The 65,199-nt window shown below is 42.3% G+C and overlaps 2 protein-coding genes and 1 pseudogene across 3 annotated transcripts; all 3 read left to right on the top strand.

Moving 5' to 3' along the window:
* Positions 1-21,501: 21,501 nt before the first annotated feature.
* LOC118654405 lies at positions 21,502-22,640 on the top strand (annotated as a pseudogene).
* Positions 22,641-27,907: 5,267 nt separating this feature from the next.
* On the top strand, positions 27,908-46,343 carry ZNF449 (zinc finger protein 449). 2 transcript variants are annotated; one of them, XM_036306030.1, is made up of 5 exons: positions 27,908-28,022; positions 30,520-30,965; positions 33,104-33,296; positions 44,400-44,513; positions 44,706-46,343. In XM_036306030.1, exons 2-5 carry the CDS (start codon positions 30,612-30,614, stop codon positions 45,587-45,589), a joined length of 1,545 nt encoding a protein of 514 aa, XP_036161923.1. In that variant the 5' UTR covers positions 27,908-28,022; positions 30,520-30,611; the 3' UTR covers positions 45,590-46,343. The 2 variants fall into 2 exon arrangements, with proteins under 2 accessions (XP_036161923.1, XP_036161924.1); XM_036306031.1 differs by lacking the exon at positions 27,908-28,022 and having other exon boundaries at positions 30,435-30,965.
* A 13,537-nt stretch (positions 46,344-59,880) lies between these two features.
* Positions 59,881-63,521, top strand: LOC118654631 (small integral membrane protein 10-like protein 2A). The gene is made up of 3 exons (XM_036306033.1): positions 59,881-60,654; positions 61,496-61,653; positions 62,283-63,521. The coding sequence occupies exon 1, from the start codon at positions 60,045-60,047 to the stop codon at positions 60,279-60,281; it is 237 nt and encodes a 78-aa protein (XP_036161926.1). The 5' UTR covers positions 59,881-60,044; the 3' UTR covers positions 60,282-60,654; positions 61,496-61,653; positions 62,283-63,521.
* The last annotated feature ends 1,678 nt before the right edge of the window (positions 63,522-65,199 follow it).

Here is a 65,199-nt window from a genome sequence, read left to right as displayed (position 1 = left end):
CAGGTCAAGGGCACATACCTCCACTGCAGGCAGGATTCCTGGTTGCCAGTGGCAGGCAGCCAATCAATGTGTCTCTCTCATATCCATGTTTCTCTCTTTCTGTCTCTCCCCACCCCCTTCCCCCAACTCTCTCTCTAAAAAGAAAACCAATGGCGAGGATTAACACACACACACACACACACACACACACACACACACACACACACACCAGAGGAAACAACACAAATGTCCATCCATTGATTATTGGATAAACAAAGTGGCATATCTGTGCAATGGGGGAGTATTTAGCCACGTAAGAGAATGAAGTAGTGATGCCTTCTAACACATGTATTATGAAAACAGTGTGCTAAGTGAAAGAAGCCAGTCACAAAGTACTGTACATCGTAGGACTCCATGTGTAGGAAATGTACGAAATAAGCAAACCCATAGAGCCAAAACTGAGATTTGTGGTTGCCAGGGCTCGTGGCGTTGGGGATGATAGTGATGATTGCTGATGGGTGTCTGTTTTCTTCTGGAATAGGTAGTGATGTTACATGGTTGCAGAGCTTTATGAATATACTAAAATCACAAAATTTTACATTTTAGAGAGTGATATTTATAGTATGCTGATTTTGTCTCAATGAATAAATTAAATCGCCTGGAGATTAGTTGGTCCTCTTTCTAAAAGTACCTCTGCTATTTCAACATATCCTGTTCTAAATTTGTTTAATTTTATTTTTTTCTAAATATAACTGTATACAATCTTATATTGGTTTTATTAGTTTCAGGTGTACAATATAGTACAATATATTTATACCTTACAATGTCATCACCACACTAATTCTAGTAATCATCTGTCACTGTGTACACTAATCAAAATATTATAGACTATATTCCCTTACCTCTTTCCCCCTTTCCCCATACCTCCTCGTTTCTGGCTACCATTCTTTTGGTCTGTTTTCCTATGAGGCTATTTTTGTTTTATTTTCTTTGCTTGTTTTAGTTTTTTAGATTCCACATGTAAGTGGAACCATAGGTATTTGTCTTTGCCTGCCAGGATTATTTCACTTAGCATAGTGCCCTCCAGGTCTGTCTGTGTTGTTGCAAATGGCAAGATTTCATTCTTTTTTATTGGTGCATAATAGTCCTGTGTGTGTGTGTGTGTGTGTGTGTGTGTGTGTGGGCGCACGTGCATTTTCTTTATCCATTCATCTGTTGATGGACACCTAGTCTGCTTCCATAAGTTGGCTGTTGCAAATAATGCTGCAATGAACATAAAACTACATATATCTTTTTGAATTAGGTCTTTTTCTCTTTTTTATCATTCAGAAAATCTTTTATTGAAAGATTATACGGGACAAAGATGCTTCTTCATAAGCTTCAAAATTCTTTCCAAAATTGTTCTGAGAGATAGTAGAAGTAAGGTTTGAGGATTACACTTATTGGTTTTGAATGTAAAGTACTTATCCTAGATAAAAACTGTTATTTCATGGATTCATTATTAACTAATAATGAGTTATTTTTATTTGATTATTTATTATTAATCATTATTGCACTTGTTTTTAAGGAACATTTATTTTTAATTATTATTTATTTTATTTTTTACAATTAAAATACTTTAATTTACCCTTGCTGGCATGGCTCAGTCATTGAAATAAAAATAAATAAATTTAATTTATAGTTGATATACAATATTATATTAGTTTCACGTACATAGCATAAGACATTCATAATCTATTATTACAATTTTATTTCTTCTCTTTCTGTAGTAACAGGAGAGCTTTCTTTTTTAGAAATTTAATTTTCAAGTATAGTTGACATTCAATATTATTTTGTACTAGTTTCAGTTGTACAGCATAGTGGTTAGACAATCTTATCCTTTATAAAGTAACCCCCCCCCCTTATTTATTTCAAGGACCCACCTGGCACCATACATACTTATTATAATATTATTAACTATATTCCCTGTGTTGTACTTCACGTCCCCATGACTATTTTGTAACTACCAATTTGTATTTCTTGATCCCATCACTTTTTTCACTCACCTCTCTAACCCCCCTTCCCTCTGGTAACCATCAAGTCTGTTCTCTGTGTCTGTAAGTCTGTTTCTTTTTTTTAGTACATTTTCATTTATTTCAGAGAGGAAGGAGAGGGCGAGAGAGACATAAACATCAATGATAAGAGAGAACCATCAATCCACTGCCTCCTGCATCTTTCTTTTCTTTGGATAAATAACAAGAGGTGGAATTGCTGGGTTGTAAGGTATATCTATTTTTAGATTTTTTGAGGAATCTCCATACTTTTTTCCATAGAGGCTACACTACCAACAGTGCACCAGGGTTTCCATTGCTTCATATTGTTGCCAAGATATGTTATTTGATGGCTTTTTGATAATAGCCATTCTCACTAGTATGGGTGGTATCTCATTGTGGTTTGATTTGTGTTTTCTTGATGATTAGTTGTGCTGAGCATCTATAATAATAAAAGCCTAAGTGACCATCACAACCAAACAGGCTGCGTGGGGCGACCAGGCCGGCAGGGGGGTTAGTGAGGGACGACCAAACGACTGAGCAGCAGGCTGCGTGGAGTGACCAGGCAGGGGGGGGCAGTTGGGGGTGACCAGGCCAGCAGGGGGAGCAGTTAGGGGTGATCAGGCAGGCAGGCTGGTGAGCAGTTAGGAGGCAGTGGTCCTGGATTGTGAGAGGGTGCAGGCTGGGCTGAGGGCCCCCCCCCCCCTGCACAAATTTCGTGCACCGGGCCTCTAGTCTTTTTATATGTTTGTTGACCACCTGAATGTCTTCTCTGAAGGTAAGTCTTTCCATGTCCTCTGCCCATTTTTTATTATTGAATTGCATTAGTTACTTATATATTTTGAGTATCAACCCCTTATCAGGTATATCATTTGTGAATATATTCTCCCATTCAGTATGTTGTTTTTCTTTTGTTGAAGGTTTCTTTCCCAGTACAGAAGCCTCTTACTTTGATGAAGTCCCATTTGTTTATTTTTGCTTACATTTCCCTTACTTGAGGGAACTTACCAAAAAAGATATTACTCAGACTGATGTCAAATGTTTACTTCCTGTGTTTTCTTCTAGGAGTATTATGATTTTGGGCTTTACATTTAAGTCTTTAACCCATTTTTAGTTCATTTTTGTATATAGTGTAATAGGCTAGGCCAGTTTCTTTCTTTCTTTCTTTCTTTCTTTCTTTCTTTCTTTCTTTCTTTCTTTCTCTTTTTTTCTTTCTTTCTTTCTTTCTTTCTTTCTTTCTTTCTTTCTTTCTTTCTTTCTTTCTTTCTCCTTTTTTTTTGCATGTATCTGTCCTTTTCCCCCCAACACTACTTGTGGAAGAGTCTATTTTTCATCCAGTGTATATTTTTACCTACTTTGTCATAGATTAGTTGACCATGTAGGTGTTGGTTTATTTCTGGGCTCTCTATTCTGTTTCATTGATCTGTGTGTTTGTTTTGTGCCAGTACCATGAAGTTTTGATTATTATAGCTTTGTAGTATAGTTTGATATCAGGGAGTGTGATACTGTCAACTTTGTTCTTCTTTTCCGAGGTCTTTTTTTTTGGTTCCACGTAAATTTTAAGATTATTTGTTCTAGGTCTGAGAAGAATAACATTCATATTTCTATAGGAATTTCCTTGTATCTGTAAATTGCTTTGTGTAGTATGGTCATTGCAACAATATTAATCATTCAAATCCATGAGCACAGCATTTCCTTCCATTTTCTTGTGCCCTCTTGAATTTCTTTCTTCAATATCTTACAGTTTTTAGAGTACAGGTCTTTCATCTCCTTGGTTAAGTTTATTCCTGGGTAATTTACTCTTTTTGATGCAATTGTCAACCTATCCTGCTTTGACTAGAAAATTCTGCTTTCCTCTTGATCATCTCAGATTAACTTGTAGGTGCTTTTGACTCTACACAGAAGACTTCACTGGCCTGTTATTAGGAAGTCAGCAGCTCCAGGAGCCCACAGTTTTCTGTGTGTAACTTTTGTGACATGGTCCCATCATTACTCCATATATTCCTTTGTCTCAGTCACCATAGATTGACTGTGAGACAGATGCCTTCAGGGTCCTTACAGTGCCTGCTGGTCATGGTGAGAGCCCAGTATCTTTCTTACTCAATCTGAGATTTTCACATATCTGCTATTTGTTCTATCAATATGTTCACCAATCCTTGTCTAGCTGTGATCTGGTTCACTAATATATTGGCTAGCATGTAATTTGGGTTATTCTGTCCTCTGTCAATCAAGATGTTCTGTGTACCATGCCTTTAAGAAGTATAATTTTAGGTGTAAGCTAAGGAAAAATGTAGACATGTATTTATTATTTAGATATTATAAACCCGTTGTTAGCAACTTGTTTTTAAGGAGGTCTTTTTCTTCTCCGTTGTTTGGCATAATGGTTCACACTTTCTGCACTTGTCCTGAACCATTGAGCTTAGAGATGCTGTGGGGGGTTTTGTTGGTTTGTTTCAATTTCTACCATCTAAGTTCTTTTGAATAGAAGTCACTTTTTGACAGAATCAAACTGCAACAGTCTAGTCCTCTAGGGATCCAGGCTGTCTTGCTATCTTTAGCAGAGTGACATCATAATCCATAACCATTGTTAACCATCATTATAATAATTTATTTAGGCAAAAGTATTGATGGATGCAAAAACCATTGGGTGAAACAATGTAGGAAAATAAGGCATTTACACACTCTAAGATTATTTATTTGTTATAAAGAGGAAATTCTCCATTAATTACAATAGAGAAATCTTGAGACACTTTAATGTTTAACTTTAGTCTAATAATGAAGAAAATTTGGACAAATTAAATATAGAGACATTCTGCTTGAAATGAACTTTGCAAAAACATCACTCTTTTTACAAAAATGTATTTTATTGATTTTTTTACAGAGAGGAAGGGAGAGGGATAAAGAGTTAGAAACATCTATGAGAGAGAAACATCGATCAGCTGCCTCCTGCACACTCCCTACTGGGGATGTGCCCGCAACCAAGGTACATGCCCTTGACCAGAATCGAACCTGGGACCCTTGAGACCACAGGCCGACGCTCTATTCATTGAGCCAAACTGGTTAAGGCAACATCACTCTTTTGTAAGAAAAAAAACAAACAAGAAATGTGTGGATGTGTTCTAAGTAAAATTAGACTATGGATACATGAAAAGTAAATGTATAATCTTTGATTAGAAACAAGGTACAAAGGATGATATTGGGTTAATTGAGGATTTTTGTGGACTGATAGTAGAATGGTAATTCTAAAAACTATGAGAGAGAGAATGAGACAGGATCAAGTATAGTAAAGTTTAAAAAATTATTCAATCTAGGTACATGGTTTATGGGTATTTATTGTACTATTATCTCAACTTTTCTGTAGCTTTGAAAGCTTTAAAACTAAAAGTTGGAGGGGAAATCAGGGCATGCAGAAAACAGATACAGGTAAGTGAGAAGTGGCTCATCCTACATATAATTTCCTGTTAGCGTTGGGACCACCTTGGGCTCTATACTGGGCTTGAGCTCTGGAGAATGACTTATGCCCTTTACAAAATAGAAACAGACTCATAGATACAGAGAACAGACTGACAACTGTTAGAGGGGGGAAGAGTTGGGGCCCTGGGTGAAAAAAAGTGGAAGGACTAAACAATAGCAGCTCAAGCGGGTTTGGCTCAGTGGATAGAGTGTTGGCCTGTGGACCTCTCTGAGTAGCATAAATACCACCAGCAGCAGTGCTTCAAGCCTAGATGCCCGGACTGGCACCCATCTGGGCTACAGGCAGGTCCTGGGCTTGCCAGTCTCAGTGAGAACTGGAATTGAGCTTATGCATGGCTGCAAGGGAAGTTGTCCTAGCTATCTGGGATGATAGTGCATGTTGAATTATTCCAGCTGAGGCTCTCAACAGCTGATGCTGGCGGAACTTTCATGGATACAAATGGAATGTTCCCTCTTGTGTGAATATAAGTAATTGCATAGCCAAGGACCTCACTAACATCTAAGGAAGGAAGTGTTGTCATCCCCACTTTACAAAGGGGAAATGTGTGTATCAGAGAGCTTAAAAGACTTGTCCAACGTCACGCAGAACAGGGATTGGAAAACAAGTAGCCTGTCTCTTGAGCTTGTGCTCCTAACCACTTTTGTATGCAACATAATTCTACTATTATGGGCAAATACTAGTCCTCCACATCGTTGTTATCCAGCAGGGTTCGAGTTCCTAAATCAATTCATTTTGTAGATAACAGATAAAATTCTAAATTAACTAGATGTGTCTGATTGTTTTATCCAGATCACAGGAGTTATTTTGAGCAGCCACATTTCCCACAAGAGTAACAACTGGTCTGGAGGAGAGAGTAAAGAAAGGGAGGAAAAAATTCCTTTTATCCCACTGCCTTTCTGTAAACCACAGGGCCTGTTTGGTTAAGCACCTAGTGCAAGTATGTCAACTTCAAAGGCTAACAGGGGCCAAATAAACAAGGTTTAAGTTTATGTGTGCCACAAAAAACCAAAAGCTTCAATATTCATAGAAACGTGGGTTTATTTCAATAGAGACATGCTGAATACAAAGGGCTGAAATAAATGAGTAATCGTTAACATAAAATAATAGAACATTTTAATAAAAATTAATATTTTTTTTCTTGAACATTAACTTACCAGACATTGAATAACTGCACAAATTAGTAAGTGTAATGCAAATAAACCTATTTTTCCTGTTCTCTGAAAGGGAAATATTTCCTGTTGTTCACACCAAACAAGTCAGTCCAAGAGTAATGATGTGGCAATCAGCTGTTAAAATATTCGCTGCTAGTATTAGGGGAGAGAAATGGTGCGCCTGCGCTTAGGCCCATAAGGGAAATGAAAGCAATATGATTATAGTAATAAGTCCTCAGCAAACTTTGTAGTTTGTTATTAATAACTAGAGGCCCGATGCACAAAAATTCATGCAAGAGTAGGCCTTCCTTCCCCTGGTTGCCGGCACTGGCTTCCCTCCCACACCTAGGACCCGGGTTTCCCTCCTCGGGCTGCCAACAGGCACCTAGGACCCGAGCTGGCTTCCCTCCACCCTGGCTTGGTCAGGAAGGACGTCCGGAATGACATCTGGAAGATGCCAGTCTAATTAGCTTATTACCCTTTTATTATTATAGATTATGTATAGCAGGATATTGTAAAAATTAAGTTATGACATTTTTATTAAAACATTTCTTACATACCGTGATTATATATCTACACTAATAAAAGAGAAACATGATAATTGGTGTAGGACCGCTACCCTTCCCATTAGCTAATCAGGGTGATATGCAAATTAACTGTCAGCCAAGATGGCGGCTGGCAACCAGGCAGCTTGAAACTAACATGAGGCTTGCTTGCCTCAGTGACGGAGGATCGTTGGAGGAAACCGACATTCCCCACCTGCGGCTGCAGGCCTCTGAGCGGGCAGTTTAAGAAACATTGTAACAAATACCGCTGGACTTCAGCCAGCAGGATGGCAACATTGTAAGCAAAGGCCAGAAACCTACTTTCAGCCGTGGAGGCCTAAGAGCTGGAGCCAAGCCTCAAGGTAAAGCTGGCCCAGAATAAAAAAAGAAAAAAGAAAAAAAGGAGCGGTTGGGAACTTCAGTCACTCCCAGCCTGAAAACAGCCCTCAGCCCCTCACCCAGACTGGCCAGGCACCCCAGTGGGGACCCCCACCCTGATCCAGGACACCCTTCAGGGCAAACCAGCCAGCCCCACCCATGCACCAGGCCTCTACCCTATATAGTAAAAGGGTAATATGCCTCCCAGCACCGGGATCAGTGTGACAGGGGGCAGCGCCCAAACCCCCTGATCGCCCTGCAGCTCTGTGTGTGACAGGGGGCGGGGCCCCAACCCCCTGAGCAGCCCTGCTCTGTGCCTGATAGGGGGGAGCGCCCCAACCCCCCCCCCGACGGGCCCTGCTCTGTGTGTGATGGGGTAGAGCCATAGCCTCCCCATCGGCCCTGCCCTGAGTGTGAGAGTGGCGGCGCCCCAACCCCCTGATCGGCCCTGCTCTGTGGGTGATAGAGGGCAGTGCCCCAACCCCCTGATGGGCCCTGCTCTGTGCGTGACAGGGGGTGGCGCCGAAACCTCCCCATCGACCCTGCCTTGAGTGTGACAGGGGACGGTGCCCCAACCCCCCAATTGGCCCTACCCTGAGCGTGACTGAGGGTGGCATCACAACCTCCCAATCTGCCCTGCTCTGTGCATGACAGGGGGCGGCGCCCCAACTCCCCAATCGGCCCTGCTCTGAGCCCGACCAGGGGCTGCACCTAGGGATTGGGCCTTCCCTCTGCCACCCGGGAGCAGGTCTAAGCCAGCAGGTCGTTATCTCCCCAGGGGTCCCAGACTGCGAGAGGGCACAGGCCGGGCTGAGGGACCCCCCTCCCCCCCGAGTGCACAAATTTTTGTGCACTGGGCCTGTAATATATATATATATATAACTGCCAACTAAGATTGGCAGTTAACTGCCAACTAAGATTGGCAGTTAACTGCCAACTAAGATTGGCAGTTAACTGACAACTAAGATTGGCAGTTAACTGACAACTAAGATTGGCAGTTAACTGACAACTAAGATTGGCAGTTAACTGACAACAAGATGGCGGCTAATTTGCATATGTAGGCACAATGCAGGGAGGCGAAAGGGAAAGCAGGAAGAAGCCCCCTGCCACTGACAGTGATTGGAAACCCAGGGGGGAGCTAAGAGCTGGGGGGCAGGGCAAAGGCGGCCCTGGGGCCGCCTTTGCCCTGCCCCCCAGCTACGATCGGAGAATCAGGTGCCTTTTCCGCCCTGGCCAGTGATAGCAGGAAGTAGGGGTGGAGCCAGCGATGGGAGCTGGGCACGGTCGAGGCTGGCAGTCCCAGGAGCTAGGGGTCCCTTGCCTGGGCCTAAAGCAGAGCCCACAATTGCGGGGCCGCTGCAGCTGCGGGTCCCCGCTGCCCGAGCCAGACGCCTCAGCCAGAGGCGTCCTGCAGGGGCAGGGGCAGGGGCGGAGCCCGCGTGATCGCGGCTTCCCCCGCTGCCACTGCGAGTCCCCGCTGCAGCTGCGGGTCCCCACTGCCCGGGCCGGACGCCTAGGCCAGAGGCGTTAGGCCTGGGCAGGGGCGGAGCCTGCAACCGCGGGGAGCTGAGGGTCCCCTGCCCAGGCCTGACACCTCTGCCGGAGGCCTCAGGCCTGGTCAAGGGGCCGATCCGGTGATTGGTGATCGGAGGGTGATGAGGGTCAAGTCCTCTGGCCGAGGCATCAGGCCTGGGCAAGGGGCAGAGCCAGCAATCGGAGGGGTCTGGGGGTCCCCTGCCCAGGCCTGATGCCTGGGCCAGAGGCATCAGGCCTGGGCTGGGGGCAGAACCAGTGATGGGGGAAATGAGGGTCCCCTGCCCAGGCCTGACGCCTCTGTCAGAGGCATCAGGCCTGGGCTAGGGGCCGATCCTGTGATTGGAGGGTGATGGGGGTCAACGCCTGAGGGATCCCAGTATGTGAGAGGGGGCAGGCTGGGCTGAGGGACACTCCCCCCCACACACACCCAGTGCACGAATTTCGTGCACCGGGCCCCTAGTAAATATAGATTTGTCAATAAATATTTATTTTCCCATCTACCCACTTTATGGGTTTTCAGATTTCAACCTCAATTCTTTTCACTCTTACTCTCCTCACTCTTACTCTGGTTTCTCTTCAGATCGTATAAATCTTTCACCTTTTACATACCGTTATATTGGCTGGGCTGCAAAAATATTCATTGTGGGCCACATGGGGCCTGCGGGGTGTGAGTTTGACATGCTTGACCTAGAGCAGTGATGGCGAACCTAAGACACACATGTCAGAGGTGACACGGAAACTCATTTTTTTGGTTGATTTTTCTTTGTTAAATGGCATTTAAATATATAAAATAAATATCAAAAATATAAATCTTTGTTTTATATGGTTGCAAATACCAAAAAATTTCTATATGTGACACGGCACCAGAGTTAAGTTAGGGTTTTTCAAAATGCTGACACGCTGAGCTCAAAAGGTTCGCCATCACTGACCTAGAGGAATCATGGTAACTCTACAATGGCTCTCAGAACATTGTTACCAGACTCAATGGCAAGTTCTGAACACCAGCCACCAGCACCTGGATTACTTCTGGTTCAAGGATGAATACAATGAGTGACTGGGAGAGGGGACAGATTTAACATATATATGAATTGTCTATTTCTCAAATTCTCCATTTAATATTTTCAGACTGCAGTTGACTGAGAGTAACTGAAACCAGTGAGAGCCAAACAGCATAAAGGTTCTGGGGAGACTACATTATCATCTCATTTAATCTTCACAAACTTCCACAAGTGGGGTTGCGATTGTCATCCTACTTTACCAAGGGAGAATCTAAGGATGAGAATTTAAGGGGTTTGCCCAAGCACACACAGAACTAGCAAATCAGACCACCTTTCTCTTGAGCCTGTGTTCATAATCACTTTTGTATATAATGTATTTTTACTAACTTAGAGAAATGACAGTCCTCATCCTGTCATTACACATCAGGGTTGGAGTCCATATTTCAATTAGTTTGTTGATGGCAGACTAAGATGCCACATTATCTTGGTGCATCTGAATGTTTTATTTCCCAGACCACTGAGCAGCTTCATGTCCTGCAGAAACAACAATTGATCAGGAATGGAAGGCAAGGAGAGAAAGAAGTTCCCTTTCCCCTCCTCCCACTTTTTTCCTGAGTCTCAAGAACCAACTGATTAGGCATAAAGAGGTGTCATGACAACTCACAATGTCCTTTAGGACACATTAACCGCACCCTTTTACAAGGTCCAAGCACTGACCACCACTACTTGGGTTACTGCATGATCACGGATGAATATGGTGAGTGAGAGGTGCTGGAAGAGAGAGAAGGTATTACCTTGGTTTGGGTACCGTCTGCTACTTATCTGTTCCCTGGACACTGGTTATCATGGTCTCAGAGCTTTTCTTTGGCTTGCACAAAATCTCTCCTCTAAAAACTCCTGTAGGAGGAGTTACCAAAATGTCCTAATAGTGTTCATTGTATTTCAAAAGGTCCACTGGGCAGTGGTCAGCAACACTGGCTTCAAGGTCCAACTACAAAGAGAAAATTGAAGAACTCAGTCTCAGGTAGGATTTTCTACTCTTTCTCAGTCTCTGGATTCAACCTCAGCCATGACTCTTAAATTACTGCTTTTTTAAAACGCCAATTCACATAAATGGGATGTTCAGTTGTGGAAAATATGGCTGTGAGTGGTCACACTTCTCATGCCATATTACCTAGCAATGCTCTGATACAGAGCAACCATATGCTTAACATTAAAATGTGACCCCTGTAGGTATTGTGTAGGGGTAGGACATGGATTTTTATAGGATGTGAGAGGACTAATGGTGAGGACAGGGCTTTGTGGCTTTTTCAGTGCTGTTCTATGAGGAACTAAAACAGATTATGAGATGTGACTTGCTGCCCCACTCAGTCTCACATAACTGAAGAAGGTGAGGCACAGATGCCTGTAAGAGTGGGGAAGACCACACATTACCTTTACTTAAGTGGCAGAGAGGGCTCAGTCCTCTAGGTTTCTTTCCATCCCATATAGAAACATGTAAAACCAAAACAAATAGACGGTGGAGGATGGTTTCCTTGCCTCCCACAAGGATCAAGAGGAGGCATTCTGAAGAGGTGGAAGCCTGGGGCTCTGAAGCCAGGCAAGGGGGTTCATATCCTAGTTCTGCAGCTATGTGACTTTGGGCCAGTTACATACCTTTCCTATGCCTGCCCACCAAAGCTGTTCAAGGTTAAATGAGCTACTGTATGTACATCCCTTGGAGAAGTGCCTGGCAGGCAGACACCCTGAGCAGAGGTCTGGTATTGCTGGTGTTGTGACTCTCATTACTGTATTCCTGGTAAAACAGGGAGGCCCAGGGAGTCTCAGAGACTGGAGAATGGGTGTCTTCACCTCTTCTTTCCCTCCCAAATAAGAATCTGTTAAAGACACAGATCTTTACAAATGTACTCCCTGTCTGGCTCCTTTCCTATACCCCACCATTTTACCTTCCTCTACCAAAAGAACTGCCATTAGCAGTTTGCTGTACATTTTTCAGATCTTAGTCTTTGCATTTACTTTTTGCCATATGGATGACTCTGTGAAAAAAGACAAATGGGATAAGGAGACAGCCATTGTTTTTCAATGTTCTTTCTTCAATTACCATTTCTTGGAGATCCTGTCCATGTCAGTACATAGAGGACCCCTTCATCTTTTTCAATAGCTTCATTTTATGTCATAGTAGTGACCCAGTGCACGGATTCATGCACATTGGAAGGAAATTATTTAGAAGGTGGCTGGCGGGGTGGGACTAGGCGAGATGGGCCAGACATGCCCTGGGGCCAACCTCCTGCAGTCCCTCCCCCAGCGTCTGCTGAGTGAGCGAGGTCCCTCTGGCAGGTGGGGTCCCTCAGCCTGGCCTGTGGGGATCAAGCTGAAACCAGCTCTCCAACATCCCCCTAGGGGTCCTGGAGTGCGAGAGGGCACTCTGCAAAGTTGCTGTCGTACAGGGTGGGGAACGCAAATGCAAGTTTGCAGTAAACCAGATTCGGGGGCGACAGTGCCCCAACAACAACATAACCCACAGCCGAAGGTGGAATTGTGTGGCCCGAGAGGAATTGGACTCCCTCCTCTCTGGTTTCAGGGTGTGCCACCTGAGAACCACTGCTGCCAAGTCACTGCAGCTCAGTAGCTCCTGTATTGAGCGTCTGCCCCCTGATGCTCAGTGCACGTCATAGTGACTGATTGGATGGTCAGACACTTAGCATATTAGCTATATATATATATATATATATATATATATATATATATATATATATATATATATATATATTATTGATATACTATAATTTCTTTACATACAGAAATTGGAAAATTGCCTATGGCTTCTTATGTGAATGTCTCTTCATAATAACCAAGTCAATTATTCAGATAGTTTACAAAAAGTAAAATTGCATGCACTTGAAACACACAAAAGAAGACATTATATACTCCTCTAAAATAAAATATGAAAGTAAAGAAATATGATAGCCAATTCACTTGGCCACAAAACATATGTGAATGTAATTTTTTAAATAGTGGGAAATTTGCATGAAACTTTTTGTGTGTTTCCTGTTTTGACACTAAAAATACCATTTCTTGCTAGATAGGAAAAATAATTATTGTTATCAATTCTTCCCAAAATGAATCTATGCATTCAGTGCAAGCACAGTCATGACTCTCAACAAGATTTTGCCATGAATGAACTGATTATTCAGTAAACTTGAAGAGAACACATGTGGGAGTACCCATGGTATTGAGCTTTCTTTACAATATATGAATATCTGCACTATAGATTTAGCAATTAAAATAGGAATTGAGACTATGTCAATGTAAAGGAACACAGATTCTAGACACAGTCACATGTACATGACAAAATGAAAGAAACTGGCTGGCATTTGAAGTCAGATGATGCCCCAAAGCTATCTCTTATGACTCGTGCTGGAACCAAGTGACTGTGTGTGTGTGTGTGTGTGTGTGTGTGTGTGTTGGGGAGGAGGCTGGGGGAAGAGGCCCCTAGGTCCCCTGGATTAACTGGGTTTCATCACACTTTCTAGTTTTTGCACTCTTCTACAGCTGTCTGTGGTGTTGAACAGTCATAGATAAAGACCAGTCTGAAGTCATTCCCAGCAAGCCCTCAGTGATCCTCAGGAGAAGGGCAGATGCACACATAAAACCCAACATAGCCTTCTCAGCTGGGAAAGGCAGATACTCACTCAAGAACTTGGAAATAGCCCCTGGCCAGCTTGGCTCATGTGCTGACCTTTTTACTTGGTAGGCAGCTGGAGATTCTGAGAAATGACGTGGATCTGTCAAAGAGGCTGTGGATGCTGACATAAGCCACACCAGGTTAGAGTTGGCCTTTGAAAAAAATTCATGTGACTTGCCTGCGTATGCCTGCCTGTGACTTTTGAAAATGCAGAAAAAATGATTTAGGATAACAAAGTCTTCCTTTTGACAGCTGTTAAAATAAAACTGCATTTTCACTCCTTTTGATTTGATGTGTTTTTATGCCATATAACTTTCTTGATTTACATTGAAGGGGAGTCCATTCATTCTCACATACTAAGCAGCAACTCTCAGATACTGGGGATGGCGAGATCATGCTGCATGTCAGAGTTCTTCCACCTTTAATGTGAAAAAGCAAGGGAATAGTGATGTAGTACCGGGTCACTCCAGGACTCAGAACTCCTCTCCCTGGGCATTTTGGAGAGACAGCCACTATATTCACCTCTAAAGCCTAGTTGCTTACCCTGATGAGAAGACATTAAGAACAGGCCATGAGCTGGGTGGGGAGCTTAGGACACTCTTTTTTATTACTCTGATTCTCATGAAAACATCATTTAGAAACTACAGCTGTGTTTATTTGTTTATTCTACTAAATATAATAAAATAGATCACGGGCATTTTAATATGAAAATATCAAACCTTCAGGGCCTTCTAAAGGTCATTGCTATTCTCATTGTCCCCAAAGAGTGGAACCCCGCCCCCCCCCCAGGTCCCTTTATTTTGCCATGTTGAGTAAACCTGTTCAGGCCACTGTTAACAGAAGAGAATTCATTTGACTGAAGTGAAGCCAGCCCATAGGTCATAAAGACCGGCAGTGCAAGGGCTTCCAGAAAAAAAGTTCCCCAAAGGAATTGCTGGGAAAGGCAGATACCCACTCAAGAACTTGGAAATGGTCCCTGGCCAGCTTGGCTCAGTGGGTAGAGTGTCACTCAAAGACTGAAAGATCACAGGTTCGAGTCTGGCCAAGGGCATGTACCTCAGTTGCAGGCTCAATCCCGGGCCCCAGTCAGGCCGTGTGCAAGAAGCAACAAGTCAATGTGTCTCTCTCACATTGAAGTTACTCTCTCTCTCAAAAAATATCCGCCAGTGAGGATTAACAAAAAAATAAATAAATAAAAATAAAGAACTTGGAAATGGGTGTTAAGTGGCAAATTGGGCATTCAGAAGTGAGAGCTAAGCTGAAGAGAAGACAGGGAGAGCTAAGAGATAGGAGGGGTGGTGGATATGGGCAAGCTAAAATGACCAGTAAGATTACCTTAAAATAAGGACGAAAAGTTCATACCATCATATATTCCAGGCATGACTCCCCTGTAAAGTGATACCCAAAAGTAAACTCCAAGCAGCCTTTCCCTTACCCTCTCTGCTCTCCCCTTACAACTTGTAAACCATTTCCACAACACCCTCTTGTCCTTCTCACCCACGTACAGTTCAGGGGCTGTCATTCTGTCTCCTTTGCTCAGTTTCTCCCAGCTCTTTATTATGCAGACAATTTAACCGCTCCATGTCCTCTCCATACCCCTCCCTGTTCATACCCCCTTCACTTGTGCATGCTCTGAATTGGCTTTGTCAGAGTATAGCCAGTCTCTCCTCAGAGGGTCAGGTATGGCTGTGGGATGGAGGGGAGGGTGTCTGAGCACCGCTGGGCTACGACTGTTAACCTCCTAGTTGTGAGCAAATAAAGGCAGTGGTGTGGGGGAACATGAAGAGTTGAGGTGAAGACCTGAGGGTAGAGCTAGGAGTAGATAAACCAGGGAGCTTGGTAGAGGGAGGAAGAGACAAACTAGAGATCAGGGACCCATTATGGCCAGTCCACTGGCATCTAAGGGAAAACACAATACTTACAACATAGAGCTCCATGAACCAACATAGATAAATCTCACAATCATCCTGTTGAGAGACAACACCAGCAGCAAAGAGAAATTTAGCAGTGGTGACTAGCACACGCCAGGCAGTCTTGGATATATAGGGACATAGTAAAAGTGTCCACACCAGTGGGGCAGAAGGTTCAGGTTGAACTCTATATTACCTCACACTTGGCTGACTCCCCCCAAAATTGGTATTGACGGCTCCACTTCTCACAGGGGATGCCTACCATCCATGAAGGACTGGTAACAAAGGCAGTCTCACACAGATCATGTGAACTCTGATTATTCAGCCAAGGGAGGGTGTGAACTCCTATGGGAGAGTCTGGGTGGGTTGAAGACCAGAAAGGCCCTCTTCATAGAGGCTCAGTGGTGTGCTGAGTTTACGGGAAGAAAATACCCTTTACCTATGGTGATGATGAGGTCTCAAAATGTCCACTTGGGGGGCTTGATCTGTCTCTCCAGAAGTCAGAATCACAAATAAGATATTCAAAAGTGAAACGGCTGCCAGGGAGACAGAGAGAGAAAAGAAGATTGACCAGAAACCAAGGAGTGCTGCAAGGGACCAGCCATATCCACACTCATCCTCCGTAGGAACCTTCCTCCCTTTGGTTTGTAGGGGCACACAGTGCTCCTCTTATATGACTCTTTCTTCCTATAGCGTTTGACTCACATCCACTGTCCAGTGCCTGGAATACCAATGCCAAGTGTCTCAGGAAGATCCTCAATCACTCCCAAATGCTCTAAAAGACAGGGTCACAATGCTCACCCCTCCTTGATCTTTCTGGGCTGGGGACAGGAATAGGAACAAGAAGTGGATTTGAAACCAGGAAGATATTGCTTCCTCTCCCTCCTCTTTTTTTTTTTTATTGGCTGCCTTACTCCCCTGTTCCACTCCAAGTTAATGCCATCTTGGAGGAAAAAAGAGAAGAAAGGGGCTCACTGATATGTGTGGAGGGACCTGTGTTCTGGGTGATGACCAGAGACCCTCCAGTGGAGTGCTGGAGTTGTGTTTAATGTACATGCACACACTGCCTGTGCATTATGTATACTTACACGTGTGCATGTGTGTGATACCAGGGTATTCAGTGGCTGAAACACTTTCTCTTTAATCTCATATCTAACCATAGGACTGTTTATGAGGGAGGACTGCATGCAGAGAAGGCTGAGAGCCCAGAACAGAACTCCTCATCTTCCCTGTTCTCTGCTACTCTTAGCCCTCTTGGTAGTGATAGCACCTTCCCCATACTCAGCCTGAATCTTCTTCACTCCTAACTTCTTTTTTGACCCCACAGGAAGTCAACAAATCCCCTGTACTAAACTGACACAAGAACCCTTGGTGTTTTTATTTCCCAACCTGAGAAAAGAATGTCTCTGAGTAAATGCGTTTTTGCAAGAAGGAGAATCATTGATGTGGCAAGACCCAAAGCAAGTGGGTCAGGTAGAATCAAGGGCACAATGAACAGAGGAAGGAGCAAGTAGTTATTCCATTTGGGATTAGGAGTATTTGTGGAAAGGTGTGCCAAACCGAGTTGTTGCTCCCTGAGAGAATGTTCCTTTCCCTTCATGCTGTGCTCTCCTGGTTTCTGCATAAGACAGATGGATTCAGAATTGTTACTGAGGTCTAGAGTAGTGTGGACTCTCAGCACATGGCACAGCCTGAGGGCATTTTCCACCTGGAGGCTGTGTCAGTGGGCAGAGTCAGATAGCACCCATCAGTACCAAAGATTTCCCCAAATCCTGCAAATACATGTTTTTTTTATCTAACTCAGATTTTCTTATTCTTTTTTTCTAGCATGGAGAGCTTTGATTCATGTAATAGCAGACAACTGTTTCATGAAGTTCAGCTATAGAATAAGAGAAACTTCCCAATGGACATACAAGCATTTTGACACCACTTAGAAGTTCTGAGGATATTGGCAGTTTCTAGCAGATTTGTAAGTTCAAGTAGCTCAGAAATGTAACTTTCTTTATAGCTCTATATCTTAGGTCAACCTGCTCACGAACTCCCATTTCTACTGATGGAAGAAATTATTGAACCTTGTCCCTTGAAGGTGACTCAATGTCTTCTAGTTTAAAACTTAATCTCTCTGGTGCAATTAATTATCTATTTTGTTCTGGATTTCAATTGTGTAGATTTAAAATCCAATATCCTTATACGGGTTGCTTTCCCCTCTTATATATACTCCCCCGTGTCCTTGTCCCCTTCTTGCTTTCCCCCCTTTCCTTCTCCCTCCTTCCAGTCCTCATCCCCCTCTTCCTCACTCCTCCTCCACATCTCCCCTTGCTTTTCTCCTCCTTTCCCTCTCCTTCTCTTTTCTCCCTACCAAATCATTACTTTTTCTGCTTCCCCCTCCTCTTCTGCTTCTCACTCTTCTTTCCTCTCTTCCTCTTCCCCAAGAAATTATTTAGCTACAGATGACTACAGCAGGACCTGTCCTCTTTTCCCTCTCACCTCTCTTAGTCTTTGAGTGTTTGTGATCCCCACCCCTCATATATATGGTGGATGGGTGTAACTGATCCTTCCGGGCCTTTGGCACACACTAGCATCTGCTGCCAGTGCTGATGGCTGCTGCCATGGCCTCCAATCAGTATAGTTGTACACTTTGGGGCATCTTCTTCCAAGTTCCAGGCCTTGTCTTGTTACCACTCCTCTCAGCATTTCTATGGAGTCTCTTTCTGAGCCTATACCTGAAACTCACTCATGCTATTCATTAGCCCTCGGGAACTTAAGGATACTGTCTCAGGATCTCTCCTCCCTAAATGCCAGGCTCATTTTATGTATGTATGTATGTATGTATGTATGTATGTATGTATTTATTTATTTATAAATCTTTACTGTTGAAAGCATTACATATGACCCTTTTATCCCCCCACTGACCTCTTCTAACCCGCCTCCACCCCCCAAACCCAGACCTTCATTACCCTATTGTCTGTGTTCATGGTTATGCATATATGCATACAAGTTCTTTGGTTGATCTCTTCCCACCCACCCATCCATATTCCTTCTGAGATTCATCAGTCTGTTCCATGCTTCTATATCTCTGGATCTATTTTGTTCATCAGTTTATTTTGTTCATTACATTCCACATATGAGTGGGATCATGTGATACTAGTCTTTCTCTGACTGGCTTATTCTGCTTAGCATAATACTCTCCAGATTCCTCCACGCTGTCTCAATGGGTAAGAGCTCAATTTCTGACCTCCTCTTGACTTCTCCTGCTGGTGTGGGGCACTGATAGGGTGTGTCCCTCCCAGAAATACAGGTAGAATGTAGGGCCAGGTTCAATTCTGCTCTGGGATTCCCAATCTTTCACATTTACTGTCTCAATACTCTCTCATTCCTTTCCAAGCCTCTTTCCAGGGTCATTTCATACAGTTATAAAGGTTGTGCACTTTGTATTAAAGTGAACCCATTCACATGTGATGCACCTTGGAGTTGTGCAGTGCACAGCCTGCCTAGCAGCACATACTGATATTGTGTCCAGCCCCATCCCTAGCTCTAGAAGTGCCCTATTCCCTCTGCTGGGAGAGAAGCAAACACTTTATCCTATTCTAGATCCTACTTATCTATGGCTAAAAAATGCATATATCTAGTCTATGAGCTCTAAGCTTTGGCTATCTGAGGGTCTGCATATAATTCTTTCTTTTAATAAAACCCAGCTTTTGCAAATAAAAACATTAGCTTTAAAAACTAAGGTCTATGCAGTGGGCTTCCAAAATCTGTTTTAGAAATCCAAAGCTACACCTTGATTGGATGCTGCTTTTTGTCATTCTTCTACTGAAGGGGATTCCTCAGCTCCAATAGGGAAGGGGTCATGAACAGCAAAAGTGATTTTGGGAAAGAAAACTCTTGGTTTCACATCCCTAAATATTTGCCATTGCAACTTTTTGTGGTGGTTAGATAGGTCTTGGTGTGTATGGCACAGTAGATTCACAGTTGAAATTCTTCCACAAGGTCAAGAACACTTAAGAATGGTCCTATGTTCAAGGACCAACAAAACAAAACAAAAAGAGCTTTGCCATGTCCACCCCTCCCTGCTAAAGAGAGGGCAGATAAGAAAAGCATTGATGGGGACAAGAACCACAAAGTGATGGTAAGGCAGACCCCCAGGGAGCTGGGCTCTCTTGTCTCTTCCTGGGCTTGTGTCTCAGAAGGGTGCCTGGTTCAGGAAATCTCTCCTTAACCATTGACCCTGAGAACGCTCTCCACCACCCAGAAACACTTTGCTGCTAGAAGGCTCCAGCAAAGGAAATCAGACCATAAGTTCCAGGCCCAGACAATGTTCCCCACCCCCTAATAGCAGGACTCCTGCCTCCAGCAGCTCCCAACACAGGAAACATTCTTCTTGTAGAAGTTAGCAGAATCCCTTCCTCCACCACTAGATGGCCAGGTCTAGGAACGCTCCTTTCACCCCCTCTAGCAGCATCAGCAGGGAAGACATGCTATAAACCAAGCATACCAAATGGAGCACCACATATTCTCTGAAAATCATACTGTCATTACAAAAATAGTCCACAATAGTAGGCCAGGGCTGCATGCCAAACCTAAAAAGGGGGCTGCCTGCTAAAGTAAAAAAAAAAAAAAAAAAATAGAACCAAGTGTCTCCTAACAATACCCAAAATGTGCAGGATACAATAAAAATCATACAAAGAACCAGGAAGGTCACAACTCAAATGAGAAACGAAAACAGACTGGCCCTAAGATAATTCAGATATCAGAATTCTCTGACAAGAATTTTAAAGCAGCCATCATAAAAATAATTACAAATTCTCTTGGAAAAAATATAAAATCTCAGAAAACAAATAGAATACATAAAAAAGAACTGAATGAGAATCACATAACTGAAAAATATAGTAACCATGGGGTAGCCACAGTGCAGAGATTTCTGAAAACAAAACCCAGACTATCATCCTACAAGTGGCTAAATTACAATGTAAATTAAATTCCAAACTTCACAGGGTGTCTTATGTTAAAGTAAGGGCATTGATTGGAAAGAAATGAGATCTTGAATGTTGGCATGGGGACATATGGACAGATCCCAGTCAAGCTGAGGACAGTGAACCCCTAAATTCTGCTGAGTCTTCTCTGCCAATAGAAGCAACCCTTCCACACCTGTCTGAAGAGGTTAAACCTGCTGTGCCTAAAAACCTTTAATGGCTTCCCCTGAGATAGTTTACTCCCAAACAAACGTTGCTGATTTTCCTCATAATCTACCCAACACTTGTCTTTGCTTCTTGACTAGTCATGAGTCCTAGCAGGCTCCAAAATGTGAAGTACAAAGTGTGACCCATGAGAAGGCACATTACACATCAAAAGAACTGTGTGATTTTTCCAATTTATACAGACAAAAATCTAGGGAATTTGTGTGGAAACTAATATTAAGAGTATGAGATAACAATGTGAAGAACGTAAAGTTGGATTGGGCTGAATATATGAATATGGGCCCAGTAAGCAGAGATTCTGGACTCAATCATGCAGCTCGATGGATTAGAAAAGGTGCTATCACTTTTGTTGGTTGGTTGAAACATGGACCAAAAGGTGGTCTACACTAAACAAATTTAAAATGCTAGAACTCCTTTGGTATACTGTATCTGAAAGCTTAGGGAGACTGGAATGTAAAAGTGGATTTATCATGTAAGACCTGTTCACCCATCCTGGGAGAACATATCTTTCATGACTATGAGAAATGCATTTTTGAAGAGCTCTGTGCTCACTCTTCTCTATAGGTCAGAAATTATAGTTGTGATTACTGCCACTGAACCAGTATCTTTAAATGCAATGGGGATAACTGGATCCCAGGGTGACAAGGGCCAAGTGAGGGCACTTAATTGACAAAAAACAACGTAGTCATAGTTACTGTAATGGACAGCAAAGTCAAAGAAGTAATGAGAACAGTCTGACTTACAAAGACTTATGGCATTGGTTAGTTGATCATTGTGTCCCTTGAAGAGAAATAGATGGGTAGTCTACTATATTCTTACTTGAACTATATAAGTGAAGAATCCTAGGTCAAGTCCACTGAAGATTAATTTAAGTCACCAAAACAGAGATATATGGCCCCAAATAAATTGTAAGACTTGAGCCAGTTTACAGACTTAGAACCCTTTGAATGAAAGGGGAGACCAGGGAGATTAAAAATGGTGGCAGAGTAAGTGGATGCTGCATGTTCATGCTCCCAGGAACAAACTGGAATTACAACTAAAATACAGGAAAACTTCCTGAATAATCAACAGGAAACTCACAGAGAGAACCCTGATACCCGAGGACCGAAAGTTGGAGACCACATAGAGACTGACACATCATCAGGGAGGAGATACACATCCTCTAACTTTAGAAGAAACTTTGGATGGAACACAACACTTAGACATTTGACTCAAGCAGAAACAATGGCTAATGTCTAAGACATTAATCAATAATCCAAAAATTGAAGTAATAGATGGGAAGTATGCCTTCAAGACCAAGTACAACTTAAAAGATAAGAAGGCTCTGCTTAGACTCTTAGATAAGCATGACCAGTGAGGCTTAGGAGGAATTCTTCTAGAAGACATAGAGGAAGGACTGCCCAATTCCCAGAAAGCTGTCAAGTCTTTAGGGGACCAGATATTATCTGTAAATCGTCCTGATAAGAAGAAAATTCTTTTCTTCGATGATAAAAGCTGTCAATTTTCTGTGGACAAAGAGTTTCAGAAACTGTGGAGGAGTGTCACTGTGGATTCAATGGATGCGGAGAAAATCAGAGAATATCTGAAGCGACAGGGTATTTCTGCAATGCAGGAATCTGGACCAAAGAAAGTAGCCCCTATTCAGAGAAGAAAAAAGCCTGCTTCACAGAAGAAGAAAAAAGATGACTTACGACTCATAATGAACACATGGCTGGAGTGCTAAAGGACTACTCTGACATTGCTCCTGGAAAATAGTGAACAGTTTTGTAGGATAAATCAGAAGTTAGCCTCTTGGATTTTGCAAGTCATCAAGGATGGATGGATAGAGTTGTCTTGCCAACCTGAATGTCAGCTTTACAGCCTAACCCTCAGGGGGCTTGACGGTATCATCTAAAATGTCATTGTTAAGACTCATGTCAAGAAGCTTTTAAAAAAATGTTTTTATTCAATTCTGAAAGAGGAAGGGAGAGCGAGAGTGAGAGAAACATCAATGAGAGAGAAATGTCGATTGGCTGCTATGTTTTATTCTAGGAGTTTTAAGATTTCTGGTCTGACATTATTATGGCTTTATAATTTAACTTGAAATCATGAAGTGTGATTCCTCCCGCTTTATTCTTCTTAGGATTGCTTTGGCTATTTGGGCACATTTGTGGTTTTATATACATTTTAGGATTGTTTTTATACTTCTGTAGAAAATGCCACTGGAATTTTGATAGGGATTGCATTAAATCTATAAATGGCTTTGCGTAGTATGGATATTTTAATAATTTTATTCTTTCAATCCATGAACACGGGATATCTTTCCATTTATTTGTGTCTTCAATTTCTTTTATCAATGTTATGTAATTTTCAGTGTGGAGATCTTTAACCTCCTTGGTTAAATTTATTTCTAAGTATTTTATATTGTTTTGCATAGTGTTGTAAATGGGATTGTTTTCTTTATTTCTTTTTAGATAAGTTATTGTTAGTGTATAGGAATGCTACTGGTTTGTATGTTAATTTTGTATGCTGCAACTTTATTGAATTTGTTTATTAGACTCAATAGTTTTTTGGTGGATTCTTTAGAATTTTCTTTATATAAATTCATGTCATCTTCAAGTAGAAACTATTTTACTTCTTCTTCCTATTTGTTCTAGTGCCTTTTATTTCTTTTTTCTACCTGATTGCTTTGGCTAGGAATTTCTGTTCTGTGTTGAGTAAGAATGGGCACCCTTGTCTTGTTTTTGATATTAGAAAAAAAGCTTTCATTGTTTTTCCATTGAGTACGATGTTAGCTCTAGGCTTGTCATGTATGGCTTTTATTATATTGAGGTATGTTCTGTACCCATTTTATTAAGAGTTTTTATCATGAACAGATTGAGTTCTGTCAAATGCTTTTTCTGTGTCTTTTGAAATAATCATAGGATATTTTTCTGTCATTGTATTAATGTGGTGTATCACATTTACTGATTTGCATACATTAAACCATTCTTGCATCTAGAAGAAAAAAAAGAAAGGGGAGTCCAGGTCTCTGAAGGAAGGACTCCCTCCATACTGCCAAAAATATATACTGTAAATTTTTCTGCCAGGATTTACCAAAGAGACATATGGCCTTTTAACAGGCTGATTGTGCATGAGGGGGAAAATAATCAAACTTTTCAGGGAGTATTGAGCACTGCTTCTGGATTGACACTAATTCCAGAAGACTCAAAGTGTTTCTGGGGTCTACCAGTCAGAGTGGTGGTTTATGTAGGTCAGGTGATCAATGGAGTTTTAGATCAGGTCTGTTTCACAGGGGGTCCATTAAGTATCTAAACTCATCCAATGGTTATTTCCCCAATTCCAGAATGTATAATTGGAATAGATATGCTCAGTAACTAGCAGAATGCCCACATTGGTTCCCTGGCCTGTGGGGTGAAAGATATTATGGTGAGAAAGGACAAGTGGAAACCACTAGAATTTCCTTTACCTAAGAAAATAGTAAACCAAAGGCAATACTACATTCCTGGAGGTATTTCTGAGTCTAGTGATGCCATTTAGAACCAGAAACATACAGAGATGGTGATTCCCACTACATCCTCATTCAACTCGCTTACTTAGCCTGTGTAGAAAACAGATGGATCTTGGAGGATGACAGTAGTTTATTATAAACTTAGCCAGGCAGTGACTCTAATTGCAGCTACTATTGTAGATGTGATTTTATTACTTGAGCAAATGAACACATACCCTGGTACTTGTTATGCAGCTCTTAATCTTGCAAATGCTTTTTTCTCACTAACTGTTTGTATAACCACCAGAAGCAGTTTGCTTTGAGCTGGCAAGGCCAGTAATACTTACATCTTCACTGTCCTACATCAGAGATATATCAACTCCCCAGCCCTATGTCATAATTTAGTCTGTGAAGATCTTGATCAATCTTCCCTTCTACAAGACATCTCAAAGTTCTATTACATTAATGATGATAAGCTGATTGGACCTAGTGAGCAAGAAGTAGCAACTACTCTAGAATTCACAGCTTCCCTGAGTGTCCCTTGAAGCTCAGTAATTTTCATGCAGTTTCCTGAGGCAAAGTCTTTTCCAAAAGCACTTCTATTCCCAGCCCATTATTTTTTTAAATATATTTTTGTTGATTTCAAAGAGAGGAAGGGAGAAACATCAATGAGAGAGAATCACTGATTGACTGCCTCCTGCACGCCCCCTACTGGGGATTGAGTCCCCAACCTGGAATCGAACCTGGGACCCTTCAGTCTGCAGGCCGACGCTCTATCCACTGAGCCAAACCAGCTAGGGCCCAGCCCATTATTTGCAACCTGGAGCCAACCTGCTGTCACTCGTCATCATAACAGGGCCCAATAGAAAGGGAGATTATTAAGGGATTCTGAGGGTAAACCTTCAACAGTAAACCAGTTGGACCCAAGAAGATAAAAGGATGGTTTAAACTAGAAGGGGTTTTTGACACCATGCCCACGAGCAAAAATGTGTGTAGGTGATTGTATGTGGAGGGTATGGAGAGAGGGTCCTTGCCAGTACACACTTTACCCTGTAGATCTTCTGATGTACTTCATTCCTCTTTCACTCTCCACCTTTCCCAGATACTGCCATTCCTCACTTCTGGATAAGCTAAATTGGGGAGACCTGGGGGCACTGACCTCAAAGCCTCAGTGCCAAACTGTTTTTTCCATGTTCACCATTAAGACCCAGCTCTGCAGATGAGACCAGACTGCTGACCTTAATATAACAACAGCTAACAATTTTAAGCACTACCTTCCAGAAGTGTGATCAAAATAGACAGGCTACTCTCTCCCTCTAATCCTCAAAATAATCCCGGAAGCCATTTTATCAAGGGGAAAATTGAGTCCCAAGGAGGAATAGTAACTTGCCAAAAGTCACATAGCTAGTGGGCAGCCAGCAGAGACAGGACTTGAACCCCTTTGATCTAACTCCAGAGCTAACACTAACTATTGCTGCAGCAACTCTGACTCTCCATGGAAACAGGCACCCTTCACTATTCACTCTGTGTGCTTGGTGGGAAATCTGGAGAATGAAAGTTCCAGAATAAACTATAAAATGTCACTTGGCTATGTAAGGTCTACTCAGGGCAATCAATACAATCTGAGTGGGGAAGTAAGAGTCTGTGATGTCACAGGCTTTGGGCCCAACCAACCACAGGTGAAACCTCTTTCTCCCTCATCTATTCCCTCAGTCTCACAAGCTCTCTCTGCACATACTCTAAGAGTCACAGCTTCTTTACAGCTCTGCACCCTGCTATGGCTCTCCTGGGACAGGAAGGTCAGAAACTGCTCCAACATCAGAAGCTCTAAGATCTGCTTCATTGTGTGTATCTCAGGCCAAAGCCACCGACCCATGGCAAAGCTCCAGGAGCCACCTAAGGGTTTCTCCAGGGGCCAACGTCAGAACCCACAGAAGTGCAGATAGGAAGCCTTCATGCTGGATCTTTGGTCAGCAGAAACAGCTCTTGGCTCCAGGTGCAGGAATATCTTCAGTTTCACAATCAGGAGCCCTTTTTGCTTCTGGGAGCCCAGGTCAGGCCATTGTAAGACTCCTGGACCATTTTGGCCTTGAAATCAACCTCAACTGCAGGCTAAGTTTCCCCTAGCACTTCTTGCAACAATAAACAGCATGTGCAGGAATCAGCATTGCTGAGGCTTCATGTCCCAGCCCATAAACACAACTCTATTCCTGGTGGAGCTGTTTCCAATACTTTGGTTTCTGTGGGTTCAGAGAGGTGATGCACCTGCCATGGAAAGACACAATGGCAGACAGCTCTCTACTCTCTGTCTCAAACCCATGCAGGACTGGATCCTGCTCTCACACAGGAAGTACCAGAAATAAAGTTTGGTGTCCAAAAACCAATAGTACCGGCTCCAAACCAAAGTGATGGCAACTTTACCAAATGACAACATAGCATCTGACTGCCCTAAAACTCACCACTGACCACCCAGACAGAAAAATCTGACTCCAGGAGTGGGACCAGCAAGGAACCAATTGGAAGACAATAGAGGTGGGGCACCAGGCAAACCTCAAAACCTATGAACCCTCTGGTGGTAGCTGAAAGGTGAGAGGAATAGAAGGGTTAGATAGGTGGAAGCTCTGGTCTTTAAGAGAAGAAAATACAAAGTTCGATAAAGGCCATTATGAGCTATGAGCTAAAGAATAGAGTCACAAAGAAAACTTATTAAAATGGGAATTCTAGCCCTGGTTGGTGTGGCTCGGTTGGTTGGAGTGTCATCCAGTACTGTGAATTCTAGAGCTATGGCGAGATCCAGTGCCTCAGAGTGTTGGGATGGGTCCCAGAAATATAATTTTTAAACAAACTCTCCCTAGAAATTCATCCTACATATAGAGGTTTGAGAATCACTGGCCACATCATAACAGATTTACAGGAGGGCAATGTGGACTCCAAGAAGGAATTTATCTGCTGAGATGAACTTCCCATGGTCAACCCAGAGCCCAAATTTAATAAATAATAAGAGCTTACCAGCTATTTGCTGACAGGGGCTTCCCCAGGGGAGTTCAGACTGAACTCTGAGCTTCCGGCACATTGCCTGGTTTGTTTATCTCAGTCAACCACTACAGGGAAACACTGGTTTCCTCTTTCCTCCGTTGGACTGAGAACTGCCTTATCCATTCAGAAATTCATATTTGGATACTTCATTTACATAAAGCAGACATAATTGAGAACCTGAGCAAGAACTTGCACTATAAAAGACAGCCTCCCCTTTGCCTCAGTGGAGCAAAATAGAAGTTGCTACCTAAATCTGTGTCTCCTGAGCTGCAGCTCCTTTTGGGGCAAATAAAAGCCTTTTATTCTTTATTACAGTCTAAAATTTATTTTGGTTTACATTCCCAACCGCTCCTAGTATTCTTGAGCTGATGGGAGAGAAGCCCTGGCTAGGATCAAGAACATGACAGGCCCCACCCAAACCCCTGGGACTTAGAAGCCTCTAAGACCGGAAATGGAATCCCTTCCAAAGAAAAGCTCCAGCCCCTCTAACGTCAGCAATCTTCTTTCCAGCCCCCCACCCGCAGGGAAGGGTAGCCTGGGGCCTGCTGGGAGTTGCAGTCCGCTGCGTGGCCCCACGCCTGCGCACTGGGTACTGCACCAAGCGAGCTGGGAGAGCCGTGGGCGCCCAGGCGGTGAGTCCGGGTGCGTCCGGAGGGCGTGGCTGTCCCTGGGGCGCGGGGAGTGGGGCTCCCTTCCCGTTTGGGCTACAAATATTTGCAGCCTCCAGGCCTGACCTGGTGGCGGGCCCCTGTCCCGCCTGGATCCCCGCTGCCGTTCCTTGAAACCCGGCCGGGCCTTCCCGGGGGTCCTCTGGGGCTGGCGTCGCCCCTCCAGGAAGCGAGACATCTACGCCTGGAAGAGCGCTGGGGCCGCGCCCTTGCCACCAGTATTCGATTTTAAACCGGCTTTTAGACATTTAGGGATTTGTCCTCCTATCATTTCCCCTAGTGCCCTCTTTTCACGACTCCCAGTGCCTCTTTCCGCACACCTCTCTATCCATGGCCCGGTGAGCGCGGGCTCATTCCGGACGGTTTGGAGAGAAGCCATCAGCCCCGAGGGGAAGTGGAGTTTTCATCCGGAAGGGCCGATGGGAGGAAACCCGGAGGGTCAATTCCGTGGGAGACGTGGGGTAAGGTTTGGGTCAGTAAGGGAAGAGCTGCCTAGCTGTGAGGCTGGAGTACACGAAAGGTGGGTCCCCAGACTAAACCGCCAGGGTTCCTGGATGCCCTCCAGCGACCCTTAGGTATTTACACGGGGAATAGAAGCTTTCTAGCAACGAGTTCTCGCGAGCAGAGCTGTCTCTGGGCCGGGCATGTTGCTGTTCCCTTTCCATCCAGTTGGATCCCTCAAAAGCAATTTTATGAAGAGGATGCTACAAAGAGGCGCTGGGTGTCATTTAAGAAACTAGCCCAGGGATGAAATGGAAACAGAGTGAAGCTTTTGAATGACCAGGCAGGAAGAGATTCGGGGTTTTGTTTGTTTTTTTGTTTTCCCTTGATTGCGTCCAGGAAAGAAGACAGGTATGTGAGCTGTGGGTAAATTCAGAGAGGACCCATAGCACATGGGCAGGTACCAGTCTTCACACCTTTGGAGACATGTATGTTACCACCTATGTGACCTTGGAGATTGCACTAAGGACATTTGGATGTTTTTAGACATGAGCATTGCAGGAGTTTATAGTTTCTAACCTCATCACCATTTCTCTCTGGCATTTGCTATGGGTCCTGGGACATGTTATTCAGTTCTCCGAAGCCTCAAACCTCAGTGCCCACATCTGTATTCAGGGTATAATACTAGTACCCACCTCCTAATATTGGGTGAGAACTAAATGAATTAATACACACACACACACACACACACACACACACACACATACATGGCTTGGAACAGCACCTGGCACTTAGCATGTTGAACATGATAACTGTCCTTCATTATTAACGCAGACCAGATTTCCTGATGGCCTGCCCGGTGTAGTGTATTTTTCTCATAAGAAAGCCACTTGGAATGCATTGCATGATGTGGTTCATGGTGATGTTGGCTGAACTACACATACCTGAAATGGAGAAGAATGAGGGATTGATGAGTTGCTGCCTTTGCAAGGCATAGCTCTCCCTAAGATGCCGATGATTGAAGGTGACTGAGGGTTACTCAAAGCTAGGTGAACTTTCAGGTTTACTCACCTCTATTGTAAGTACTGCTCCCTCATATTTCTTCTTTGGCTTACTTATATTCAGAAACACAAGAAAATTGTTATTAGACTATGAGTGGAGATATAGGCCACCAGATGTATAGGGGTTAATTTAAGGGAAGAGATTCTTAGCTCTGGGTCCAGGAATTCTAGAAAAGAGCTGTTCAATAGAACTTCCTGCAACAGTGTCTACTAAGCATTTGAAATGTGACTAATATGAATAGGAAATTGAATTTTTATATTTAAATAATTTAAACTTAAACTGCCACATGAGACTATAGTCTACCATATTGGACAGAACAATTCTAGAGGGCCCATGGATGGTCTTGAAGTTTTAGTGAACTTTTTGAAACTGGATGCAGAATTTGAAGTGTTATGTGTATTTTTCTAGGAAGTGAGTCCATTGCTTTCATCAGATTTTCAAAACCAATGAAACTATTACAATCTGCTACTTTAGAGCTTTGCTGAAAAGCAATCGATTAAGGGAGATAAGGCTATCAATCCCCAGAAGGAAAGTAGGGGAGGGCGGGGGTAAGGGGAAGAGATCAACCGAAGGACTTGTATACATGTATATAAGCCAAACCAATGGACATGGACAACAGGGGGATGGGAGCATGAGTGTGCGGGGCGGGGGTGGGGGGGAGGTTGGAGGTTAATGGGGGGGATGAGGACACATTTGTAATACCTTAACTAATAATTAAAAAAAAAATTCAATCATACAATTTAAAAAAAGAGAAATCAAAACATTTACCTACCTCCTTGCAGAAAAATAAAGCATTGGCAGAGGTGGGGGGCAGGGGTGGGCTGTAAGGGGTCAGTGGGAGAAAAAAAGGGACATATGTAATACTTTCAACAGTAAAGATAAAAAAAGATATTAAAAAAAAAAAAGAATGCCCTGTTAACCACTGCTCTTTCTCCTTTCTCATTTGACCTTTCCTCAGCTTTAGATCCTCCACTCAAGAAATATACAAAGAAACAAATTGGAGTCTGAGACTTTAGGCCCAGATAAATTGGACACTGCAGGAAGGGGGCAATGGCTGTTGCCCTGGGTTGTGCAATCCAGGCCTCCTTGAATCAGGGCTCAGTGTTTCAAGAGTATGATACTGACTCTGAAGTCTTCCGTCAGCGCTTTAGGCAGTTCCAGTACAAAGAAGCAGCCGGGCCTCATGAAGCTTTCAACAAACTTTGGGAGCTTTGCTGTCAATGGCTGAAGCCAAAGCTGCGTTCTAAGGAGCAAATCCTGGAGCTTCTAGTGTTGGAGCAATTCCTAACAATTTTGCCCACAGAGATAGAGACCTGGGTGAGGGAACATTGCCCAGATAATAGAGAAAGAGTTGTGTCACTGATAGAAGACTTACAGAGAGAACTTGAGATACCAGAGCCACAGGTAAGAAAAGAGTTTGGGATCTGGGTAATTATACTAAAAGAAGTAGCAGACACATCTGGTACTAGATCAGCCATTTTGTCTTTTTGTCCTAGGACCTCCCTGCAGTGATTTTTATATTTTTCTTTTGTTGGAATCAGCAAATGGGTCAGTGATTCTCAACTGTTAAACCAAACTCCTTAAATATTTGGTTGTGCCTCTTTTACTGTCCTATAGATAGTGTAATCTACTAATATACACAAAATCAAAACCATCATATAATGTGCTCTGTGGTTTGTGAGCCAAAAACAGCCCAAGGCCTGTTTTTATACAGCCCATGAGCTAATAACGTTTATAACTTTTTTAAAGTGTTGTTTTTTGTTTTTTTTTTTTTAAAAATAGGCAACAGACCAACACAACCCAGAAAGCCTAAAATCTTTACTATCTGGTTCTTTCCAAAAACGTCTGTCAACCATAAGTCAAGTAAGGTTTAGAAGTAATATAAAAGAAAAGGAACATAGTGTCTTATAAACTAATGGACATTTCAGCATTCACATGTCTGGGCTTGAGCGTACCAGAAAATCTCATGAAGTCAGATGCTTGCCTCACTGCACAGATTTGCTGTGAAGGCAACAAGCAGAAATTCAGACCAATATAACTCAAACACTATGAATGGTGTTGCTGCTGGTCATGTGATTTTCCAAAGTGACAAACGACTTTGGTGAATCTGAACAATTAGTATAGTATTTCTTTGATTTTCAAATTATGGCTTTCCTAGAAAAGTTAAGTCAAGCTAAAATTTGCAAAAATATTTTGTGATTATATGACCAGCAAGGTGAGGTTCTTGACAGGTTCTTTTTACCTATATGAATATTTGAGGGGGGCACTCCAATGTTGGTAAGGACCTGGAACAATTCTGCACTGTGTGCATTATCTATACTCCCATCTCTGCCCACTAACATCAATGATGAGAGAGAACCGTGGATCGGATGCCTCCTACATGTCCCCCTATTGGGGATTGAGCCTGCAACCTGGGCATGTGCCCTTGACTGGAATCAAACCCAGGACCCTTCATTCCACAGGCCAATGCTCTATATACTGAGCCAAACCAGCTAGGGCTATTGTGTTGATTCCTGTATGTGCCTTGACCAGGCATCAAACCCACAACCTTGGTGTATTGGGATAACACTCTAACTGAGCTACCTGGCATTATCTATACTCCCACCTCTGCCCACTAAATTCTGATAGCCACCACCTACTACAATATCTAAAATATCTCCTGGGGGTGTTGGCCCTACCCTCTTTCAGAACCACCTAGTAAAACCTGTTTGGGGCTTGCTATAGCTCAGTGATGGCGAACCTTTTGAACTCGGCGTGTCAACGTTTTGAAAAACCCTAACTTAACTCTGGTGCCATGTCACATATAGAAATTTTTTGATATTTGCAACCATAGTAAAACAAAGATTTATATTTTTGATATTTATATTATATATTTAAATGCCATTTAACAAAGAAAAATCAACCAAAAAAAATGAGTTCACGTGCCACCTCTGACACGCGTGTCATAGGTTCGCCATCACTGCTATAGCTGAACATGGCAGCGTCTTTGGAGAAGGGAGAAAGTGCTTCTAGTTAGGCATTAGTGGCACTGGAGTCTTGTGTGTTGATGGGATTCTGTAGTTAGCCTGCATGAACAGGATTCTTCCAAAGTTTCCTGACCCTAGGATAGAATTGTTTATAGTTTCCCTTCCTTTCTGTGTCTCCTTGTTTGGCTTACCACATGAAATTTTGTCTTCGTGCAGTCTAATCCTGCATTGCCAGTATGATAGGCACCAGCCAAAGGTGGTTCTTGAGCACTAGAAATTTGGCTAGTCCAAATTGGGATATGCTGTAAGTATAAAATGCACACCACTTTCAGAAGACTTAAGGTGAAAAATAAAGTAGGTGAAATATATTATTAATAATTCATACTGATTACATTATGAAATTGTGTTATTTTATATATGTATATTTTGTTAATGCATATTATTATATTATTATTTCTTTTATTTTTTTTTCATATGACCACTGGAAAATTTAAAATGACTGTTGGCTTGCATTATATTGTTCCTGGGCACTGATGGTCTAGATATTAGAGTGATGGGTTCTGGCATTTTCCCCAGATTGATAGGCAGGAAATACTCTTGGAAGACCTCGCAGCAGTTGGAATGGCAGACATACCACCAAACATCCACGTGGAAGTACCCCCACTCCAAGCAATGGGACCTGTCCCCGAGGCCCCGGTTGCAGATGCGTGGATCCCACAGGAACTGAGCTATGGTGCTGCTGGGGAAGGCCAGTCCTTTCTGGACCCTGGTAAGCCAAAGATTTTATTTCCTTTCCTTGATTTCTTTTTGAGAACTCAGAAGCTATCCAGGGTTTGGTTTGGTTAGAAACACGGAATAAGGGATGAAAATGGATAAAGAGTAAGTGTGGAAATGTCTCTCTGGGAATAGCCAGCCACAAAACACGTTAGATTGATCGGGATTCAAGAAGTTTATTTTTCACTTTTTTTAGTGCAATAAACATAACCATATATTAACTTCTTACCCATTTTTGCACGTACACTTCAGTGGTAATGAATATATTTATAATGTTGCGAAACCATCACCATTACCCATGTCTACAACTATTTTCATCTTGTAAAACTTAAACTTTGTATCCATTTACACAATAACTTCTCATTTCCACCTCCCCCCAATCCCTGAACGACCATTTAAATTTTTGTCTCTATGAATTTGACTACTCTATGTACCTCATATAAATGGAATCATATAGTATTTGTCTTTTAGAGACTGGCTCATTTCACTTAGTGTAATGTCCTCAAGGTTCATTCATGTTGTAGTATATGTCAGAATTTCTATTCTTTTAAAAGTTGAATAATATTCCATTGTGCATATATATTGTATTTAATATATCCATATTTTCATAAATGTATATTGGGTTGCTTCTATGTTTTAGCTGTCATGAGTAATGCTTCCCTGAGTATGGGTATAAATCTCTTTGAGACCCTGCCTTTACTTCTTTTGGGTATATAACCAGAAGTGGAATTGCTTGATCATATGGTTATTCTATTTTTAAACTTTTGAGGAACCATCATACTGTTTTCCACAGTGGATGTACCATTTTACATTCCCACTAACAGTGCACAAGCTTTCCAATTTCTCCACATTCTTGCTAACACTTGTTATTTTCTGGTTGTTGGTTGTTGTTTTTTTGTTGTTGTTTTTTTTATAGTAGCATTCCTATGGGTGTCAGGTGGTATCTCATTGTAGTTTTGTGGGTTTTTTTAATCCTCACCCAAGCATATGTGGTTTTTTTTATTGACTTTTAGAGAGAAAGGGAGAAAGAGAGAAACATTGATGTGAGAAACGTCTATCAATTGCCTTCCTTACGCACCCTGACCGGGTATCAAACTCACAACCTACATATGTGCCCTATCTGGGAATCGAACCCACAAACTTTTATTTTAAAAAAAAATTTTTTAAATATATTTTTATTGATTTTAGAGAGATAGGGAGAGGGAGAGAGAGATAGAAACATCAATGATGAGAGAGAATCATTGATTGGCTGCCTCCTGCATGCCCCACACTGGGGATCGAGCCCGCAAGCCAGGCATGTGCCCTTGCCCGGAATTGAACCTGGGACCCTTCGGTCCACAGGCCGATGCTCTATTCACCGAGCCAAACCAGCTGAGGCAACCCGCAACCTTTTAGTGTATGGGACAATGCTCCAACCAACTGAACCACATGGCCAGGACTAATTATAGTTTTGATTTGCATTTTCTAAATGATTAGTGACGTTGAACATCTTTTCATGTGATTTTTGACCATGGATATATATATATATATATATATATATATATATATATTTTTTTTTTTTTTTTTTTTTTTTTTTTTTTTTTTACCAATCTGGATGAACACACTTTATTTAGTTTTTGTTGTTTTACATTTATATTGAATTTATTGGTGTGACATTGGTTAATAAAATTACATAGGTTTCAAGTGTACAATTCTATACGACATCATCTTTACATTGTATTGTGTGCACAACCCAAAGTCAAGTCTCCTTCCAGCACCATTTATCTGCCCTTTACCCTCTTCTACTCTCCCCATCCCCCTTTCTTTCTGGTAATCACCATACTGTTGTCTGTGTCTGTGAGTTTTTGGGGTGTTTTTTTGTTTTTGTTTTTTGCTTAAGAATGTCTATTCAGTCCTTTGCACATTTTTAAATTGGGTTGTTTAGCTTTCTTTGTTGAATTTTAAAGTTCTCTATATTATGGGTATTAATCCCTTATCAAATATATGATTTGTAAATACTTTTTGCATTCTGTGGGCTTTTTTACTCTGTTGACACTGTCTTTAGATGAACAAATGTTTAAATTTTTCATGAAGTACTATGTCTACTTTTTCTTTTATTGCCTATGCTTTTCTTGTCATATCCAAGAAAACATTGCCAAATGAAATGCCATTAAACTTTTGCCTTATGTTCTTCTAAGGCCTTACTTTTAGGTTTTTGATCCATATTGAGCTAATTTTTTGCATATGGTGTTAGGTAAAAGTCCAACTTTATTTGTGTGTGTGTGTGTGTGTGTGTGTGTGTGTGTGTGTGTGTGCATATTCAGTTTTCCAGCACCATTTCTTAGAAAGATTGTCTTTTCTCCATTTAATGATCTTGGTATCTTTATTAAAAGTCATTTGACCATATATTTGATGGTTTCCTTCTGGGCTCTCTATTCTATTACATTTGTCTGTATGTCTAACTTTATGTCAGTACCAAACTGTTTTGATTACTGTAACTTTGTAGTAAGTTTTTGAAGTCAGGAAATGTGAATCCTCTAATTTTGTTCTTTCTTTTCAATAGTGTTTTGTCTATTTGAGGTCCCTGGAGGTTCCATATGAATTTTAAAATGGGTTTTTCTTTTTCTGCAAAAAAATGTCACTTGGATTTTGACAGATTACATTGACCCTATAGACCATTTTGGATAGTGTTAACATCTTAACAATACTAAATCTTCCAATCCATGAATGTGGAATGTATTTCCATTTATGTCTTCTTTAATTTCTTTTACCATTGTTTTATAATTTTCATTGTACATTTTTCATCTACTTGTTTAAATTAGTTCCTGTTTTATTCTTTTTGGTGCTGTTATAAATTGAATTGTTTTCATAATTTCCAGAATTGTTCATTGTTAGTTTATAGCAATGGAACTAATTTTTGCATGTTTATTTTGTATCCTGTTATGTTGCTGAATTCATTAGAATAGTTTTTAAATAGAATCTTTAGGATTTCCATTAGATCATATAATCTACTAATAGAGATTATTTTACTTCTTCCTTTACATTTTGAGTGCCTTTTACTTCTTTTTCTTGCCTAATTGCTCTGCCTACAACTTCCACTACTGAGTTTAATAGAAGTGGCCAAAGTGGGCATCCATACCTTCTTCCTAACCTTAAAGAAAAAGCTTTCAGTCTTTCACAATTGAGTATGATGTTCCCTGTGTGTTTTTCATATATGCCTTTTATTATGAGGAGGTAATGTCCTTCTGTTCCTATTTTGTTGAATGTTTTTATCATTAAAGGTGTTGAATTTTGTTTAATGCTTTTTCTGCATCAATAGAGATGATCATGTGGTTTTTTCATTATGTTAATGTGGTGCATTACACTGATTGATTTTCATATGTTGAAACATCTTTATATTCCAAGAACAAATACAACTTGGTCATGGTGTATGATCATTTTTTATTTTCAATTATAGTTGACATGCAATATTATATTAGTTTCAGGACATTATATAACTTAGCAAGTGTTCATCCTGATAAATCTCATACCTATCTAACATAATAATTTTAGAATATTGACTATATTCCCTATGCTGTACATCACAGTGACTATTCTGTAACAACCAATTTGTACTTCTTCTTTTTTTTTTTTTAAATATATTTTTATTGATTAAGATATTACATATGTGTCCTTGTCCCCACGTTACCCTCTACCCCCCCCCCCCCCCCCCGTTGTCCGTGTCCATTGGTTAGGCCTATATGCCTGCATGTAAGTCCTTTGGTTGATCTTTCCCCCTTACCCCCACCCTCCCCTACCCTCCCTCCAAAGCCCGACAGTCCAATCAATGCCTCTCCGTCTCTGGATCAGTCCTTGATCATCAGTTTATGTTGTTCATTATATTCCACAAATGAGTGAGATCATGTGGTATTTATCCGCTCTCCAGTTCCATCCATGCTGTGGCAAATGGTAAGAGTTCCTTTTTCTTCTTCCTCTTCTTAAAGAATACCTTTCAGCATTTCATATAATGCTGGTTTGGTGGTGATGAACTCCTTTAGCTTTTTCTTATCCGTGAAGCTCTTTCTCTGACCTTCTATTCTGAATGATAGCTTTGCTGGATAAAGTAATCTTGGTTGCAGGTTCATGCTATTCATCACTTTGAATATTTCTTGCCACTCTCTTCTGGCCTGCATGGTTTCTGTTGAGAAATCAGCTGACAGTCATATGGGTACTCCCTTGTAGGTAACTGACTGTCTTTCTCTTGCTGCTTTTAAGATTCTCTCTTTGTCTTTTGCTCTTGGCATTTTAATTATGATGTGTCTTGGTGTGGTCCTCTTTGGATTCCTTTTGTTTGGGGTTCTCTGCGCTTCCTGGACTTGGAAGTCTATTTCTTTCACCAGGTGGGGGAAGTTTTCTGTCATTATTTCTTCAAATAGGTTTTCAATATCTTGCCCTCTCTCTTCTTCTGGTACCCCTATAATTCTGATGTTGGTACGCTTGAAGTTGTCCCAGAGGCTCCTTACACTATCTTCATATTTTTGGAATCTCTTTTCTTTTTTCTTTTTCAGTTGGGTATTTTTTGTTTCTTTGTACAATTTGTACTTCTTAATCTCTTCACCTTTTTCAACCATCTTCTCAGCCTCCCTCCCATCTGGCAACCATCAAAATGTTCTCTGTATATGAATCTATTTCTGTCCTGTTTATTCATTTTGTTTATTTTTTAGATTAGGTTGTTGATAGATATGTATTTATTGCTATTTTATTGTTCATATTTTGATCTTTTTAAAAATTCTTCTTTTTAAAGAAGACCCTTTAACATTTCATGTAATACTGGTTTGGTGGTGATGAACTTTAGCTTTTTGTTGTCTGGAAAGCTCTATATATGTCCTTTGATTCTAAGTGATAGCTTTCCGAGCAGAGTAATCTTGGTTGTAGGTCCTTGCTTTTCATCACTGAATATTTCTTGCCAATCGCGTCTAACCTGCAAAGTTTCTGTTGATAAATCAGCTGACAGTTTTATGGGAGCTCCCTTGTAGGTAACTAACTGCTTTTATCTTGCTGCTTTTAAGAATTTCTCTTTGTCTTTAACCTTTTGCATTTTAAGTATGATGTGTCTTGGTGTGGGCCTCCTTGGGTTCATCTTGTTTCTGACTCTCAGTGCTTACTGGGCTTGTATATCTATTTCCTTCACCAGGTTAGGCAAGTTTTCTGTCATTATTCTTTCAAATAGGTTTTCAATTTCTTGCTCTCTCTCTTCTCCTTCTGGCACCCCCATGATGCAAATGTCTATACCTTGAAGTTGTCCCAGAGGCTCTTTACACTATCTTCATTTTTTTGGATTCTTTTTTTCCCTTGCTGTTCTGATTGGGTGTTTTTTGCTTCCTTCTATTCCAAATCACTGATTTGATTCTTGGCTTCATCTGCTCTACTGTTGACTCCCTGTAAATTATTCTTCATTTCAGGTAGTGTATCCTTCATTTCTGACATGATAACTACAGATTTAAAGGTCATATGCAGGAGACAACCAATTGATGTGTCTCTCACATTAATGTTTCTCTCTCTCTCTCTCCCCGACTCCATCCCTTACCCCCCCCCCGCCCTCCTTCCCTTCCACTCTCTCTGAAAATCAATTGAAAGCATATCCTCAGGGGAAGATTAACAAAAAAAGAAAAGGAGCAATGGCCTCTTCCAACACTTCTGTCTGACAGAAAGATGCCCCCAAACCAGACATTTCATTTCCTCCCAGTATACCCCTATTTCCATTCAAGATGCTGTGTCGGGGTGGGGGGGTGAGTCCCAGTAAATCTGTGTGTAGACCCCTTAGGAGGAATTGCCTGGGACTCCATCATCCCTCCATCTCAGCCACAATCTCCACTGGCTTTTACAGCCAGAAGTTATGGGGTCTCCTTTGCCTGGGTCTGGAACCCCTAGGCTTGGAGGCCTGGTGTGGGGCTGAGACCCCTTGCTCCTCAGGGAGGACCTCTGCAGCTGAGATATCCCTCCCAGTTTTAAAGTGCCACACGTGGGTGTAGGAGCAGCCCATTCCTTGTCTCTGCCCCTCATACCAACCAGTATCGATGTGGCTTCCTTAAATCCCTAGTTATAAGACTTCCATTTAGCTAGATTTTAGGTAGTTCTGACTGATGGTTGTTCTGTAGTTGTTATAATTTTGATGTGGTTGTGGGAGGATTTGAGTTCCGTATTTACCTATGTTGTCATCCTGACTGGAAATCTGTATATTCCTTTAAATATACTGCTGAGCCATGCACGGCCGGGCATGGCTCAGTGGTTGAGCATCAACCTATGAACCAGGAAGTGACAGTTTGATTCCTGGTCAGGGCACATGCTCAGGTTGCAGGCTCCATCCCCAGTGTGGGGCGTGCAGGAGGCAGTCGATCAATGATTCCCTCTCACTGATGTTTCTACCTCTCCCTCTCCCTTCCTCTCTGAAATCAATAAAAAAAATAATATATAATATACTATATATGATTGGCTTTACTGCTGAATTCAATTTGCTAATATTTTATTCAGGATTTTTGCATTGGTGTTCATAAGGAATATTGTTTTTAGTTTTCTTATAGTGTCTTTTTCAAGCTTTGATACCATGGTAATGCTGGACTCACAGAATGAGTTAGGAAGTGTTTCTGCCTCTGACTTTTTTTTTTTAATTTGAGAAGCATTGGTATTAGTTCTCCTCTAAATATTTAATAGAATCCACCAGAGAAGTCATTAGGTCCAGGGCTATTCTTCATCAGGAGTTTTTTGATTACAGATGAAATCTCCTTGCTAAATTCTAGGTCTATTGAGATGTTTGCTTCTTTATGATTTAGTCTTGGTAGGTTTTGTGTTTCTAATAATTTGTCCATTTCATTTGGTTATCCAATTTGCTGACATACTATTTTTCATAGTACTCTCTTATCATTCTTTTTAGTTATGTAAAATCATTGTTAATGCCCCTACTTTCATTTTTATTTTAGTAATTTGAGCCTTCTCTCTTTTTTCTTAGTCCATTTAGCTAAAGGTTTGTCAACTTTGATTTTTTTTTTTAAACCAGCTTTTGGTTTCATTTATTTTTTTGTTATTTTTCTAGTCTCTATTTTATTTATCTCTACTCAATCATTAATATTTCCTTCTTTCTGCCAGCTTTGGGTTTAGTTTTTTTTTTTTTTCCCTTAGTTCCATAAATTATAAAATTATGTTGCTTTAGGGTCTTTCTTGTTTATTAATATAAGTATTTCTATACAGGGTGGGGTAAAAGTAGGTTTATAGTTGTGAGTTCATGAAACAGAGTTTATTCCTATATTATTATTTATTAATTTTTGAATTATTTTCCATATGAACTATAAACCTGTTTTTGCTCCATCCTGTATAGCTATAAATTTCCCCCTTAGCACTGCATTCATTGTGCCCCATAAGTTTGGATATGTTGTGTTTTCATTTTCATTTATCTCTAAGTATTTTCTAATTTCCCCTGTGATTTCTTCTTTGATCCATGGGTAGTTTAAAACTATGTTATTTATTTTTCACATATTTGTCAATTTCCCCATTTTCTTTCTGTTATTGTTTTCTAACTTCATCCTGTTGTGGTATATCTATCTTGTGAAATCAATTGAGAGTAATTTGTGGCCTAACATATGGTCTATATACTAGATATATAAGGTATCCCCAAAAATGTATATACACACTTTGAATAATTATAAAGGCAGTATTTATTAAAATACATTTTATTTTTTAAATTGAGCTGTCAGATGTAAAGGTGTGTGTACAATTTTTTGGGATACCCTGTATATTACCAGTGGGGAGGAACTTCTATCATTTTGCTATTTGTTTTCTATATGTCTTAATAGCTTTTTTGTTCCTTATTTTCTACATTACTGTCTTTTGGGTTTAGTCGATTGTTTTATATCAAAATGCTTAAATTCCTTTATCATTTATTGTATGGCTGTTTTCTTTTAATCTGTAATCAAAGTGGTTTCCATGGAGATTACACTTAGCATCCTAAAGTTATGCTCTAATTTAAATTTATAACATCCTAATTACCATAACATCCAGAAACTCCACTTTTTTACAGCTCCATCCCTACTCTTTTCAGTTGTTGATGTCACAAAATTACATCTTTGTAGAATATGTGCCCCAAAACAAACCAATAATTATTTTAAATGCATTATTCTCTTAAATTATATAGAAAATAAAATGGTGAGTTACAAATAAGTTACCATAATACTAGACTTAGACTAATAATTGTGTTTTTAAAAATGTATTAGTCATTTAAATCATGTAGAAAACAAAAAGTGGAATTATAAATCATTGTTACAATAATACTAGATTTTATAATTGCCCACCTATTTATGTTTATTGAGATATTTATTTCTTCATGTGGCTTCAAGTTACTGTCTAGTGTCCTTTTTATTTCATCCTGCAGGACTCCCTTGAGCATTTTTTCACATCAGGTCTAGAGGTAATGAACATCCTCAGCTTTGGTTTATCTGGGAATGCCTTAATTTCTCCTTCACTTTTGAAGGACAGTTATGTTAAATATAGGATACGATTCTTGGTTGAGAGTTTATTTTAGTACTCTGAATATGTCAGCCCACTGCTTTCTGACCTGCCAAGTTTCTGATAAGAAATCTGCATATTTTCTTTTTTTAAAAAAATTTCTTTATTGGTTAAGGTATTACAAATGTGTCCTCATCCCCCCATTAATCCCCAACCTCCCCCCTCCTCTCATGCTCTCTGCATATTTTCTTATTAAGGCTCCATTGTATGTAATGAGTCTCTTCTCTCTGCTGCTTTCAAGATTCTGTCTTTGACTTTTCAGAGTTTGATTATTACATATCTTGGTGTGAGTCTCTAAGTTCATCTTACTTGGAGTCTGTTGAACTAATTAAATGTTTGTATTCATGTCTTTCTTAAAATCTGGGAACTTTTCAGCCATTATATCTTCAAATATTAGCTAGTAATATTATATCTAATGATAAATCTTTCTGCATATGCATTTCCATTCCCCATGTTAATTCGCTTAGCAACAGTGCCAGGTAGGAAGATCACATAAAATGCTGAGAAATGCTACCGCTCTTGATTTTAATACTTTCCAAAGCACAGGAAAGTCTAGTATATTTAACATGGGAAAGATAGAATGAATTTAAAAAGTAAAATATTGCCCTAGCTGGTTTGGCTCAGTGGAGAGAGCGTCGACCTACGGATCCAAGGGTCCTAGGTTCGATTCTAGTCAAGGGCACATGCCTGGTTTGCGGGCTCTGTCCAATGTGTAGAAGGCAGCCAATCAATGATTCCCTCTCATCAATGATGTTTCTATCTCTCTCTTCCTCTCCCTTCCTCTCTGAAATAAATAAAAATATTTTTAAAAATAAAATAAAAATAAATAAAAAGTAAAATATACCAATTAGGAGTAGAGGAAACAACCTTTTTTTCATCACTCTTAAAGTAATATATTATGCTTTTTAAAATGATGTAACACTATTCCATAATTTAAACATTAATTCTACTTTTACTGCTTTTTTATAAAAGAGAAAACATAATGGATGTAATACATGAAGCACTTCCTATTTTAGGCTGAGTGGAAAGAACAGCTTGTTGGCAGAGTGGAAGAATAAATTTTAAACTGATGGAAATACGCCAAATTATTTTATATTAAAGTTTGGAATATACTCTGTCAGCAAAAAGTGAAGCTGTTGGTATATATGAAATGGAAATACACACACACACACACACACACACACACACACACACTTCTTTATCCATTCATCTGTCAATGGACACAAGTTTTTTCCATATCTTGGCTATTGTAAATAATACTGTACTGAACGTAAGGAATGCCTATATATTTTCAAATTAGTGTTTTTATAGTCTTCAGATAAGTACCCAGAAGAAGAATTGCTAATCCATCTCTTTACTTTCATTCTATTTGTATCTTTGAATCTAAAGTTTGTCTCCTGTAGACAGCATATAGTTGGATTTTTAAATCCCTGCCTTTTGATTGAGTTGTTTAATATGGATTATTAAACAACATTTAATCCTGTTTTGACATAATGTTCTAAAATTTAAATCTCCATCAAACTAGCTTACTAATGTTATTTTAATAATGCTAATATGTAAAGGTCATTCTGCATTTAGATATCAAATCATCAGTTTCCAGCCCACATGGTACTGCACACCATGTTACTGCACACCAATATTCTTTGACAGAGCTGAGGAAGGCAAAGAAGGGGTGTAGAAAAGAGGATTTGAGCTACAGGGTCTCTCAATGAGAAGGGTGGTAGAATGTAAGGGGAGCAACAGTAATAGAAACATCTCCTGTTCTTCGATTGACAATGAGAAACACTATTTGATAGATATTTGGGTTAATTTCAAGAGAATCCACTTCTAGACTTCAGTTGAAACAAAAACTGCTTTTGCCAACCCACTCAATTTCCTTTTGTTTTTAATCCTTACCCAAGGATATTTTTCCGTTGATTTTAAGAGAGTGGAAGAGAGAGGGAAAGACAGAGAGAAATATCGATATGAGAGAAACACATTATCTGTTGCCTCCTGCACGAGCCCTGACCAGGGCCTCAGGCCAGGGAGGAGCCTGCAACCAAGGTGTGTGCCCTTGACTGGAATCGAACCCAGGACCATTCAGTCCACAGGCCAATACTCTATCCATTGAGCCAAACCAGCTAGGGCTCAATTTCCATTTTAATTTGAAAATCTCAACTGAAATTATTTCAGTAAACAGTTTTATAACTCCTACTTTTACCTCTCTTCACTTGGTACTCAGTAGTAGCATTTCTGTTTTAATATGCCAAAACTTTATGAAGATGTACTTCATATTTTGGCTCTAACCTAATTAAATCTATACCAACATAGATACAGAAGTAATTTAGGACAGTGATTTCAGCATAGAATTGATTACCTCTCCTTCCATAGATTAGAGGAGAATAGTTTTGAATTGAGCAAAAATGGATGTTCTCTCCTTTCTGTTTTCTTCTTTTAAAAGACTCTTGTACAAGATTCTGGTGAAATAATAGTAATTAAGGTAGAAGTAGATATTAAGTGGCTATATGTCCAAGATATCAGCCTGAACTCTGGAAAAACCATTAGTAACACAAACAATTATGCTTCTCACCTTTCTAATGGCCAGGATACTCAATCCCAAAGCTTGATGTGAGCTTTCCATTGGAGCAAAGAGAAGAAGCATGGGTGAAGGAGCTACAAGATTCCAAAGAAATTAAACAATTACTTGAATCCAAGATAGGTAAGTAATTGTTCATTGATACTAGAGAAGAAAGAAAAGAAAAATTCATCCTTAATCAGGGTAAAGAATTTTGGCTTCCATTTAGTAATTTCTATATCCCTACTGATGGTTTACTATAACTCTTCATTTTCCTTCATGTTCTTTTCTCTGTGGGACACAGTGACATCTAGAGTTTCTGTCTTCTTCTCCTAGGTTTTGAGATCGGGATAGAAAATGAAGAAGATACTTCAAAGCAGAAAAAACTGGAAAATATGTACCCATTTCTTGTTACTTTAGAGGAGAATGCTAACCATGGTCCCATTTTGCAAAAAGACTATGTACAGTTAGAAAATCAATGGGAAAAACCCCCAGAGGATTTACAGACAGACTTGACAAAACTTGTAGATCATCAGAATCCCTCTATAGGAGAGAAACCTGAGAGCTCTAGCTTGGAAGAACCTCTCAACCCTAGAACCCATAAGAAAAAGAGTCCAGGAGACAAACCTCACAGATGTTCTCAGTGTGGAAAATGTTTTGCCCGGAAATCACAACTTACAGGGCACCAGAGAATTCATTCAGGAGAGGAACCTCATAAATGCCCTGAATGTGGAAAAAGATTCCTTCGTAGTTCAGACCTTTATAGACACCAACGACTTCATACAGGGGAGAGACCCTATGAATGTACTGTGTGTAAAAAGCGATTCACTCGGCGCTCACACCTTATAGGGCACCAGAGAACCCATTCTGAAGAAGAGACTTATAAATGCCTTGAGTGTGGGAAAAGCTTTTGTCATGGATCAAGTCTTAAAAGACATCTGAAAACTCATTCGGGTGAAAAACCTCATAGATGTCACAATTGTGGGAAAAGTTTTAGTAGACTGACAGCTCTTACTTTGCACCAGAGAACTCACACAGAAGAGAGACCTTTTAAATGTAATTATTGTGGGAAAAGCTTTAGACAGAGACCAAGCCTTGTTATCCATTTAAGAATTCATACAGGGGAGAAGCCATACAAATGTAGTCATTGTTCTAAAAGTTTCAGACAGAGAGCAGGCCTTATTATGCACCAAGTCACTCACTTTAGAGGACTTCTTTAAGAATTATTAAAGAAAACAGGTCATGCAGAAATTGGCACTAACTCAAAAAAAATCTTAACTTGAAGCAGTCTGTTTGTCTTGGAAGAATCTTTTTTGTTTGAGCTTATAGAAACATATTTTCTTTTCTTTCTTTTTTTTTTTACTATTAAAAACCTATCTTCCAAGGCATGTGAATTCTAGAGTATCTACCTATTCTTGCAACTCTTACGACTTTACTAGATTTGATGTATTCTATCTTTACAACTCTTACTTTTTATTGAAAATGAAAATGTTTGTGTCCCAAGCCAACCATATCATAGATGAAGCATAAAACATATAGGGTAGGGTCAATATAATGGTAACCATGTCTATCTGGTATATTATAGCAGCACCATAATTATTCTGCTGTCATTATTAAAGGTGGTTATATTAGTTTAAAGCTTTATTTGTGTTCCAAGTGGCAAGAAAGGAGACAGTGTATTTTGTTCAAAATAAAAACGTGTCAGGAACATATGGATAAAGAGGATTTCATTTGCCTCATAAGAACTGGGTTATTTCCATTGAAAATATTTATGTTTAAGAAATTAAGATTTTGACCTCTTTGAATTTTGCCAAATTTGCTAATCTGCTTTTTTGGCTGTTTGTTAGAGCTATTAATTTAATGGTTTATTTTGTTCACTGAATGAATAAATTCTAGAGGGAAGAATCCATTTGACAGTTGAAGTCATATAATTAGAACCTGATTCAAATTAGATTGACTAATTTGAGGAGCCAGTGTCCATTGCTTTTTAAAATATATATATATATATATATATATATATATATATATATATATATATATAATTGATTTCAGAGAGGAAAGGAGAGAAAGAGATAGAAACATCAATGATGAGAGAGACTTATTGATTGGCTGCCTCCTGCACGACCCACACTGGGGATTGAGCCTGCAACCCAGGCATGTGCCCTGACCAGGAATCAAACCATGACCTCCTGATTCATAGGTCTACGCTCAACCACTGAGCTATGCTGGCCAGGCAGTGTCCATTGCTTTTTACTATCCTTTGGTATTCAAATATTACTCATTCTTTAATTCAGTGTCTCCCTAAGTGTGTGTCATAGAACACTTAGTTCTGTAAGATATTTTGCAAATAAGGTTGGGAATCCCTGCTGTTTCCCCTTTCTAGATTCATAGTGCATATTAGCATATGAGAATCTCTGATAGGTCCTTCAGTAAAGGCAAAAAAAAGCAACTCTGTTGGCTCAATGTTTTGACCCTAGAACCCTTTTTCATGTACACCCAAGTAATAACCCACAGAACTAGTATTCTGCAAATATCTCTTGGAACAGATGCCTTTAACATATATTTCTATAGTTATCAATATAGTCTTATTACTCCCAAGCCTAGTTATCTCCAGTCATTTGAAGGGTGTTATGAAAAATTCTTTACACATATGTTTTTATGTATTACACACATAAACATACACACATATTTTAAGGAGGTGAGGCTCACTAATTCAGATACTTTATAAGTTGCTCAGTGATTCTCAACCTCTTTGAATTTTACTTATAATCACATACATACACATTGCTACTTATATAAATGTTCTCATATAATCATAGTAATGACTCAAACTCCTGTAGCAAGGGAAGAATTCTTTGTCAGTTAAAGCTGTTAATACATGAAAATATTCATTCAGCCTAGTTCCTTGTTATAAAATACAAAAAAAAATAGGACATTCAAGTATTTTCCCTTTATGAAGATACCAGTCATCTTTTCCCTAAACTAGATTTAGGGAAAGTATATTTTTTCTATTCCACTGAACTTCTTGGAAGTCATATTTAAGTACTTTGGGGGTATCTACTTTGTGCCTAACTAGTCCTGTTCTAGGCTTAATGGAAACTAGTAAAGAAATTAATTCATGGGTCAGGTTCATAAAGAGTTTATAATATCTTTAATTAAACAAGAGTTGGGAAACAAATGGAGAAGAATGCAAGAGAGTTTGTATTAAGTGCCAAATCATATCAAGTGCTAAAGCTAGGATGTGTCTTTAATTATTGTCACCCCAGTCCCTGTATGACGCTGCTATAAATGTGGGATTAAATACTGAGATCCTAGTAGCAATAAAATGTAATATGGGAGGAGTCTGAATGTAGAGATGAAAAACACTGAATGTAATGGCTTCTCTTTTCTCTCTTGTGGAATTGCATTCCAACCAGAATAGTGCCTTAGAATGGATGTGCCCAACTGCTCTGTATCTATGCAATATTTTAATAAAGTGGAAATATATATATGCTCTTTCTGCTTCAATCACATAAACTAATTGTTTGCACAACTTAGAGCTGCTTCCATGAGCAGTGGCAACAGGCACCACAATTGACTCCTGCCCCTAAGCTGGAATCACTTTACTCTCTGCATTTAATAGAGTCAATTTTAGCCAGTAGGGTTAGTTGTAGTCATAATGTGAGCTACATCCTCCCCTTCATAGAACATCCATTATTTATTTTGAGGCACTGAATCAAGAAATACGAGAAATAGTTATTGGAAAAATAGATCATAGAACATTGTATGAGTGTCCCTAATTTTATTTCACAAAAGTAAGGGCAAAATACAGTACAAAAAAATACAGTACCTACCTATCTTGTAATCAGTATGAGGATCAAAAACAGTACCCACCTTATAAGTACTATGAAGATTAAATGAAATATATTTTGTTCAGGCCCTGCACAGTGTAAGCTTTCAATGAATATCCAGCATATTGTGTTTTATTTTTTGTTTTTTTAATGATAAAAGCATTTAAGGCTATGGACTTTCCTATAAATATGGCTTTGGTCACATTCCATAGTTTTTATATATAATGTTTGTATTAATCAGGATTCTCCAGAGATACAGAAGCCAATAAATATATATATATAGAGAGAGAGGGGAAGATGTTTGTTATAGGAATTGACTCATGTTGTTATGAAGATTGATAAGTCCCATAATCTACCATCTGCAAGCTGAAGAAAAAGGAAAGCTAATGGTATCCCTCAGTCTAGAGTCTGAAGACCTTAGAACCAGGGGATCTGATGGTGTAACTCAGCAAAAGTCCTGAGACCTGGGCAGGGGGATGTAAATCATGAAATATGAAAGCCAGAGAACCAGGAGCTCTGATATCTGAGGGCAACAAAAGATGTAGGTTCCAGCACAAGAAGTGATGGAATTCAGTCTTCTCTGTCTTTTTGTTCTATTCTGGTTCTCAATGTTTTGGATGATACCTACACACACACATTAGTGAGGGCAGATCTCTGTACTCATTCTACTCAATCAAATGTTAATCTCTTTGAGAAGCACCCTCCAAGACACACCCAGAAATATTTTACCAGCTATCTGGGCTTCTCTTAGCCCACTCAAGTTGGTATATAAGATTATTCATCACAGTGTTATTACTGATAATTTAAAAATTGTTTGTTATTACTGTTTTCATTAATATTCCCTCTGACCCAAGAGCTGTACAATATTGCCATTTTCCACTTCATTTTTGGTTTTGCTATATTGTGATTAGAAAAATGCAGTTCATTCTATTTCTGCTTTTAAAGTTCATTTAGTTTTTTTAAAGACATATTTGATAAAATTTGGTAAGTATCCTAAAGACCCTAGAAAATAAGGATTTGATCTGTAAGGCAGAGGTTCAGAATACAGTATTGGACCTCTCAATTAAGTTAATGTCTTTAGGAGTGTCCTTGGTGCTTATGAAGGGACAGTGACACAGAATAGATTGCCTTGCTCCCCATTCTGAAAACCAGAATCCTGGTATTCTCCATTCCCCTCTTAAGAGTTTTATATTTTTGACCCATTTTATGAATGTCTTATAGCAATTACTAATAGCTTCCCAGCTATCAAAGCTGGCAGTTAAAGCTGGAAGCTAAAGGTCCTAGGAGAGACCTAGCCTCTCCATACCAGGATGAGGAAGCTCTCCCTTAAGATTCCAGAGTAGTTTGTTCTGAAAGCAGAGAGATAAAGCAACTCTGCAGCAGTGGTCCTCCTGAATCAGCAGGGACTGTTTGACAGTGTGCTGAGGAGGTTGTCTAGGCCAGGGGTCCTCAAACTTTTTAAACAGGGGGCCAGTTCACTGTCCCTCAGACTGTTGGAGGGCCAGACTATAGTTTAAAAAAAACCACTATGAACAAATTCCTATGCACACTGCACATATCTTATTTTGAAGTAAAAAAAACAAAACAGGAACAAATACAATATTTGTATTTGCATGTGGCCCACGGGCCGTAGTTTGAGGACCCCTGGTCTAGGCTAAAGTCAAGGTAATCAGGGAACATACAGGTGAATCAGCCCCCAAGTGGCTCACCATCAGGTTGGGGAGCAAAGACATTACACTCTGCCCTCTTGCATCTGCAGTCATCATAACATTCTGAAGAGAAACATTCTGGGCACCTCCAAGAAGCTACATGATCTTTGTTCCTGATACCCTCTCTCATTTCTAGCCTAGTCATATGGGCTGAATATTCTTTTAAAGAACTAAAGCTCACACTTAAAACTTGAGCAGCCCCTGCTTCTCTAGTCCTATTTGACAGATATAGAACAGATGGAAAGACAGCTCATCTCTTACTCTTGCCTCAGTATTAGTAATCTGTTTACTCAGCCCCCTATGAATGTCACATCCATTTGCAGCTAGGGTTCAAGGTCTCTGAGAAGGGGCTAATGCACAAATGAATATACTATACAAGAAATATAAAATTAGAAGGCATGGGGGAGCCAGACGGATAACTTCCCTCTAGTGGAGAAGCTCTCTGACTTCTTGGTCCCCTTTGCTTTTATTCACTTGAATACACATTTGCCCTTTAGGAAAGCAAACAGGCATATCATAGGTAAAGTTTGGTAAACAGTAAAAGGATTATCAGGTTAGGGGATTGCCTTCAGCCATTTTGCCAACAGCAGGGTAATATAAAGCTGATTTTCAGCCCTGCTGAATATCAAAGTCCATTAGCCTTCTAGTGGACTTCTCGAATTTATATATTAACTACTTTTGGTCTTTGCCTCCAGTAGCCCCCGATTCTGGAATTTTAACTTTTGGGGTTGGGTGTGGTGGTAGAGCCTTTTCTCACCAGAATGATGTATAGGTTAGTCTTTAGCCTTTTCCAGCTTGCATTGTCAGAGAGGACATCTCAGACATCTAGCAAGGCCTAAGTTCACATTTTTAAGCATCCAAAGATATTAAAAAACTGTATATCTTCCTTCTAAATGAGTGAAACCCATCTCAATCCCCAACAGACATGATTTTCAAAATCAAAGTTTTATCACCAAGGGATTACCTAGAACCATGGTTGGCAAACCGAGGCTCGCGAGCCACATGCAGGCGCGCACGTACAGTGCGACTGAAACTTCGTGGCCCATGCGCAGAAGTCGATATTTTGTGGAAGAGCCATACTCAAGGGGCCAAAGAGCCGCATGTGGCTCGCGAACCGCGGTTTGCCAAGCCGCAGTTTGCCGACCACTGACCTAGAAACTTGATTCCTATATTAGAGAACCAGTTTACATTCAAAAGATATATAACTACTGAGTCACTGAAGAATTTCTTCAGGTTTTTATTTGAAATAAGCAATATCAGTAGTCCGTTTTGACTGCACCTTGCCTCTTACTGCTGCACTCAGAATTTTCTTTCAACAGAGCAATGACATATTCCATCCATGATCTTCCCTCCTGGACACTCCTACCACCATCTTTACCTTTCAATATAGCCTGCATTTTGAAGTGCTATATTCTGAAGGGAAAAATGTCCAGGATAAAGAATGCAAAGGACTTGTATGCATGCATATTAGCATAACCAACGGACACAGAGACTGGGGCAGTGGGGGCTTGCCCAGGGTGGGAATGGCTGGGGAGGTCAATTGGTGGAAAAGGAGACATATGTAAAACTTTAGACAATAAAAAAAAAGAATACTCTATACTTCATGCCACTCACATTTCTTAAACTACTTGCTTCATACTCCTGTTAGAGACACCTCTCACAGATACCAGAGAGGTATTACCAAACAGCCCCCTGAGTCAGTGGGAGAGGGCCATTCCCAACCTTGATCCTTGTCTTCTCATATAAACAAATTTATACAAGAGACCTTACCTGTGTTGTGAGCAGCCCCTGTGAGCAGCCCCAATATATTAAAGTAATTAAAACATGCACCTTTACTGAAAAAGCAAAGCAAGCAAACCTATACATCTGGCTTATGAAGTGCAGACAGGCTCTCAGCGAATCTTAAGAGTGAGTAGGGATTTTAAAAAGATTCCCAGGTGATTCTAATGTGCAGCCAAGGTTGAAAACCACTGGCTTAGGGAGTAAAACTGCCTTTTTTCCTTTCCCCGGTACCATCCCTTTCTGTATTATCTCATTAGGGAGATTTTTAACCGTTTGCTCTCAAGTGTCTTTAGCTGGGGAAGATAATGGCTTATTAGTTACAAACTGGCTGCAAATTGCCCACATTGTTTGGCCTTTTTTAACTTTCCTGTCTCATTTTCCCTATTCCTTCTGCCTTTCAAAACAAAATACCTTTACTCTTCAGCTGTACCAAAGCCCTTGCTCGGACTCCTACATAAACTGACCCATATTTCATGCTTCTAGAGAATTGTAAAGCATGAAATAAAGAAAGCAAACCATCCTTCTGAATGCATCTTTGGCCTTTTCCTTCAACTGCTCCAGCTGCTGAAGAACTATGGAAGTTGATAAAAATATCTTTGTTGTGACTACAACACCTTGCATGAAAGTGATGAATTCAAAACCGGATGCTCTCTCTATCTAGCTCAAAATCTCAAGGTCCATGTAGATCTCCTTCTTGACACACTGAGTTTTGAACAATAGAATCTCCAAGCTTTGGAGTCTGGTTTCCCCTTAGAGGGCATTATGTTAACTTTCTCACAGCACTATATTCTGATTTACCTCTTTAAAGGCACCTGATGTTCAGTGGAGTAACTTTAAGGTCTATTGTGAGACAACAAGAATGATAATACCTGGAACTGTTATTGGTCGGGATGTTACTGATTTCAAGGGGTTTGACACTTGAGGTGGTCTACTCAAGAACCAGATATGGCTATCATTAGGTAGTTTTACTTACTTATAATGGGTAAAGAAGACAGAGGATTAACATCCAAAGCTCTGTCTCCCTAAAGGAATTCTTAGTCATTGCTTATATACACTATTTGGTTAATTACATATTGATTTCTTCTTTGCAGTTAGTTAAATTTATCTAGTTGCAATCCCAGTCAAGCTCATTAGTTTCAGCTGCATCTGCAAAATTATTATATTTTAGCAAGAGTAGCATAAGAACCAACCTTGAGATCGTTGTCCTTTCTTAAAGGAGACAAGAAGCATTAAGACGAAGACTCAAATAATGTTAGTGCTTCAACAATAAAGATTTTAAAAACACACAAATAATGTTAGTGCCAAGTGTGTGGCATAAAAAATGACTGCTCCAGGTCCTGTCTAGGCAGAGAAGACAGCTGCACAACAGAGGTGACTGAGGGCCAGGCGGGGCCAATTGCAGTAGGATGCTGGGTGGTGGGCTCATCATCTCCCCCGCTTCCCGTCTGTAATCAGTAGGATGGTCCATTACAGAAATGACATCATGGAGGGTTATATGAAGGAGGAAAAGGGGAAGGAGCAAAGCCTTGACTACAAATATCTTAATAATGAGCAAATATGCCAGGAAAAATATATTAAGTAAAATGCAAACAACTGAGTCCCAGCAGGGTGGAACAGATTCTATGTAACATTCTGTGACAGAGAGCAAATCGGCACATATGCAAACTTAGATTGATCAAAATTCAATCTCTGATTTAGCTCAGGTTTCTGTAGCTAGATCTGGTAGCAGAAGCAGCTCCCCAGCTGTAACTCTAGTGTAATTGCCCTCAGGCCAAATACTACATGTCCAAGGAGTAATTGAGACACCACAAACATCGGTTATTCAGTTGCCACAAATATAAATTGTTCAGGTAGCAGCAATTGGAGAGAGATGAATCTGCAGAATCAGAAGGTGTTATCAAATCTCATAAATGTAGAGAAATCATTTTATGAAGACACTTTATTAAAAAGTACTGAATGAACTTCCCTCTGCTGATGTGACTGGTGTTTTCAAGATTGAAGAAGAAAAATGAGAGGAATGAGAAATGCCTCATATGCTGTAATAAGATATTATATAGTAGTAGCTTTGTCTTCTCTATTTATAGTAAAGCAACACAGGTTTTGCATTAAATTGTTTCATTTAAAAATACTAATACCTAACCTGTGTATTATAAAATGAAAAATGAGTATTTTTATTAAAATGAGAATTTTTACTGATACCTGTCATATATTTTTGAAAAGTAAAAATTTTGTTACTGAATATAGAAGACAATTTGGGGTTAAAATAAACAAGGAACAGTTTTTTTCTATTTATATGTTCATATATTTATGTCTTGTAAAAGTTTAAAACTTATTTTTGTTGTCTTTATAATGCATTCAAACATGATAAGACACAAATGTCTGTATTTGATTCTTGTTGGCTTTTGGTACCAAATTTATATATCATAGTTACTAATCCAAAGGAAGTACATTTGTTTTCTAAATTATGTTTTATTTTTTTAATATATTTTATTGATTTTTTACAAAGAGGAAGGGAGAGGGATAGAGAGTTAGAAACATTAATGAGAGAGAAACACTGATCAGCTGCCTCCTGCACACTCCCTACTGGGGATGTGCCCGCAACCAAGGTATATGCCCTTGGCCGGAATCGAACCTGGGACCCTTGAGTCCGCAGGCTGATGCTCTATCCACTGAGCCAAACCAGTTAGGGCTCTAAATTATGTTTTAAATGTAATTTTGTTTTCACTACTCTCTACTAAGTTCATTTGTGTTGCAGTTTTTTCCTAAAAAATGGGGAAAAAGTTTTTTTTAACCATAGCAATCAGACAGATCAATTTATTTAAAATATTAGTCACTAAACTAAAGCAGTCACATTTACTTTTTAAAATGACTTACATGAATTATATTAAGGTTCAGAATGAGACAACAGGCATGGATGGCACTTGGAATAAAATTAGGGTTCAATATTTGATCACAAACAGGTAAATCTGACTATGGAATAATTTTAGATTCAAGCATGAAACAATGCACTGGATCAAAGTTTAGATTCATTTTGAAACCACAAGCACAAAGACAACCACTTGTTCATGTGAGACAAAAACCACTTGTTCTGTGTGAGACAAAAACAGGAAATTTTTACTGGGAAAGGTTATGGTTCAGTGTGAGACATCATGCAGACTGCTGCAATAAGGCTATTCTCAGTGTGAGAAACAATCCTGAATATGATTGTTGGAATGAGGTTAAGTTTCACTGGACAACACAAGCAATTAGATGGCTGCTCAAATAAGATTATGCTTCAGTTTAACACAACAAGTATACGATGAATGCCAGAGTGAATTTATTCATCAATGTGAAACAAAAAAGTTTCAAATTGACTGCTGAATGAAGTTAGGTTTGGTATGCAACAAGAAGAAAGAAAATCGCCCTAGCCTGTTTGGCTCAGTGTTTAGAGCTTCGGCCTGTGGACTGAAAGGTCCCGGGTTTAATTCTGGTCAAGGATGTGTAACTCAATTGCAGGCTCTATCACAACGATGTTTTGCTCTCTCTCTCTGTCTCTCCCCCTCCCACTCTCTCTTAAACCAATGGAAAAATATCCTCAGGTGAGGATTAACAAAATAATAATAATAATAATAACAACAACAAAACAGAAACTGACAGAATAGATTTTTAAAAAACATTTCTATGCTGCCTATAAGAACTTCACTTCAAATTTTAATGTGATTTTAAAGATTTATTCATTTTAAACATAGTTTTTTTATTTTGTTATCCTCTCTGGAGGATATGTTTTTACTGATTGTAGAGAGAGAAGAAGGGGGGGGGGAGAGAGAGAGAGATACATCGATGTGAGAAACATTAAGTAGCTACTGGGGATGGAACCCACAACCTAGGTATGTACCCTGACCAGGAATCGACCCCACAACTTTTTGGTGCATAAGACGATGCTGAAATCAACAGAGCCACACTGGCCAGGGTGTCATTTTAAGCATAGTTTTATGCTTGTTATAAAATTTTTTTTCCAGGGGGGGAGGTCAATGGGGGAAAAAGGAGACATATGTACTACTATTTGTAATACTTTAAACAATGTTTAAATAAAATAAAAAAACATTTTTCCAAATATATTACAAAATAAAATTACTTAATTTTATAATGAACACAAATATTAGTGAACTTGGAAGCAAAAGAGCCCGGAATTGTAAAGGTTCTTTCAAGTCATCTAGTTTAATGACCCTATCATGGAAAACTTAATTTAACAATATCCCTGACCAATAATTTCCAAGTGGTGCTAAGATACGCAAATGACAGGAGCCTTATTGCTTCTCAAGGTTGTACATTCCTTAAATTGGCCAAAGACAGTTTCAGCCAACTGGCCTAAATTCCAAACCACAGAATAGTACTGTGATAGTTTAATCCCTCTCCAGCATAGTAGGCCTTCAAGTACTTGAAGGAAATCTCATATCTCTTTTATGTCTTTGTTCTCTAAACTACAAACATTTCATTCATCACAAGGCATGGATCCAGTTCTTTCATCACCCACATTGCCTTTCTCTGGAATCACTCCAGAGGGATGCTCTTCTTAAAGCCATAAAACAAATCTAAAAATATCTAAAAGAATGAGAAGCATACCGCCCAGCTGGCATGGCTTAGTGGTTGAGCATCAACCTCTGAACCAGAAAGTCATGGTTCGATTCCGGTCAGGGCATATGCCCGGGTTGCGGGTTTTATCCCTAGTGTGGGGCATGCAGGAGGCAGCCGAGCAATAAATCTCTATCAACATTGATGTTTCTGTCTCTTTCTCCCTCTCCTTTCCTCTGTGAAATCAATAAAATATAATTGGAAAAATCAATTGCAGTTCTATATACTAAAAATGGACATGTGAAAACCAAAATTAGACACATACTATCTTGTGCAGCCACTCCAGAGAAAATGAAATAGATATAACTCTAACAAAATATGTACAGGGTGACTAAGTGAGAACAAAGAGCCCAAAGGAGTTCTTATGTGGTGATGAAATATTTTTGTATTTTGATTGTAGTGGTGATTACACAAATCCTGACATGAGAAAAAATTGCTAGAGCAATACATATGCACACACACAAATTAATGCAGGCTAGAAAAAATGGTGAATGCTGAATTAGGCTGTGGTCTAGTTAACAGTAATGTACCAAAGTCAATTTCCAAGTTTTGATACTATACTGCATCTATGAAAAATGTTACCATTGGGTAAGCTAGGTGAAAGGCACAAGGTCTTTTTTGTATTATTTTTTCGACGTCCTGTCCCTAATTGTTTCAAAATCAAATGTTAAAAATAAATGAGATGAGGCTAAGGAGAGATTGCAAAAATGTTTGGAGAAAATAGGCACTGCAAATGAATTAAGTTGGATCCAGTATAGAATAAAGGGTTCCTATGTGGCTCAAATCTATATTTCTGTGGCCCCTTTTTCAAATAATTAATATTTTCATTGAATTACACAAGTAATACTTATATACATGTAGATATGCATAGATATACACAGTAAAAAGTGTTATGTCATCCTTCCTACTGTCTTAACCAGAGTTAAACCATGTTGACTAATTTGATATATCTGCCCTGGTATTTTTTATGCACTCATACCCATGCATAGTTATGTTATTGATAAAATCATGATAACATGATGACACAAAATAATCTAGTGTCTCTGAAACTTGTTGTTTTCCCTTGACCATGTAGGTATGAAAATTGCTCAATCAGTGTACATGAATCTGCTGAGTTCTGTAAACATTTATACGGATGCCATAGGGATGTTCACTTGCGACAGTGAACAGACATTTTGAGAGGGCCTTAATACTCAGGCCAGCCTTCCTCTTGAAAACTTGGATGAGTTCTTCCTAAATCCACTCCCTGCAGATAGATTTTTAAAAGTCATAACTATAATGAAGCGCGAGCATTTCAATAGTTGTGAAAACATGGTCGAGTTTGGGTTGGATTTGGTTTAGAATAAAGATGAGATAAAACCATGAAAGGGCTTTTAAGCCTACCAGCAAGAAAAAGTCATGAAAAGGGCAAATGAAAATCTGAGAAGACCTGCAATATCCAGGGCAAAAACAGACTAACAGGAATCCTTAGAAATCACTATGGAGTGAAAGAGAAGAGCAACAGGGCAATCCTATCTAATAAAAGAGAAACATGGTAATTGGCATACGACCGCTACCCTTCCCATTGGCTAATCAGGGTGATATGCAAATTAACTGCCAGCCAAGATGGCGGCCGTCAGCCAGGCAGCTTGAAACTAACATGAGACTTGCTTGCTTTAGTGACGGAGGACTCCAACGTTCCCCGACTGCCGCTGCAGGCCTCTGAGCTGCAACTCTAAGCAACTATGTAACAAATATTGAAGCTAAACAAAAACCCCAGAAACCTGCTTTAGTTGCCGGGCTTCAGCCAGCAGGATCGCAACATTGTAAGCAAAGGCCAGAAACCTACTTTCAGCAGCGGAGGCCTAAGAGCTGGAGCCAAGCCTCAAAGCTAAAGCTGGCCCAGAATAAAAAAAGAAAAAAGAAAAAAAGGAGCGGTTGGGAGCTTCAGTCACCCCCAGCTTGAAAACAGCCCTCAGCCCCTCACCCAGACTGGCCAGGCACCCCAGTGGGGACCCCCACCCTGAAGGGTGTGTGACCAGCTGCAAACAGCCATCATCCCCTCACCCAGACTGGCCAGGCACCCCAGTGGGGACCCCCACCCTGAATGGTGTGTGACCAGCTGCAAACAGCCATCATCCCCTCACCCAGGCTGGCCAGGCACCCCAGTGGGGACCCCCACCCTGATCCAGGACACGCTTCAGGGCAAACCAGCCGGCACCCACCCGTGCACCAGGCCTCTACCCTATATAGTAATAGGGTAATATGCCTCCCAGCACCGGGATCAGCAGAGCCGCGAGGCCTCCCGGCACTGGGATCAGCATGACGGGGGCAGCGCCCAAACCCCCTGATCGCCCTGTGGCTCTGTGTGTGACAGGGGGCGGGGCCACAACCTCCCTATCCACCCTGCTCTGTGTGTGACAGGGTGCGGCGCCCCAACCCCCCCCCCCACGGGCCCTGCTCTGTGTGTTATGGGGTAGAGCCATAACCCCCCCATCGGCCCTGCCCTGAGTGTGAGAGTGGCGGCGCCCCAACCCCTTGATCGGCCCTGCTCTGTGGGTGATAGAGGGCAGCACCCCAACCCCCTGATGGGCCCTGCTCTATGCGTGACAGGGGGCAGTGCCCCAACCCCCTGATTGGCCCTGCTCTGTGCGTGACAGGGTACAGAGTCCCAACCCCCCTGATGGGCCCTGCTCTGTGAGTGACAGGGGGCAGTGCCCCAACCCCCTGATTGGCCCTGCTCTGTGCGTGACAGGGGGTGGCGCCGCAACCTCCCCATCGACCCTGCCTTGAGTGTGACAGGGGGCGGCATCCCAACCCCCCAATCGGCCCTACCCTGAGCGTGACTGAGGGTGGCATCACAACCTCCCCGATCGCCCTGCTCTGTGCATGACAGGGGGCGGCGCCCCAACTCCCCAATCGGCCCTGCTCTGAGCCCAACCAGGGGTTGCACCTAGGGATTGGGCCTGCCCTCTGCCACCCGGGAGCAGGCCTAAGCCAGCAGGTCGTTATCTCCTGAGGGGTCCCAGACTGCGAGAGGGCACAGGCCGGGCTGAAGGACCCCCCCTCCCCCCCGAGTGCACAAATTTTTGTGCACCGGGCCTCTAGTTCATGAATAAAGAAAAACACACATGACCAGCAAATGTACGAGAAAGGATATTTTCTGGGTTTGTTGGAACGCCATAGTGCATTGGTACTAGAGAAATATGAATTAAACAAAGGAATGATGGGTTGGGTGGCCACATTTTCTGTGGAGACAGTGAATGGTGGGCCTTCGGTAAGGACTCAGTATACCAGTCCAGAACTTCTGCCCTCCACTCTGCTCTAGGGCTTTCCACAAAAGTAATCCCTGGGGAGCACCACTTTCTAATTAGCTCAAGCCCTCGGGCTCTGCTCTGAAAAGCCTGGGCTTGCCAACTGGGCCATGTCCTGGGGAGGCCTTGCCAACAGGGCCGGTGCCATTGGTCCGGGCTATATTCCCTGCAGAGGCTCTGAGGCTGCAGGCAAGAAAGGTAGATAAAAATGGGGGCGAGGCTACGCTGGTGGCCACACCTCAGGGAGCCGGCGAAGAGGCGGGGCTGTCTGTGGGCCTAGGAGGAGGGGCAGGAGGTGCTGCAGCTTTCTCCGGAGACGAGCTAGGGAGGAGACCAAGTGCGGAGCCGGGCAGGAGGGCTTCCAGGGCTGGCGGGGCGCTCCAGACCTCCTGAACAACTGCCCTTGGCTCCTGCTCCTGCGGGTCCGCGGGGCTTGAGCCTGCCGTGCCCATGGCAGCATCCGCAGCTCTGTCAGCTGCTGCGGCGGCAGCGGCCCTATCCGGTCTGGCGGTGCGACTGTCGCGCTTGGCCGTGGCCCCCGGCTCCTATGGCGCCTTCTGCAAGGGGCTCACGCGCACGCTGCTCACCTTCTTTGACCTGGCCTGGCGGCTGCGCATGAACTTCCCCTACTTCTACATCGTGGCCTCCGTGATGTTCAACGTCCGCCTGCAGGTGAGGATCGAGTGAGCGCCTGTGGCCACAGCGGCCGCGGGAGGGTGCCGCCCCCGCCCGCCCACATGGGGACAGCCGGGCCGCCCAGGTCGCGGGGACGCGGCGCGGAAAGGAGGAGGGGTGGCCCGGGCCCCTGGGCCCAAGAGCTGCCCGAGAGGACGCTGGCCACTGAGCCCCCAGGGCCACGGAACCCCGGACCCAGGCGTGACCTGCGCACCCGCGTGGCGGCCAGTGCCGCGTTGCACAGAAACGGGCAAAACGGGCCCTTTCCGTGGGCTCCAGAAAATTCTCCGAGTACAGCCGACCTGTTGCCTCACATTGGGCCGAAGTGGGAAACCAGGAGGAAATGCTGCTGCAGGGACTTGCTTTGACTGGTCTCAGCCAAAAGGTAGGCTGCCAGAGAGAGGCTGCACCTGCGGGCTGGAGGGAGGCGGTTGCCATGGCATCTAGACGTCTAGGCCCCTGGGGTTTGGGGGGCGGGGGTGGATATGGAAGGACCCAAGGAAGCCAGTCCAGAGAGCTGCGGAGCGGAGGCAGACCGGGAGTCACAGGCTCTTGGAGTCCCTTGCCATGATTCCAAACTGGGGGTGAGGGGCGGCTGTAGCTTAGGCATCTTGCATCTCAGAGGTTCAGCCCACCACCCGTGGAGACCTGGGTGTCCCTTCCTGGGTGCCCCCTCCCGCCCACAGCCAGCCGCCCCCCCCCCATCCCCAGAGGCCCAGGAAGTGTCACCTGAGCCAGAGGCAGTGGAGGGGGATGGGCTGGGGTGGCCCACAGGAAGGCCCTAGAGGAGAAAAGATGGTACCACACTTCACCCTCCCGGACAGGGAGCCTGGAACCCCAGGTCTGTCCCCTTCTCAGCACTCAGGCCCCAGACTCTCTGCAGCCCTCTGAATCCTGCCCCTGCTCTCCCTTTTGCTCTCCTCCTTCCTCTTTCGGGAAGAGTGGAGAGATGCCTTCCTCCCTAGCACTCCTCCCGGTTTTCCTCTTCTGCCACCCCCAGCCCTCCCCTTGCCACAGCATGCCCTCCTTTGGCCCAGACAACGTCCAGGGGTGCCCTGTGAACCCAAAGCACCTGGGAAAATGTGGATTTCCTTGAGCAGAGGCAGGTGTCAGGCTGGGGTGGGGAAAGCAAATGGAGAAGGGGCTTGTGGAGAAGGCAACACTTGGAGAAGGGGGGGGCTGTCTGGGTAGGGAGGCAACTCTCAAGTCTCATTTCTTTGTTTCAGGAGCCAGTGTTTGTAGCCAGTGACTCACCCCTTCTCCGGCCTCATCAAGAGTCAAATCTGTGCCCCAGGACCCCCTGCCCCTAGAGCTTCCTGCTAGCAGCTAAGTGAAGGGCCTGGCTGAGGAGGAGATGAAGGGCGTGCCTGGCAGAGGCCACGAGGTATGGGGCAGCCCAGAGGTCCGGCTCTGGCGTGGGCAAGGACAGGACGATGTCACCTGGGCACTGAAATCTCCTAGCACACCATGAGGGTGTTCTCTTCTCTTTCCCTGATGACATGGGAAACGGGTTCCGGGAGGGGGGCTCACCCTTGCCCTTGTCACACAGATAAGGAGTGGTGGAGCTAAATCTTCCCTAAGGCCTGCACTCCCCCACCCGCACCCCAGGCTTCTGGAAGACCTGGCCCAGCGGGATGGGGCAGGGGCTCCCAAGGCTCCAGGGGAGCTCGGGAGAGAGGTTCAGGGTGGGGAATGTGGGGAACCAGCTTTCCTTGGAGTGGTATGGGTGGTCACAGGAAACACAGGAGGACAGTCTGAGCTGAGATAGATGGGCACAAGAGAGATGAGTGCAAGGATCACCTGGGCAGCTAAGGTCCTCACCCACAGAGCCAGGTCTTCCCACCCCCACCCCAGGCTTAACCAAGGGCTCCTGCACAATTGGGCACAAGCCTCTCAGTTTGGGTGGGGAGGTGGGGGTAGCTCCTGCGGACATGGTGTGACCAGAGGGTAAAGGGTGAACTGGGGGGGGGGGGGAGACAGGGAACCATGCATGACCCACCTCTCTGTCCCCAGGCTCGGATCCCCCACACCCAGGATCACACAGGAGACTCTCCTCCAGATGGGCTTGGACTGGTCCTGGAGGCCCGGGCTGTGCTGCTGACTGGTGTACCAGCATGGCCAGAAACAGCCCAGAGGGGAGCCAGGAGAGACCTGGCCCTCACCACCCACCCTCGGTCCCACATCTGCTCTGACACTGGTTGCTGTCCAGCCCAAGTTCTCAGAGCCCCTGAGACTGGAAACCACAGTAGTGTGGTCAGTCCAAGGGATGGTGTGGCCCAGTCTCACAACATCTGCCCTACTCAGCTGCCCAGCTGGAGCCTGGGGCCTGGGTGAAGTACTCCTCCTGCCTCACCACAGGACTGGGGACCAAGGCTCCCACGTGCCCCCTGCAGTTTCCCACTAACAGGGCCTGATGGCTTCCTTCCTTGTGCCAAGTCACCTGGGAGCCCCTGGTCCTGGTGGCCCCTCCACCCCAGCCCTGTCCAACCAGGACCACTTTTGGGAGCCTGCCAGCCTGCCTGCCAACTCCATCCGTAGCTCTCTGGGGACAGCCGCAGAAAAAGGAGAGCAACACGGCTGTATAAGATGTGAGGAGGACCAGGGGCCTCCTTGGGGATGAGACACAGATGTGCCCCTTTCAAGCCCAGGTCTCACCCTCTGGGTGACTCCATCCTCAGCTCCAGCCTCTTCCTGGGCTGGCCAGCGAGGAAGAAGACCTGGGAATGGCATGAGGGAGGCTCCTCACTGAATGTGTGCTGGTGTCCCACAGGGAGAAACATGTCTCTGAACCTCAGGGTCCCCTGGCCTCATAGACCTGCTCCCCTGCCAGGAAGCTCTTCCCCATCCAGGGGGACACAGGAAGTCCGCTGTGGCTCTGGCTGTGGCTGCCTCTGCTCAAAGGGAATGGCTGGGGGACGGGCCAGCCACCAGTCCTTAGCCTGTTCCTGCGCTGCTTTTCTTACCATTTTGGCCTTGAGTCGTGTGAGCTGCTTCTGCTCTCCCACCTCCCTCCAACCCCACTGGGCCCTGGCTGCTTGACTGGCTCTCAGTGCACTTTACTTGTTAGTCATCCGTTTTCCAGGCAGCGGAAATTCTACGCAATCAGAGACACCAACCTGAATAGGATAACTCAGTTTTCTGTGTGTGTGCACTCTGTACTGGTCAGAAATGTTCTTGTTTCTGGTGTTGTCAAAACTTGTTGTCTAAGTTATTAAAAAGTCCTTAAGTTCAATAAAATAAATAAAACTGGAAGGCTCCTGTTTCTGGTGTGGTGCAACAGCCCTGGAGGACAGAGGGGCCAGTGGTGAGATCATTGATGCCCAGGAGCTGGGGAAGGGAGCGCCCTCAGAGGGCTACAGGTGGGCAGGGCCTCCTCAGGAGGCGCTGGGGACCCCACTGGCCCTGGACCACTGCCCCCATGAGGGGAAGGCGGCAGCATAGGCCTGGCCTCGCAGGTGGCAATTGTCCCACTCACAACCTTGTTTGAAGAAACTAATACCTAAGTCTCAGCTTCATTTTAGAGCCTGGTGTTACAGAGCGCTTCAGTTGAAACCCAAGGGTGGGATGAGGGAAGTGAGGTGAAATTGTCTGTCTGCAGATCATTGTGTTTCACCAGAAGCCCCTCTGCAGCAGCAGGTGGCAAGGTCCCTGTCGCCTCCCTGCCGGCCACGTGGGTGCAGAGGTTTGGAGGAGATAAACCACAGGGAAAGAAGCTTCCCTTCCCCCCACCTTAGATCCCAAGTCCCATCGGAGCTCCACTCCCAGGGCCTCCCCAGAGAAACCAGGCCAGGGGTGCTACCTTCTGAGGCTGCTGCAGGGGAGAGGGTGGCAGGTGGGCAGAGGTCTGAGTCAGGAGGCCTGGGGAGCAGCGCAGTGGCCAGGAGAGAGTAAAGCATGTCCACAGGCCCCAGGAGGGAGCCGTCTCCAGGATGCAGGATTTGGGTAACAAGGAGGAGCACAGCCTGGGAAAGGGCCCTGGGTGCACTCCTCATCTGTCGCCAAGATCTCCCCAGGGGTCAAAGCACCCTGACAGCACAGACCCTTTCAACATCTGCCACCACAGGAAGGAGGGACCCAAGTGCCCTGAGCTTCCCACCCTTTGTCCAGATGGTCCTGTTCAGTCCCTGATGGTCTCACACCCACTCCAGGGATCATGTGGCCTGGCACAGCAAGATGGGAGAGGGTCAGAACAGACCTCCAAGGCCCTCTGAAGAGGGAGGGCCACCGTTCCCGGCTAGGCACACCCTGTTCTGGTTAAGACCCGTGCCCTGGCCCAGCTGGCATGGCTACCTATGAACCAGGAGGTCAAAGTTTGATTCCCAGTCAGGGCACATGCCCAGGTTGCAGGCTTGATACCCAGTGGGGGGTGTGCAGGAAACAGCTGATCAGTGATTCTCTTTCATCATTAATGTTTTTATCTCCCTCTCCTTCTCCCTCTCTGAAATTGATAAAAATATATATTTTTTAAAAAGACCCATGCTCTGAGCCCAGCTCCTCCTGTGTGGGCATTCTAGGGGATGTTGTCTATTCAACATTTGTCCTCAGGCCTTATCACTCTGAGGAGAGAAAACCAGATGAAGGGAACTGGCATGCAATGCGAACCTATCAAACTCCTGGCACTGTGATGGGTGGTTTGCTGCCATCATCTACATATATAAAAGCCTAAGTGACCGTCCAACCATCCGACCGGTAGCTATGACGTGCACTGATCACCAGGGGGCAGACGCTCAATGCAGGAGCTGCCGAGTTGTAGTGACTTGGCAGCTGTGAAGCCAAAATCTTATTTCTGTATTTGTTGAAAACCAGGTGACCCACCCGGAACCAGAGAGGAGAGAGCCCAATTCCAGGGTGCATCACCTGAGAACCACCCTCTCGCAGTCACAATCCAGGATCCCTCGGGGGATTTTAGAGAGCTGGTTTTGGCCCAATC

Source organism: Myotis myotis, unplaced genomic scaffold (assembly GCF_014108235.1).
Source record: "Myotis myotis isolate mMyoMyo1 unplaced genomic scaffold, mMyoMyo1.p scaffold_m19_p_4, whole genome shotgun sequence".
Lineage (NCBI taxonomy): Eukaryota > Metazoa > Chordata > Mammalia > Chiroptera > Vespertilionidae > Myotis > Myotis myotis.
This window is presented reverse-complemented; position numbering and strand designations above follow the sequence as displayed.

Excerpts from the sequence above, each read along its gene's own strand:
- ZNF449 (XM_036306030.1), top strand. The coding sequence starts at position 30,612 with ATGGCTGTTGCCCTGGGTTGTGCAATCCAGGCCTCCTTGAATCAGGGC. Across the intron at positions 30,966-33,103 it reads TTGAGATACCAGAGCCACAG|ATTGATAGGCAGGAAATACT; the intron begins GTAAGAAAAGAG and ends CATTTTCCCCAG. Across the intron at positions 44,514-44,705 it reads ATTACTTGAATCCAAGATAG|GTTTTGAGATCGGGATAGAA; the intron begins GTAAGTAATTGT and ends TTCTTCTCCTAG.
- LOC118654631 (XM_036306033.1), top strand. The coding sequence starts at position 60,045 with ATGGCAGCATCCGCAGCTCTGTCAGCTGCTGCGGCGGCAGCGGCCCTA.